Source organism: Diabrotica undecimpunctata, chromosome 4, assembly GCF_040954645.1.
Source record: "Diabrotica undecimpunctata isolate CICGRU chromosome 4, icDiaUnde3, whole genome shotgun sequence".
NCBI classification, from domain to species: Eukaryota; Metazoa; Arthropoda; class Insecta; order Coleoptera; family Chrysomelidae; genus Diabrotica; species Diabrotica undecimpunctata.
The window spans coordinates 28,520,135-28,592,223 of NC_092806.1; the positions used below are offsets into that span (position 1 = coordinate 28,520,135).

General features: G+C 32.5%; 2 protein-coding genes across 2 annotated transcripts; both read left to right on the top strand.

Annotated features, from left to right (window-relative positions):
- Positions 1-2,856: 2,856 nt before the first annotated feature.
- On the top strand, positions 2,857-17,796 carry LOC140439375 (facilitated trehalose transporter Tret1-like). The gene is made up of 2 exons (XM_072529233.1): positions 2,857-3,011; positions 15,474-17,796. Exons 1-2 carry the CDS (start codon positions 2,960-2,962, stop codon positions 16,829-16,831), a joined length of 1,410 nt encoding a protein of 469 aa, XP_072385334.1. The 5' UTR covers positions 2,857-2,959; the 3' UTR covers positions 16,832-17,796.
- Positions 17,797-21,239: 3,443 nt separating this feature from the next.
- On the top strand, positions 21,240-37,651 carry LOC140439377 (facilitated trehalose transporter Tret1-like). The gene is made up of 2 exons (XM_072529234.1): positions 21,240-21,398; positions 33,653-37,651. The coding sequence occupies exons 1-2, from the start codon at positions 21,347-21,349 to the stop codon at positions 35,002-35,004; spliced, it is 1,404 nt and encodes a 467-aa protein (XP_072385335.1). The 5' UTR covers positions 21,240-21,346; the 3' UTR covers positions 35,005-37,651.
- Positions 37,652-72,089: the final 34,438 nt, after the last annotated feature.

Below are 72,089 nucleotides of genomic sequence, written 5' to 3' on the forward strand. Positions count from 1 at the left end.
ATGTATTCTGTCCATCGATTCATTTTTTGTTGTAAATCTGTTATGAGTAAACCATCTGTATCTTTGATCTGTCCTGTCTGTGTTGTTCTTCTCCTTCCTGTCATTTCTTTAATCTTTTTGTGTACATTAAAAAAGTCATATTTTCGCTCCAGTTGTTCCAACTCCTGGCATTGCTCACTTAGCCATCTTTCTCTAGCTTCTCTTATTTTCTTTTTTATCAGTTTATCTGTATATACATACAAACGAATATAATAACGAATTCCTAAATACCTAACTCTGTTTCGCTGTCCCTATCCTCTTCAAGATTAATAACAATTGGTTTAATTATGTGATTCAAAGTAACATATATGAATTTTCTACGTTCATTACATGGCGTACTGAATTTTTCCAACTTTCTGGGGAGATATCATCAACAAATTTCCTTATTAATTCGACTACACTACCACTTAAAGTCGGAGAAACATTTTGTGACCTAACATTTGACTTTAGTTGGTGCCACATATGTTCTATGGGATTAAATAAACAATAGTAGGGCGGAAGCCGTAACACTGTATGTCCCATGTCCTCTGCCAATGCGTCACAAACATATACTTTTTTAATAGAAAATGATTTTAACACTTCTAACAGTTCATTTTTTAAATAACTTTCTTCAAAATATATATCGTTTTCTAACAGGTAGTTTCGAATATTAATTTTCGTGTTATTTGCACTTGGAGACTTATGTAATTGACGACTGTGGTAACTTGCATTCTCCATTACTATCACACTATTTTGAGGAAGGTTAGGTATAAGACAATTCTTAAACCATTGCTCAAAAAGCTCTGGCATTGTATCCTCATGGTAGTCCAAGCAGGAGTCTTTAATGTTCTTTGCAGAAAGCCATAAGGTATTTGGGACCCAACCATTTTCTAATCCTGCATGTAAAATTGTTATTCTTTTCCCTTTGTTTGATGGAGCTTTTGTTTGACACCTGTTGGAAGAATCGGACCATCCTTTGGATGGTGTTTCATGAGTGTCAAACCATGTGTCTGTGTCATGTGTCTGTCCATGTGTCATGTGACTTGTCTTATACATGTACTTTGTATAATGTTGCATGTGATAAATAAATTTGACTTGACTTGACTTGACATGTCTCGTCCAGATAAATTATTGGTCGATCTTCTGTACGGTACTTTCTTATGGAAGTTATATATTCAGTACGCCACTTTTGTAAACGATGGGACTCCATAAGCACTTGCCTTTTGCCAATTGTACCCATTTTAGACAAAATCCTCCAAAGACTAATGCGGCTACAGTGTATTTGTGTATCATTATTAGCAAGCTGTTGTTTCAAAGCATCTAATGTAGGTATCCGTTGCTCTTCGTACATTGTGTAAATGTTTCGTCTTATTAAGTCCTTATCACTTTCGTCAATACATTTGGTAGAACCGGCATCCTTACGCTTCCTTCTTGACTTAATGGGATTTGATGTAATTCTTTTGTGGTTAGAGGTATTTTCAAATAAATCAGATATTTCACTGGCAGCAGTATTAGCAGTAAGTCCTCTTGTAAGTAAAGAACTATATATTGTTTTTACGATTTCTCTAGCGTCAGCAGATAAATGCTTTTTCTTTGCTGGAACACTGGAAGAAGCACCATCAATATTTTTCCACGGACGCCACATAATGCTGTTTTATAGATATAAATAGGTATAACACTGGTAACACTTGTAACACTTTCGACTAAATGAAACAAAATGTATATTTAAAAATTTCTCATCGGTTTTATATACTTTTACAAATTATACAGAATAGAGGGAACCTGTATAATTATTCCAGGAAATACTTAACGATCAACAAATCTATTGTGGTCATTAAAAGATCAACCATTGATGGTGAAACTCACTGTTAAAGTGTTTACGACTTTATGAAATAAAATGTATTCTAATCGATTTTATAATTTTATACGATTTTTTAATCGTTTTTATATTACCAGGAATTTATTATAGAAACAAGATAACGACACTCCACAGTAGCTTCAATTTTACCTGAATACTTACCTGCTCAACTAATGTTGACTAAGCTGGGGTACTTGCGGTCGGGTTTTATTGCAATCATTAAGCACTCAACCATTTTTCGTGAAATAAATTATATCTTAATGTTCCGGGTATTAAAGAAGTGATCACAAAGTTAAGGGTATCCTATCGGAAAGATGTGAAATCACACTCCAAACTAGCAAGTGATCTAATTAATTTACCAGAAGGAAATAAAAGTACTCGAGAGGTTCAAACTATCTAAATGACTTACCTGGATTTATTTTTAATTGGACTGTTAAAATATATTATAGGTTAAGGCAAATCTTATTTTTGACTTTTGAAAGGTCAGTGGACTACTCTCTATAAGTAATTTTAAAACGTTTACCTAATTTATAAATTAAGTAAACTGGAAGTCATTAGAAACATTTTTATTGGCATGTAGATAGATTTTGTAAATCAATTTTCAAAAAAATAAGATTAGATAAAATATGGCACTGAAAAAATAAGAAGAGTTTTTGCGACCATTCCTTGAATTTATTTTAATTAAATAGTATATTTTTATCAAATAATATTAAACACATTTTATATGAAGATTATAGTGTAGAAAAAAATTTGTTCCCTTTGTTAAAAATTTCTGATTTAGAAATATAATTACTGTCTCATTTTAATGTACAGAAACAGCAAATATTTTGAATTACACTTAAAATTTGATATATAATTTATATTCGGGATTACAAAAAATTTTACTACTGTGTATTTAGATCAGATTACGACGTCATTACCCTTTGAAACAACTGTAGAGACAGTGTTTATTTATAAAAGATTTGTTGGAACAGTCTTAACGTATTTGTATTTTGTACGATAAAAAATTGTTAAATATTTCTAGACTATATAAGAAAGAAATTAGATGATTGCTGTTAGTTTTTATATAACCATCGTGGGGAAATGGGGGCTAGCGGGCCAAATCGTACATACCTATATTTGGTAGCAATTGCTGGTAAGTATTCGAGTTAACCAAAGAATTAGTTTTTGTATATACTAGTCGTTGATTTAAAATAAAAAACTTTTGTGTTTTAATTTAGCGTTTAACTATAAATCTAATAAGTCTTTCCCGTAGCAATTTTTCCTTTAATATTATTCTTCAAAGATATATAATATTACATATATATTCAAATTTAAATACATTTTCGTGACATATTGTATAATCAACCCTGTAATGTGAAATGGTCAACTATTTATTTCAATTAAAATTAATATTCTAATATTCCATATTATATAGTCAAGGATCCAGCTAGGTCACCGTGACCTTTTTAATTCTGATGGGTCCACCCAAGTTTTTTTGTGTATTTTTGGCTGCTGATTACCAATTTCGAGGATTGATTTCGATTAAAGTGGTCAAAAAATTGGTATAAACAATTTAATTGTTTATAAGGGTCTAGATCGTAAACTAAAAGAGATAAAAAATAAATAGATTGAAATAAAATTTGTTCCTTGAAATAAAAAAGAAAATGGCATTTTATTAAATTATAGTTAATTTATATAAATATATAGCCGATCTGGCTTTTTTAAAACCATACTATCTATCTGAAATTATTCCCAGTGCTTCAAGCGTTACATTATCCATCTTAGTAAATGATTTTATTTGTTCGGGGTACTTGTGTGTCCAGTAAAATCTCTTTTATCATATTCAAAACCCATGTCATTTGGTAGCATACGAAATGTGATTTTTTAAAAAGTTGGTAGGTCCTCATCGTCTTTTACTATGTTCATAATTCTGTCGATAGTTGGTGGTAGGTTTTCCAAAAAAAAATCATGGACAATTTTCCTTCTTCGAGATTTCACTCCCTCATCGTAAATATTCTCAGGTGAATTGGACTGGAAACTTTTTGTCTTCCTTCTTTGCACCGGTTTCAGTTGGCCTCTTCGCGGATGTCATAAATTTTGCGAACACTAACACTACACATTTTCGAGACTTTCTCCACAGTAATAGTCAAACTGTCACCATTTTTGAAGTTCAGATGATAGTTCAATACATTAATTAACACCACACGTTTTACTTGCACACTAAGAGTCATGTCCTGTTTGAAATTCACGACAGATACTGGCAACGGCTTCATAAGGTAGGTACTTTCATCCGCTTGCGAAAATAAAATAAAACTGAGCTTTCATAGTTTTTGCTCTAATGGCGAGTACCCAAATCGATAAAGAGACATGTTAGCTTTGCGTGAATTTCATAGAATTTTCCTATGCATCTAGTAAGCATAGTTGTCTGTATGTTCTAGCTTCGTCCGGGTTCTTTGCGGGTTTTGGTAATATTAGGGTCTCGTCAACTGCAGTTTACCTGGGAATTCTTGCATATTCAAAAGTTCTACGTATGAAGAGAATGATCTCTTCAGTAGTAAATTCTGCAGGTTGAATATTTTTGTCTATACGTAGAAACGTGTTGTGATGCTTCATTGAAAGTAGGGTATTCGTTGTTTCCATCATTTTTTAAACACAAGTTATATGGGGTTTCAAGCCAAATATTTTTCATGACAATTCTGTATGCTTCGCCTCATATATCTTCCTCCATGGCAGCGCACATGTTCTGTCAACATATACGTTTAACCCTTTTCCATGCCTTTATGCTATTCGCCTGCGTCTTAAGCATTCCTCTCGTTTATTTTGGATTTGGATATTAGACATTTTGGTCTGAAGGAAGAGAAGAGTGTTTTATCTTTATTAGGTTTAAGAATTAAGCAAATAACTGCTTGTTTCATATGTTCAACATATCTTCCATTGAAAAGCTAATCGTTGAAAATTGTTATAGACTTTATTTGGCTATAAAAGGTAGTTTACAATTTTTAAAGTGATTTGATGGCGCCTAGGGACGAGGAATTTGAAACCTTGCGGGTAGTCTTTCAAATACATTTTTAAACAATGTTGTATTTAAGTATTGTATTTGTAAGTTTTATTGTTGTCTTGAATAGGTAGGTGAACGTATGATATATAAAATTTGTGAAACAATTATTTGTTCGAATAGTGTATTTGAGAGATGATATCATCATCATCATCATCATCATTGGCTTTTACAACTCTTCGTGAGTTTTTGCCGCGTTTACTATTGCCTTCCATTGATTCCGATCCTGTGCTATTATTTCCCATGGCCTTACTTCCATCTTCTCCAGGTCTTCCCTGACTGCGTCTTTCCACCTTTTTCTAGGCCTTCCTGTTGATCTTCTACCATCTGGTCTTTCCCAAAACACATTGCTAATCAGTCTGTCGTCATCACTCTGTACTACGTGGCCTGCCCATCTTAATCTATTGGCTTTTATGTATCTTACGATGTTTCCTTTCCCGAAGAGAGTCTCTATTTCATTGTTGTATCTGCTCCTCCATTCATTTGTCACGCTGTCCCTGCAAGGACCATATATAATTCGCTGGATTTTGCGTTCCCATACTAATAGCTTATTGATTTCTTTCTTTCTCAATGTCCATGTTTCACTTCCATATGTCACTGCTGGTCGTATTATGGTTTTGTACATTTGGATTTTGGCACGCCTTGAGAGAAGCTTTGACCTCATTAGATTTTGAATGGCAAAGAATGATTTATTCCCCGCCAGTATTCGTATTTCAACCTCCCGTTCTCCTGTGTTTTCACTGGTAATTGTTGCTCCTAGGTATTTGAATTCTTTGACCACCTCAAAATTATGATCGTTTATGGTAATGTTTTGTCTTATTCGCTATCGTCCCTTTTTTGATACGACCATGTATTTAGTTTTTTCTTCGTTTATTTTCAGGCCTACGCTTAGTGTTGCTTCTTCAAAGTTCGATACTATATCCTTAACTTCCAGTGTTGTCTGTGCTACTGCATCTACATCATCTGCAAATGCGAGAATAATCTTTGCTCCTCTGGTAGTTATGTCTGGTTTGACTCTGGTATAGATTTTTCGCATTGCATATTCCAATGCTAGGTTAAATAGTAATGGGGACAGCGGGTCTCTCTGTCTGAGTCCGGTGCTTATGCCGAAAGCCTTTGAAGTTTTGCCTCCTATTCTAATTTGTGCAAAGGAATTGTTGACACACATTCGCGCAATCATGGTCAGCTTCTTTGGTACGCCTAACTCCATCATTGCACTCCACAGTTTTAAGCGATCTATGGAATCATATGCTTGTTTGAAATCTATGAAGATCTGGTGTACTTCTTTATTATATTCCCAATACTTTTCTAGCATTTGTCTGATAGTAAATATTTGGTCGATTGTTGATCTTCCAGGCCTAAAGCCGCATTGGTAATCGCCAATAATTTCCTCTGTATATGGCAGTAATCGTTTTAGTACAACTGAAGCTAATATCTTATATGTAGTACCGATTAGTGAGATTCCCCTGTAGTTGCCACATGTATCCTTTCTAGAGATGATATCGCCTTGTGTAATAATTTTTATTCACCAGTGTATTAACAAAATTCCAAATGTTGCTGACAGGAGTATTTTTGTAGTATTCACAAATGTCATCAACGAATTTTTCTGTTTGTAAGAGATTTAATTTTGGGTTGAATCTGTACTTAATATAGTTTTCAAAGTTTGATACTTTTTTGTAAATTTTGTATGTACGGTTCCGTAAAATGATCATATTATGTTTACATTCATAATCTCAGAAGACTGAAATTCGAGAAATTACTATTTAAATGGGAATAAGCCACAATTAAAGATTAAAGTACGTTTATTGACGTTTCAATTTCCACTTCGGAAATCGTTCTCAAAATTTCCGAAGTGGAAATTGCAACGTTTATATGAAATTCGAGATTTTCATTGAAAAGGTATTTGATATTCATAGAAATTGAGGCAGCATACTTAACTGTCTTTAAAATAAAATTTAAAAGGTTCCACTGGAGTGAGGTTATCGGGTGAATTTATAGATAATATTTTTTCTATATGGCATTTATAGTACGGGATCCGAATTTAGGCTAACCTTCACCCATCTGTTTACCGAATGAAACATTTTTGTTATTAAATTTCATACATAGATAAATACATCTTGCATGTATTGCCAGTCTATCAAAATATGTTCATAGCTATCCTTAATTTAAAAAAAAGTCAATTCACTTTTTTTAGCAAAGGGTCTAGCAGGTTAAGATAGTAAAAAATGCCCCCAGCGATATTTTAAAAATAAAAAACGGGTGTGGCAGTCAATTGGGACTGCCGGTAGAAGTTATACTTCTATACACGCTTTCGCCGTTACAAATTTATATGGGAGTCAATCTGCACAATCATTACATATGTAATGCTATAGGTAAGAGAGAGAGAGAGCAGAAAGAGAAACAGAATTAGGTATATAGGTATATGGTGCATCGCTTGCTGTATATAAACAACATTTGACCTGTAATAGGAGTATAGTAAATGAAGGATTGAATCAATATTTTGATAACAATGTATATTTTTATTTTTATATATGTATGAAAGGAGTTGAATGCAAAAAAATTTTTTTACACATACTCTGCATTAAAATTCCTTGTTTATTTGGTTATTAATATAAAAATACAATACAATACACTGCAACATAATTTAATATAATAATACAATACAAATTAAAATGCAACATTCATAAGTATTTAAAACTGACAATATGCATAACTTACTTCCGCATATGTTTAATTTCCCATGGTAATAATATTAATAAAATAATAATAATAATAATAATAAATATTAAAATATATTTACAAAAAGAACATTTTTATTCTCGAGAGAGAAAGAGAGAGAAAATATATCTTCTGTCTCTCTCTTACCTATATCTTACATATGTTAAGATCTTGCTGATTCACTATAGCGTCTTGGCGCCATTTTGTAATATACTTTTAAATGGGACCATGGAGAAAGTAATATATTATTTGAAAGCAATTGTATAAATCATTAGGTTCCTGGATTTTTTGATTCTTTGTGGCACCGTTTTAAAATCCCCACTAAATTGTGAAAATCTTATTAAATTAACTCTCGGTAAAAGATAACTCTTTCTTCCCATATGGATAACGTCACTAGTATCATATATATGCCAAAAATCATAATTTAAAAATAAAATCGACCTTTTTTGAAAGTTATGTCATGCATATAAACATGTCATATATAAAAGAAATTTAAAATAACAATCATTATATTTGTCCCTTTCATCTCTACGCCCATGACTACTATATTATGTACTAAATATTCAATGATAAATAAAATAGTTTGGAAAATAAAATAATGTATAAAATTAGCGAAACCATATTAAAAAATATATTATGATTTCTCCATTCTTTGATTTTTAAAACCAAAGTGACAAAAATCAGAACATAATAATTAAAAAAAATATATTCCCTCATTGCTATCGAACTCTCGACTTCTGGTTCTAAATACCGCGCCTCAACTTATTCAACCAGAAACCTTAAGTAATAAGGTAGCTAATCAATGTCATTTTGTCAAGAACATTATGTCAGTTTTTTGGTTGTATTTTGTGTTTGTGTTTATTTATTTATTGTATTCCAAAAATGGAAAGGTTATTACGAATCATAGAAGTTCCAGGAATAATATTTATTTGCAAAAGACTTTGGTCAAATGTATATATCTACCGAATTAATATAAAATAATAATAATATTAATAAATAATCAATATATTAAAAGGAACATTTTTATTCTCGAGAGAGAAAGAGAGAGAAAACATATCTTCTGTCTCTCTCTAACCTATATCTTACATATGTAATGGTTTTGCCAATTCACTCCCGTACAAATTTCCAACGTCGAACGCGCGTATAGGAGTATAACTTCAAAAATACTATGCTGTTTTATATCGAAAACTATCCGACCAAAAATATTCTTAAACCCGTAGACCCAAACATAACCTCAAAAAAATTAAAAGTGTTTTTTCGTTGTTTGACGATATCTTTGGTTCTAATCATGCTAGAAACTCAATCCTTTTTTTAATTTGTAGGATATTTCATTGTCTACATCATGAAATTCAAATTTTTAAACAGTTTTGGAAAATTTTTAAAATTCGTTTAAAAAAACTGTCTCGAATGCTACTCCAAAAAATACATATTATTGGTTAAGTATTGAGTGTCAAATAATCTCCAATATTTTTTTTAAATGGTTTCGATGATAAACAGGTCGGTACAGTCACCAATATTTGCTTACCTGTTTACACCTGCTTTCCCGGTAGCCATGAACGTAAACATGTAGGCAATACCTCATAGACCTATTTTATTTTTTTTTAAGTTTTAGTTTCAATAAAATTTGATTGGTAAACAAATGGATGAAGTGTACCCAATTAGATTGGGTGATATAAGTGATAAATTTAACATTGATGAAAGTTTATTGAATCTTGTTACTTCTTTTGTGGGTCTACCATTGTGGTGAATTAAACAAGCAATGGTCTTTTACGAGATTATCAATAATAATGTAATTAATATTGCCTATATTTCACTTAATATTTTCGATAAATGAACTTTAACTGATAGGTGCAAAAAATAATCAAATCATAAATAGTTGCAATAAACAATGGAAACATTGTATAGGTTAAATACAAAACTAGGATTAGACTTGGATATTTATTGCTGTTTTTGCACTATTTTACAACAACTAAGGAGTGAATTTGTAGATGTGTATGTATAAGTCGAATCTCTAGGTGCGACTCTTTAAGTCTGGTGCATTTTAACGTCCCCCTCGCTCTCGATCTCGAAAATCCAGTTTTTTTTACCGATGCTATAGAAATTGTCAAACAGGAAGGAGAAATGTATCGATTAATTTACTCACCCATATTATTTGAATTTACACAACTGGAAGTCTATAAGATCTTTAAACGCAAAACTAATAATAAATTCCATCATTACTTGAGCAACAGAAAATGATAAAAACAAATTCTATATAAATCTTAAACAAATATTCAAAGCTTAAACTTAAACGAAAAGTAAATTAAAATGGTTTTGTCGCAGTTACAGTGACAACGACCGAACAAAATAAAATAATTTCAAAGTAAAGCAAAGTGTGGCCATCTAATTTTCATCTATCGGCAAAGCAGAGATTCGGACAAGAGGCCCTTTGAAAGTTTCGTTGGTCGTACGCACTCGAGCTACACCGTTTTTACCCTCATGCAATTCACCAAGGTGTGCGGGAGGCCACTTACACAGGACCAAATTATTCTCCTTTAAACCATTAAGGCACTCAGTTTAGGTACAAAGCCAGAATCTAACCATTTAAAATTTTGTTGCAAAGTATACAGACATTCCTTAGAGCATCGAGCCGAAAAATCTTTATGGATGCGTTGTAACAACTACAATTTGGACAAGCGATTGAAAGATACCTTCAAATTCAAGGAAAATGATGGTTCAAAAGTCAGGAAATGTTCTGGGGTCAAAGCGTTGAGATCTTCAACAATATTAGTTAATGGAGTGAAAGGGCGCGTGTTTAAGATGGACTCAATTGAAATCAAAACGGTAAAAAATTCTTCGTACGTTAAAACGATCCCTTTAGAACTTAGGATCCTTTACAGAACGAATTCCACGTTTATAAATACCACCGAAATTTGGAGCAGCAGGAGAAGCTAATGAAAATTTAATATTTTTTTATCGAGAGCACTCTCCATAAAGCTACTTAATTGTCGATAAATGCTATAAAAATAGCATTATCACAAAATATTTAAGACACTCGACCTCTCCGAGCGATAAAATGTTTGTAAAGCTGCCAAAAACGCTTCCTCGGTTAAATCACTAGCCAATTCGAGATGTAAAGCCTTTGTGGCGCAATATACAAACAGAAAAAAATATGCCTTTTGAGTTTTAACTACCCTGTAGCGACGCATACTTATCGAAAACGGCCAAGATAATCTAACCCACTAATCGAAAAAGGTTTAATGGCACCAAGACGAAATTAATGCAAATTGCCCATAGGGGGTTGTAAGGTTTTGGGAGATTGCTTACAACATCTAATATATTTGGACAATATTGAATTAACGGCTTGTTTAGAAGACAATATTCAAAACCTTTGACTAACCAAAAACTAATTACTCTTAAATCCAGCTTGTAAATACTTCTCACGATAATGACGAACTAGGAGAAGATTAAAACGAGATTTTGTTGGTAAAAAAAAGGATGTTTTACTTCATACGATAGGAAAGACTAAGATAGACGACCACCTACTCTTACACACTAAGTATTATCATCTAAAAATACTCCCAAACTTACGAAATGGTTTTGGAAACGAGTTTAACTGAAAACTTTCTTCAAAATACTTTTCTTATGTGAATCTGACAAGAATAATCAACGAGCCTTTCAATTCTACCAAAGCCAAGCGTCCTGACCGTTTCGACATATATAACGAGAGTATAATGGAGTAACTGCGCATGAATTACACGAATTCGGTGTGTTTATTTTCAATTTTGAAATTTGCGTTCTGATTCCAGTAAATGTTTCTAATTATTTTCAGATGTGGGTTGTTAATTCCTGCTTCTTTTAGTATTTGTAGTACAGTAAAACCTCGATATAACGGACTACTTGGGGGGAGGGGGTGTCCGTTAAAGCCGAAAGTCCGTTATATAAAAATATGGTTAAAATAAATCAAAATACTTTTTTTTGAAAATATATGTGTACACTGTAATTAGATATATATAAAAAATACAAAATACAAACAAAATTCTATTTAAGTAATTGTCTTCGGACATTCGTCGTGAAGTGACGTTGCTGTGGATCACGGGTAAACGGGATTACCGACACGCTTGCTGTCGGTAATCCCGTTTTGAACAAGTTTCGTTTGCACTTTCCATGTTTGCTGATTTTCTATGATCAACTCCCTAAATACAGTTTAACTATTTGATGAATAATCAATAAATGTTATTAGATCGTCGAGATACGATCTTACCTCTGATAACTTCATTTTTAACAGTCTTGTTTTGTCGTCTTGTTTGCTATCTTTAGTTCCGTCCTCATTTTTTAGGTTCATAACTTCATCTGCTATTTCACTTTCAGTCATGATGTTATACCCAGGGTCACCTTCATCTACTTCTGGCCATTGTAAAACATCTTCCTCAGCTATATGTTCTCCGGCATTATTATGTATTGTCCTACAGAAATCAGTAACTTTCAACCATTCTAAATCTATGTCTGCATCTTGGCCATCAAACCAATTCTTTCAACCATTTTTTAATGTTTGCTCTTTCACCTCCTCTCATGCTACAGCAAAACTAAAAATTGTTGATTATAAATTGTGAGACCTTAAGTTTTGCAAGGTACGTTGCCCTCTTGTATCTTTTGCATTATCTCCATCGTACAATACAACCATTACTTCGTCTAAAAACTGTGTGCGATATATTCGTTTGGCTGCTAAAATTATTCCCTGATCCATGGGTTGAATAAGCGATGTTGTATTTTTTACAAAACACACACCTAAAGTTTCCATCTTCTGAACGTAGAATATTTTCAGAGGGGTGAGCAGGAGCGTTGTCTAAAACCAATAAACATTTCACCTCTTCTGGCGGTATTCCCAATTTCTTCTCTTGAAATTTTCTCACTGAAGGTACAATTTCTTTGAAAAACCAATTTTTAAAAATATCTGAGGTGAACCATGCCTTTTTAGAGCTATAGTATAAAACGGGCATATGATGCATTATGTCTTTTAAAACTCTAGGTTTAAGAGATTTGCCAACCACTACAGAAGTCAATCTATGCGATCCATCAGCGTTAGCACAAAGCAGTGCCGAGATCCCGTCCTTTCTGATTTTTCTTCCATAATCCGATTTTTCATATTTGGAGGCTTGTGCGCTTTCAGGCAAAGTACGCCATAACAAACCAGTTTCGTCAATGTTAATTGTCATTGTAAATCTGAGATTCTAATAGCATTTCGTTACTTGCTTATATGTGCTACTAATTTTTGCCTAAAAGGTTCTCTTTCTTCTTCTGGTGCCGTTAAAGCTTCGCCGTAAATTCTTTTATTCATGATTCCGTGCCTTTTGCGAAAGCGCCAGAGCCATCCATCACTTGTTTTGAATGGTATGTCCATATGATTTGCTAATTTAATTGCAGCAAATTTCAATTCGACTGTTCGAACCGGGATCCCACTAGAACGTTGTTGGCCATACCATTTTAAGATTTCTTCTTCCAGTAAAGTTTCACGAGCCTAATTCCATTCGTTTTTTAAGATTGCTGTGCTCGCCTACATCACACATTAATGCAAATTTATTTATTTTGCTTTTGTTTTTTTATTTCCGAAAGTTTGCTTTTTTATATCATATTGATCACATATATGAGACACAGACGCTCCAGACTCCAACTTTTGTATATTCTCTAGTCTCTGGTTTTTGATTGATCGTTACATTGATTCTTTTCCGTCTGTCCCTATTTAAAGGGTGAGATTGCGAAAATTTTAACTTATTTACTGGCGTTTACTAAATATGTTCATTCACAACGAATAAACAAGCGTTTATTTTTCAGCAAAAAATATATACATATTACTATTAGAAATGTGTCCTCTTATGCTAAATTTTATTGAAATTCTTTGTAAAATACAGTGGTTTGGGACGGGTTAAGCATGTGTAATATTAACAGTATGTTTTTATTTTTTTTACATTTGACCGGATTTTTTGGCCGTTATATCCGAAGTCCGTTAAATAGAGGTCCGTTATATCGAGGTTTTACTGTATAGTATTTATAAAAAAAAATTGATTCCAAAATAACAGTGACACAAAAAACTATTTAGACAAACAATATCATTTAATTTGGAGATAAATAAGAGTATTAATTTGCGTATTAGTTTGCAGCTTGGGACCTTCAAATACGTAAAAAATTTTTTGAGTGATACTTCAGAATACAGGTGACCTTGATCTCGATAATGAAAACTATGCATTGAGATCAATATTTTCCCGCTCAGAAACTATTAAATTTAACATTCTTTTATGTCATACTAGTTTATTATTGTTTTTATTGCTTAGTTACCAACTACGTAATAGTGTGCTTTATGCCCGCGCGTGCATAAAGTGTACTTTATGGCCCGCACGGGTGTAAAGATACAAACAAAAAGATAACTTATTAGAAACATCTTTATTTAACAACATTTCAAAACATTATTTAAAATTCATATAAAACTGGCAATTATGAAAGGATCCGGTGATATTTAGATTACCCGCGGCAAACGTTGACGCATGTTTCATAGCTTGGGTGTCAAGTTTCTGTAAGGAAACGCAGGATCCAAAAGGTATGCCTGCTAGCATTCTTGAAACCTCATTCTTTGAAGATATGCTGTCCTCTAAATATCTTAGCAACCGACGTACTCTTCCATCCACCATGGCGCTTCAACGTGGTCATACTGGCTCCAGCTTCTGTCAGAAGAGTTGCTGAAGTCCAACGCAGGCAATGACCTATGTACTTCTCAGGACTGCTCAAACCCAGATATTTTGCAATGATGGACGAGATTTTTTCAAATGTGTTCTTTCCAACTGGCTGTACAGTACAACGACCTTGTCTGTAGGTCAAAGGCTTTTTCTGAAGAACCACGGGGTCGTAAAGACATGTACTTTAGTACTAACGTCAAACTCTTCAGTTCATCTTCGTCCATAATTGTAAAAACACGCTGTTTATCGGTTTTTGTCGCTGATACGTTTACGACGAAAACTGATTTTCTATCTTTTACGTGAGTAACCGTAACATATTTACAAGTTCTTGTCGTCGACACCCACCAAATATACCAAATATTAATGGTATTTTGTTCATCAAAAATATTTCGTTCGGTGCTTCGTGAATAAATTTTAAAACATTTTCTCTAGACAAGACTAGACTTTTTTGGCTGGTAGCCTTTCGAGCCTTGCTTCAATTTATGTCAATTTATGGTAATTGGCAATGTTAATATTCTTATTTACGATTAAAGCGTTCTTTACCATTGAATGTTTGGACAACAGGGAACTCGGAGAAAATGTTCGGCGAGATCGGCAAAGTATACAAGTAGCACAGTTTCACGAATGTGTCCATGGTTTTCTGTCATCCAGTGCTGTAATTTTTCATATTCCTTGTGGTAGGCATCTCTCGACTTATGTAGTAGTAACTTTTGCGTTGATTTTTCCGCTTTTTTTTAAATATGGTTAGGAATCTCAAAAATATCTTGCATTTTCACAGTTTTAGTTTGACACGTTTGACAGCATTTCCGTAGCGTAGCAACATAACACGTACGATAGAATGTCTACTATTAGTAAATATATTGTCAAAACGAAATCGAATTTTCGGATTTTTTAGAACATTTTTATTTGTAGATACAATAACGAACTAGTATGACATAAAAGTTTATATGCACCGCAGGTATTAATAGATGTATATGCCCTCGGGCCAGAGGCCCTCGGGTTTGTAACATCGTCGTCCTCTGGGCATAAACATCTATTTAATACCCTTGGTACATAAATAACTATTAAAATTACTAAAAATAAAAGTGAGCTGTTTCAGCATTTATTTACTTATTTTTAATTTTATTTATTTCAGCTAATCTTTCAATCTTTGTCTGCGGTACTGCGTTCGGATGGTCTTCCCCAGTTATTTCCCGCTTAAAGGATTTGGACGCTAGCCCATTGGATCATGCTTTAACAACATCCGAAGAGGGATTGATCGCTTCTTTCCTACCGCTAGCAGCCATCTTAGGACCCATCCTAGGTGGAATACTGGCGAGTAAAATTGGAAAGAGGCTGACACTAATAATTGCAATCACACCTTTTATTATTGCATTTACCGTATTTACAATTGCGACAAAAATAGAAGTATTCTACATTGGAAGATTTTTATGCGGATTAGGATGCGGCATGAGTTACGTAATAATACCCACTTATATTGCAGAAATTGCCGATAACGAAGTAAGAGGTTCATTGGGATCTTACCTGCAACTTTTTTGTACATTAGGTATACTATTTCCATATTCTCTAGGACCATATGTACCTTTAAAATTATTTAACATCATTTTACTATGTCCTGCAATTATTTGCATAATATTGTTTATTGTCTTCCTACCTGAAAGTCCTTATTATTTATTGCACCGTGGTAAAGATCAACAGGCACTGCACGTTTTAAGTAAATTATCAGGAAAGACAACATCTACTTCTGAAAAAGATTTAGCAGATATGCAAGACCAGTTAAAACAAGAAAGAGAGCAAACAGGAAGTTTTGCGTTAATAATAAAAACTCCAGGACTTAGAAGAGCTTTGATTTTATCTTTGGGTTTAGTAATATTTCAACAATTTACTGGAATTAATGTTGTTTTCTTCTATACACAAAATTTATTTACCGATGCTGGAGTTGCTTTACCGCCAGAGATTTGTACCATCATTGTAGGTATTATCCAAATCCTTGCTAGTACTTTAAGTCCTTTATTTGTTGAAAAATCGGGAAAGAGACGTTTGCTTACGATTTCTGGTATTGGTTCTGCACTTAGTGTAGCAGTTTTAGCAATATATTTCTACCTAAAAGATGTTCTACAATCTGACACAACAAGTATAAGCTGGCTTCCTATTGCTAGTCTTCTCGCATTTATTATTGCTTACAGCATGGGTTTTGGTCCTTTGCCTTGGGCCTTTATTGGCGAGTTGTTTCCAGGAAATGTTCAGTCTCTGGCTTCCACAATCGTTATTTGTTGTTACTGGTTTTGCTGTTTTATAACTGTAAACTATTTTGGGTGGTTAACTAGTTTGATAGGAGCATGTGGAGCCTTTGGGTTCTTCAGTGGTTGTGCAGTTTTTGCTACTCTCTTTGTTCTGAAATTCATTCCGGAGACGACAGGTCTCAGCTTACAGGAAATACAAATTTTACTCACTAGTGGTAAAATTAGATATAAAGAGTGGGTTAATCTATAGCTGCTTATCACATTCTTCGACAATTGTTGTCACAAGTCTTCATGTTCTTCTTATATGTACTTTCTATGTTATGATTATCAACATCATCTTATTAATATTACTTTTGTATATTTATAGCATTTTCTTTAAATTTCAAATCATTCCTTTTAAAATCGGTAAGATAGTTTCGAAACAAATCTGATTTTTCTATCAGATGTCGCTATTGCGTCCATAACGAAGCGATTTTATTGTTGCTTCCTAAAAGACAGAGAAGATTATTTTTCACGTTAAGAACGGCTATGAATAACTGTTCTGATGAGACTTATTAAGTCGAAATACGTATCAACAGATATATAGACGCTTTGTACGTGAAATCAAATCTTTGCTGTCTTTTTCATTTCATTCCTTTTAAATTTATATAACTTTTATTTAAGTTTCTTCATACTTTTAAAGTAAAATAAAAGTCGAACACTTTATTTAACAAATGAAGAAATGACGTCTTTTGACGTGTTGTGATAGCTTGAGGTTTTTGGAAACTTGAAATGACGTGACAATGCCCGATGAATAGATCTTATCTACGAATGACCAATATTATTATGAATATGAAGAGAGTTACATCAAATAACTTCTTTTGGCTCGTTTGATCAGATCGGATTGGAATTAGCCAGACATTTTTCATCTAGTTTGCACTCAAATAATTAATTAATTAATTTTGTTGGCATATACTTGTCTTTTAATTCATAGACAAACTCGTGATCACTACCACTGATTGCTAAAAGCTAATATCTAAGACTCCTAATATCAAGAAGTGTCGTAGATTGTCCATGGTGATATGTAGAATGTCAAAATTCTATTTTAATATATTTGTATGTTATCAGTCTTGATTTTAAGATTAAGGATAATGTATGTAAATATGTGCAAATTACTTACTTTGTAAGAATTTTTATGGAGTATACTACTCTGAAATATATGTATATTTAAAAATATTATCTTGTTTTTTTTTTATATAAATACATATTCTCCCTTAACCCTTTCAATGTCTCTATCACATGCAGTGTTGTTGTTCTTTAGAAAAAGTTGCCTACGTTTTATAAAATATGAGTGAATAAAATTGATGAAACTGCTGACAATATTTAAGATTTTTTTTTATTTAAATTAAAATGTCTCGGCAACTATGAACCATTGACACTGGTACAAAGTTTATTATAATATGAGAATATAAATCGGAGTTCGCTCTGATGAAGCCAAGAGGCAGGAAATATCCATATTATTAGCGAATGGTGGCACGCCGTAACGAAATCAAACCTAAGCCGTCTGTTTTATTTTTAATATAATTATTGTTTAATGTAATGTTTACATTTATATTCGATCCGTGCGTGACTGACGCGACACCTACCGCCTTCATCTGACAGTTTTGGACCTACCAATTTTCAGGTTAAATATACGACAATAATGACATATGTTTGACATTGTTAAATACAGGCGAAATTGACAATTATTAATAATTAACTTTTTAATTATATTTTTTCAGTTTATGTACAAAATAAATGTAGTATTAAAAACTGGGTTTCTCAAAATTCATCATAATATATTTTTTTAAGTACAAACGGAAAAGGAAAGTTAAAAATCTAGTACAGGCAAATCAAGTTTTTCACGTGAAAGAGCATATAATTAAAAACAGTTATAGTAAAAGTTATGATATAAAAGCTAAAGTCATCAGGCACTCTGTAGTTAGCTTGAAGCCTTATAAAATATCATTTAAGGTAAATTATTTAAATATTTCAATTGCATAAAAATGAGGTTACGTGATATTTCCTTTTTCATATTAATAGCACGGATCCATCTTTTTCTTTTCTCTAATTTATATGTAATCTTTGGGAACTCATAAAAACTACACTTACTATTTTTGGTATTATTAGTACAACTAAATATGCAACATGTATTTGCACACATTTTTGATAAAATTTATGCGTAAAAAGATAGTGTCCAATTTTGTCATATTTCGCCGCTACGCACGCTGGCATCGTTTCAAGGTACCCCTACCATGGTCACGCACGGAGCGAATACATATATACAATCTGTCTATATACATTTTATACTAAGTAGTAAAAAAAATTTATTAAAATCCTTTATAAAAGATAAAATCCTATATAATTAAAAAATCCAATCGGGCTATATCATAAAGACAAAACGTTTTCGGAATCCATATTTCATCATCAGTGTCTAGGTGTACATGTTTTGAGCCACTAAATATCTGGGTAAAAACCCGTTAAAAGTTATAGGTTAAAATTAAGTTTACATTATTCGATCTTATATATTAAGATGTTAAAGTTACCAGTGAATTTGATAACATGACAACGTACGACTCTACATGAAGTTGCTGGTCCTGAGACAAAGTGTCTACGAGGACTTGATAATAGCAAATTTTCAATCAGTTGCTATCATTTTTGTGTCTGATTGATTTAAAGAAAGCATTTGACAGAGTAAGAATCAAGAATGTAATCCATCTTCTGTATAATAGAGAACTTCGCCTAAATATTATAAAAACCATCAAAAATATCTACGAAAACAACAAAATGGAAGTCAGAATAGATGGATAACTTACAGAACATATAGAAATAGGCAGCAGAATAAGACAGGGGGACTCATATGGATGAATTTATCAAAACCGTTAACAAATGAAGAGGATACAGAATTGGAAACAAAGAAGAAAGGAAAGAAGGGAAAATACTCTGTTATGCAGACGACGCAATATTGATAGCCCAAGATTAAGATATTCTGCAAAGACTGATCTACAGATTTAACATAAGAGCAAAAGAATTTAATATGACATTCTCATCCCAGAAACAAGTAATGGAAATAAAATACCTTGGAATTACACTGTCCAGCTATAGAGACTTAAACAAAGAAGTCAGAGATCAAGTAAAAAAAGCAAATAGACTGACAGGATGCCTTAATAACGCTATATGGCGAAACGTGCACATTAATACTGAGGTGAGGTCAAGAATTTATAAAGCCAGTGTTAGACCAATAATCATATAAGCCTCAGAAAAAAGATCTGATACAGCCACAATACAAAGGCTACTGAAAACAGCAGAGATGAGAGTACTGAGAACAATTACAAGAAATAGATAGGTCACCAATAGGCAGAACAAGTATCGGACGACCGCGCAAAAGATGGAGTGACAACCTTTCATAGAGGTCTTAATCCGCCAATGAACAAGCAGAATAGCTTATAAAGAGGAAAACGAAGAAGAAGAAGAAGGGGACGTTCCTCTTCTTCTTCTTCAAGCTACGAGAACTTATGGTGCTACCATATGGTGCACGTTAACTTTGAGACAAATTATATACAATTATAACACACAAAAATTAGCTTTACAAAAGAAAGGCAATGGGTTAGGAAACCTAGATTGGCGTTTAAATTACCTCGTGTTGCTTAAGTCCAAAGAAATACCCCTTTTTAAGAACAATGAATTATTACTTCTTCATCTGCAGAGCTGGAAAAACCTACCCCTTTCGCTACCTAAAAAAGATGATCGGTCAGAGCTAAGTAGTGGACAGACAAGGTTGATTGACTATTTCCTGGACTATTTAATAATGTACTAGAGTCTTATCGAATAAATTACCTGGTTATAAAAAGGATCGATTTTATAAGATTTTTACAAATATCAGTGAATATGTCATTGCAATATTTAGCCTCTGTTTTAGACAGCTTTACTCGTAAGCACCAAGAATTCATTCAGTTACATATAGCTTCAGTCTCAGGTAGGTACTTATAAAGACTACGTCTCAGGGCCAGCAACTTCAGGTTGGGAGTCCTACGTTGACATAAACTTAATTATGTTTAAAACATCCTATAATATTATGAGCAACAGTATAATTTAAAACCAATTTAACAACATTTAAAGAGTTTTTACCCGTATATTTAGTGACTTCACACATGCATACTTAGTAGCAGCACTGATGATGGAATAGTAATGTAGAAAACGTTCTGTGATGAAGCCCGAAATGATTCTTTTAAATAAATATACCTTTTTATAAAGGATTTTTTAATAATATTTTTGTTATATAATATTTATAGTATACAGCCCACTACAGGAAATTAATTTTCCTTGTTAATTATAATTATTCTGTCATATAACACCAAAGTTTTGCAAGCTGTAACGTGAATTTGTCTATTTGATAATAATTCCAGTAAAAGATATTTGCCGATCTTAATTATTATTGGACCACACAGTATAGCAAAAACCTGCTAATGTATCATTAGATTTGAAAAACTTTGGATATTCCGTTGTATTTAAATTTATTGTAATTTCCAAAATAACAAAGCCAGACAAAAAAATTAAAGCAACTTTGCATCATACGATATAATCAGTGAATTTGACCATTAAGATAATATTTTCTGGAAATAAAATAAAAGCCAAACAAGACGAGAAGCAGTCGAGTTGGTAGAGGGGAACCAAAAAGTAGTGTGAGTGTTGGCCTATCAAACTATCTTCAGTTTAAGCTCTAGGGCTAGGGTGTTAACGTGTCAATATGACTTCCAGCTCTCCAAATCGTACTTTCTTGTATATAGCCGCATGTGCAGGTAAATAGCTAATTCTATATTTAGTTTTGCTTAATATAATCATGTCAGATAATGAGGTCTTGTAAAGGTCATTTACATTTTGAATTGTTTAGTCTTATATCAAAAATTGTTGGATGATTAATTTTCTTACATTTCTTTTGGACAAATAGTTCTTAATTGATAAAAGCAAGAGATCTGAAAATTTTTTTCTGTAATTTCAAGAGTTTCTGTAATTAATAGTATCGGGTTTAGACAATTTTTTTGTTTGCTACCATGTGTTAAGAACCTCTATCTCCTTCTTCTTTTACTATTGTTTTCATTATCTACATTTTTATATTATTTTTAGTACAGATAGATTTTTCTAAACTATCGCTTAGGTATATTTGTTCTCTAATTTATTCATTAATTTTATTTGCTGAGATCTCTGAAAGCTTTTTATCAGCTTTCTGTTATACTCTGGTATTTACATGTGTTTGTGTGTATGGCGTTGTCATAAACATAGCTTTTATTATATCCATATTCAGGGTATGTTTTTATTTTTATATCTGTGCTACATAAGTAATCTGAATCTAAAGGCAGATTGTTAGTATCATGGCAAATTATCTTAGCAAGTTACATCTTGCTACACATTTTAAATTTTGTAAGTTTTCCACCATTACCTATTTCTAGATTAACTGTGTAAATTGTGTCACTGTTGGACCGGGGAAATTGATAAAAAAAACACCCGTTTCAGGACACTCATTGATACAAGTATCTAGGAGTTAAGTATATTAATATATGATAAAATATGCAAAAGATTTTCTATCTATTTTCACTTTTCTATCTATTTTCTTAGTCACTTAACATTATATAAACAAATTAGGACCGGAAACGGACAAAAATGATTTTAGGTGGTGATAAGCTGGTCGTAATAATAAAAGGATATTACGAAAGCCTCATTGACGGATTCTCGGGAACGTTTGGGGTAAATAATAGATAGTAGTTTGACAAAAACTTAACCAGAGATTTATAAAGGACTCAAATTACGTTATAACCTATTTCAAATTCTTACATAAACCAAAACAGTTTTAGGATCACTGAACATTTCATATGTGGGTAAACACCTCTGAACAACGGATCCTTTTCACAACGAATCCGGAAGACCAAATTTGCCTTCAGTTTTTTTAAGAAATTATTGTAATTTTACCTCCAAACTACGGACATCAGGTAAAGGCGATTAAAAGATTAAAATTGGGGCTCCGGAAATCCATATATGTACATAACTTATTGTAGTCATAAAACTAATTATACAAGTAGATACCTATGATCATAAAACTAGGTACTTAGGTACATCGAGTTTGATTTGGAAAAACCCGTTTTAGAATTTATTCATCCCTTGTACATATTTCTAATTAAGTTTCGATATTCTAATCTAAAGGTAACAATGTCTTCGACTAAAAGAAAGTTTGGAAAAGAAAAATTTTTGAAAAGAAAATTTTCGGTGATAGAAGCATCTGAAAAAAATTATTATATTTGAGTTTTACCTGAAAAGTTTCAAATAGAAAAAACTCAAGGTTGATTTAAAAAAGTGGTATTGTGAAAGTGGAAATGTTCAACAAACAAAAAGAGGATTAAAACTGAAGGTGTTGCCATTCATACTATAGTGTGGGATTGGTTTTGTAAGGTAGAAGTAAGAACATTCCATTACCTGCACCGATAATAAAAAAAGAGCTTTAGAGGCGGAGAAAGAACTCAATTTGAGTTTAAAAACTTCCAATGGTTGACTTAACAAGTTTTGCTTAAGTCATAACAATAAATTTGGAGCAATTTCTGGAGAAGCTGCAAATGTTAACCTTGACGACGTTTCATAGTGGCAAAGAAAACTGCCAAATTTATTAAGTGGCTATTTATTAGAAGATATGTATAAAGCTGACGAGACTGGTCTGGATTATCAAGCCTTACCAAGTAAAACTTTTACATTTCGTAATGAAAAGTGCACTGGGGATAAATCTGCTAAGGAAGGGCTGACCGTATTATTATGTGCAAATTTAAATGGGGAAAAAGAAAAACCTTTGGCGATTGCTAAAAGTAAAAATTCTAGATGATTTAAAAATTTTCATGTTAATGAACTCTACGTCGACTGGTAGGTACTATAACAAGAAGACCTGGATGATCAGAGATATCAAGACAGATTGACTGCACTGATTTGACAGAAATATCTAACGTCAAAAAGAAAAATTCTCTTATTTCTAGACAACTCAATATCCCATCTGGATAGTCAGTTATCTAACATATCGATAATATTTTGCCATCTAATACTACAGCAAATTGTCAACCGTTAGACCAAGGAATAATTAAAAACTTGAAATCCCTGTACAGAAAGTTTTTAATGAAAATAATGTTATCATCTATAAAATTTTCTTTATCAACAGCTGAACTAAAGAAGTCCATAATGATTGCTAACGCCTTAATTTTGATTGTGGCAGCATGGAGAGACGTTTCATCCAAAACAATTCATAAGTGTTTCATTAGTTGCGGTTTTTAAAAAACGATAGTAATGGAGGAGAAATTGTGGAAAATCTAGAGCTACAAAACCTAGTAGATGATTTGCCAATGTCAAACTTTTGCGAAGATCATGGAGTTGAAAATTTATTGAACTACCTAGAGATTGATGCAGCCCTATTGACGGAAAATCCCGAAGTAAACTTTGCTCGTTGTGTTAGCGATTTAAAAAAAACGAACAGGTGTCCAATGTTTCCGACAATGAGAGTAACAATGAACTAGAACTTATTACAACTATAAGTAATTTAAATCATGCTTACCTAAATTAAGAGACTTTTAATTGTTTGATTCGAAGTAACTTTAACATTAAGTGGCCTCCCAGATCGGAAACTCTAGATTTAAACGATTATTTTATCTCAAGGCATCTAAAATATATTCCCAGATGTTGACCCCTTAATGACTTATCACTCAATGTATGTCCAAAGTTTATTATCGAAAGACAATTTTAGTTTTAGGGCGTATTTGTAAGAGGTGTCTACATTCTTATTCGTCATTTTTTGAAGCTCCTTTTGAAGTCCACGCACCGATGCGTGATGCAATGGCTGCATTCAGTTTCATTGAAAGATATTAGTTCAAAAAGCAAAAATCTGTAATTTTAATAGTTTTATAAGAAGCACTGTTGCATGCGGATCCAAATTAGTGTCATTAATAAAAAAATAGGACAACGGATTCAGGAAACTAAGATAATATATTGGAGAAGTTGTGGTAACTATACCTTAATGGAAAAAAATCATAAATGACGATATTAAAGAAAGAATAAAAATTAATGCAATATTGACGGAAACGATGGAGGAAAGCAGCTGTTTTAGTAAAAGTACAAAAGTAGAGTTATTAACAATTATTTAGAAAAAAAAACATTTTTTCTAATTTGTCAAGCAACAGGTTAACAAAGTTGATTTTTGATAACCTCCAATTTGAAGGTTTTGCATGCTTTATTTACACTTAAATGCAGTGAATTAAATTCACCGGCGTTTTCCTACCGTCTTTAATCGAGGACCTAATTTTTTATAAATATTGTTTAATAGTAAAAAATGACAGAAAATGTCTTGCATGTGTTACGTATCATGTAATGTCATAACTTAATTTACTAAGAATAACTCGTAGGTACATGTACCCGTGAATTTCTTCGGATAATTTCAATTATCCTGGTCTATGTTGTGATAATTGCTCTAATATAGACCATTAATATATAACGGTGAAAACGTAGAAAATGTTTCTTTATTAAAATCGTACTTACATTGAACATGTTTTAAACAAATTACATGCGTTTATATTTTGCAACATCTAACTAATATCTAATATTAAAAATTGCAATTATTAAACAATTATTATTATGATTTAAATATGTTAAAAGGTCAATTACTGACACTGGAATTTTACATTGTTGCGCCAGAAAGTTTGGTTTACATTCAATTCACGAATTGTATATAATTTTTTTTTAATTTAGTGTATCGATTATTTATTACACAATTGGAACTGGATTGTCAATGCAATTAGCTCTCGGTCAGATATAATATATGAGCTCCTTCCCATATCAGTTGGCCCAACGTTAGATTGATAACAAAATGAAATTTTAGAGAACAAAAATTAAAGCGCAACGTAAATTTTAGAAGTTTTAATGCACCGAACAACATTTTTGAATTTTCTAATTATAGAAAATATTTTGTATCGTAATGAAAACTATTGATTAAACAGGATAATAATAGTAATATCAACAAGAAAGTTTACCACTGAGTTACATTCCCTTTATTTTTAATGACATCCACAATTCTTCGAGCCATAGTTTTTACCAAGTTCTGACAAAACTCTAATGTAAACGAATTTCATATCTCTTGCAAGTTTTCCTTCAATTCGTTGACGGACCTGGCAGGATGTTTTCTCAAAGCTTTTTTCATTTCGCGTCACAAAGTCTCTATCATGGACAAGTCGAGACTGTTAGAAACCCATTTCAGAAGTGGTATGCCATGGTCTTTAATCCATTTTAAACTCTTTTTTGAGGTATGACAACCTGCGCCGTCCTTTTGGAAGACAAAATCTGCCGCTGATGTTAAACGGTGTTCCATAGTCCGCAAAACAGATTCTTCTAAAATATTCAAATATTTGTCCGTGTTTATAATCCTATCGATAAAATGTAACTTTCCCACACCTTTAGACGACATGCTGCTTCAAAACATAACAGATGCAGGAAATTCGACTTTTTTCTTCAGACAGTTGGGATGGAAAGCTTCATTTTTCCTGCGAATGGCGCCACTCCTACTGTCTCCAACATACATTTCAAATCTGGACTCATCACTCCATTGTATTGAATCCCATTGCAACTTAGTCCCATCTTTATGCTCTTTTGACCATCTTAGTCTAATTCTCTTTTTTTTTTGTTTTGTTGTAATGTTATTTTCTAAATTTCTTGGTCCATCAACAATATTTTTTGTAAAAGTCATTCCAAGATTTACCCAAAAATTAGTGTATATTCCTCGTGTATAACAATGCTTTTCAAAAGCAACATATTCTTTTTCTTATTCTTTTTATACTGACATGACTCTGCTTTTCAATGTGCCTGCAGTAAGTTGTAGTTCCTTCGGTTTCGTGGCTTTCCTTCTGATCGTCTTCCTATTAAGGAACCGTCTCTTGCCGTCTTTACTATTTTTTGTCATTCAGCTTATATGATCATTCCATTCAACTTTTTTATTTCTTACCCAGTCGTTGATATTCATCACCTTGCATCTACGTCGTATATTTATACTTATAGCTCTCTCATATAGTGTCTTACCACCAATTTTTTTAAATGTTTTCGTCTCTGCTCTTTCTAACATCCTTTTTGTCCTCTCTGTGTCAGGTCGTGTTTCTGCCGCGTATGTCATTATTGGTCTGATGATGGTTTCGTAAATTCTGCCTTTCATTTCTTTCCCGATATTTTTATTTTTCCATATTGTTTCATTCAGGCAACCTGCGGCTCTGTTTACTCTATTCACTTGATCTTCCACTTCAGTTTCGAGCTTTCCGTAGCTAGATAATGCCTAGATATTTAAACTCCATAACTTGTTCTATTATCTGACCTTCCAGCTCCAATTTACATCTTAGTAAATTTGCTGTTATAACCATACATTCTGTCTTTTTTAGAGAAATCAACATGTTACATTTTCTGGCGGTTATATTAAATTGATGCAGCATACGCTGTAAATCATCTTCACTTTGAGATAGTAGATAGTAGTAGTAGTAAATTGGTTGTTGTTTGTTTCCTATTTGGTATCCTTTTTTAGTTCTTACTTTTTTATTATTTCATTCATAATCAGGTTGAACAATAGAGGACTCAGGGTATCTTCCTGTCTTATCCCATTGTCAGCTTCAATAGGGTCAATTAGTTCTTCTTCTACTTTTACTTTTATTGTATGTTTTTGGTAGATATTTTCGATCGTTTTGATTTTTCCCAAAGGCATCTCTCTTGCGTACAATAAGTGGATAACGACCTTTAATTTAACCGAGTCAAATGCCTTATTAAGATCTATGAAACATAGATATGCCGGTTTGTTGTATTCTTATGATTTCTCCTGCACTTGTCTCATTATAAATATAGCATTGGTGCACTATTGCACCGACGTGAAAAGCAATATCGTATTGATATTTTAAAAAGCATTTTACTCTATTTATAAATATTATGCAGGAATACTTTTAAACATAACATTCGTATATCTGTCTTTTGGCCGTTAAATTGTATCTTGCATTGATATTTGCTTCAACTTTTCTTGATTTAACTATACTATTTTGAATTTTTATCTTTTTTTATTAGTAGTAACATTTAAAAATCTGCAAATTTTACTGTAACCCCTATTTTTATTATTGCTTATGTTATATTTATTTTATTTCACATCTTCCTGAATGATGATTCTAATAGGTTCTACTTTATCATTGATAGTAAGTTTCCTGTCGTATATATTTACTAATTTCTGAAAAATTACATTTTCTGACACAGTATTGGTTAATTTGTACATGGATACACCGCATTATAAAGTAATTCAAGCCCCAATTTAAAAATTGTCTTCTACTTTGAAGTTTGTCCCAATTATCCTAAGAGGCAGAATAATTTTAGAAACAAATTGCAGTAGCAACATTTAATCGTGACCTTCCGGCTAATTGTGATCACTTTAACCCTGATCTTGTTAACTTATTTCAGGAGGTGCATTAGAGAAATTCATCCTGCTCATCTAAGATGATTGGGTTTAATTTTAGAAATAGATTAATTTTGTTTTTTTCCACAATGACAATTCAAATTAAACATAGTATACAAGGTGTTTACACGTTTTTTATATAAGAAGAATGCAGACAGAGGAGGACATTTATCTATTTGACTTAACCTTTTAATGGCGGATTTATGAAATATTTAGAATAAACAGATAATATATAAAAGGTCTTTTGATTTTGACATATTTTAATAGATTTTGAAGTAAAAAAAATATTGCTGCTGTATTTTGTCTTCACCATGTTGTTCCCATTTTGGGAACGTTGGCATGTAAAAGGTTTATTATTAACACAAATATCTAAAATAAGTAAAACTAAGATAAAATCGGTACCTCGGAGGTAAAGGACACTATGTCCATTTTTTTACTTTTTCAGGAGAGTAGTTTTAAAATTTTTTAAATTTGTAATCAGTAAATACTCCAATGTTTCTTATATTTAACCAAGATTAATATATTATTATTGTGGTGTGTATAATCGTTTTTCATTCCATGAAGTGTTATATAGGCCTGAGGTTTACCGTTCATTATTTAAAATTTTTTTAAAAATGTGTAGTTGGACATAGTGTTGTTTACCTCTAACAACTTTTTTTAAATAATGTGGCATTGCATGTTAAGGTCTTTACGAAATAAACAATAGAAACACATTAAACAGCCTATACTATTATTTTATTAGAGGTAAATATTATAATGTTATAATAATTAAGTAAAATTATAGACGACAAGTTTCAAAAGTGTTAAAGATGCTCCATATCATCTTCATCTTCTTGTGGGTAATCGTTTGCGGCTACATCGCTATGTGTTAACTTTTGATAAACGCATGACAAACTGACGGAACAAAAGGTAGTAATGCAATTAAGTCATTGTACTTTTGTTTTGTGATTGGTAATGGGATTACTGAGACTTGATTTAATTGGGCTGGAAACGTTACTTGCTGTCTTCGATACCTCATTAAGTCCACTTCATACATATTTTGATTATTGAAATCGGTCTTATAAAAGAACTTTCCAATGTGTTCTTGTTGGACTTGTAGGAAAATACATGTTGGCAGTAGAACAAGGTCTTTATTAACATTTTTTTTTACTTACAAAAGGAGGATTAGATGACAATTTCTTATCGAACAGCGTTTTGAAGTTTTTGAAATCTGCAAGTTCCATATTGTGCACTGTGTATTTACCTGATGTTTGCCTAACTGGTTGTTGCCAGTCCCATGGTGTTAAAATTGCCAAATTGAAGAGATTCTTTCTTTTTCTTTCGATTAAAGCACGAACAGTGTCTGCTTCCATATGTATGTGCCCTTTCAGTAAAAACTTTTGAGTGATCGTCTTTATTTGCAGTATCCAAAAATAGCACATAACAATACTTATATTTTTATTTTGTCCATAGCAGTTATTGGTCCAAAGAGTGATGTCCTCTACTTGACTGGGTTTCGGTAGGAGTTTTACTGGTTGGCGTGTGTCTACCTCTTTGATCAGCTTTTATTAAACCTCCTGGCTCAATTTTTTTCAACATATTTACTATCACTAAATTAGATATACAAAGTGTGTTTACAAACATAACCTTGCACACCTTCAATAGCTGATTGATCACTGTAAAATGGTAGTGTAGTGTATTATTTTTAGATTTGGTAGAATTTAGATCTTTTTTTCTTGATCGAAGAGATAAATTGCTTTTTAAGATCTGAAACGTTTGTCTCAGTCCAGTATAAGTTGAAAATTTTTTATCTTTCTTATTCTGGCCATCTTTCAGAGCATTTCATGCGACACATGCAAGGCTTTAACATTTTGCAGGCATGTCTTTACCTCTTTTACTGAGATACTCTTTCCCACCAGCTATTTTTCGTTTGCGAACATTACAGGCCCAATTTTGTTCAATTACTACACGTTTTTTACCTTTTTGTTTGCACTTAGTTATATTTTGTACATTTCTTTTAACACTTTTCTCTTCTTCTAAAATAACTTCATTATGTTCATTGAAATTGCCTGCATCACTGCTTAGGGATAAATCGTCCTAAAGAAGATTTTTTTTATTGCCCCACTAATTGCTAATCGTAGGAGTAATAATAGCTTTCTCTTTTACCTTTGTTTTCGCTGGTTTACTTATACGTCTCATATCATTGTCGTCCGATTCTGAGCTTTCACCACTTAGAGGCTCATAGATTTTATCAATATCCAGCTAACAAACCAGCTAAAAGAAGGACTTGAATCGTGTTTTATTATAATTTATGAAAATATTTTAATTCAAAAATAACGTTAAAAAATAAAAAATTTAGATATGACTTTAAATTATTATGTTTAATTTCAAATCGAAAGCTGTCATTCGTTTCTCGTAAAGTGTAGCACAAAACTGTATTGAGTTGTGGCGTACTAGAATAAATAAAACACACTGGAAAAATTAAAAATTTAATTTGAAATTAATACAAAATGAATAACTTTTACAGTGAACAAGTCTGGAATTTAAATATATGTATTATAATTTGAAACTGCTGAAATAATAGTATTTTGTCATATCTCCATTATTAAAAAATTCTTCAAACATTTTGGACATTAACTCAACCGTCTCTCTGGTTATTAAATGTATTAGATACCGTTTTTTGTTGTTAATAATAAAAATAATATTTATCTAAACACATTTTTGAACGTTATTTTTTTATTTAGATTTAGTGCAATTCCGTTATCTGTGATGGCAACAATGAATAATTGTTTCACGAACCATTGTCTCCAGTCTGAACCAGAGATATGTAAGAGAGGCTCTCTTATATATCTCTGGTCTGAACACTGGGTTACATTGGGAAAAAAAGTGTACCATTTCTATATGACGGGAATTGTAGAAGGGTACATAACACTATGTCCGGATGGTAAATGACGGTGCACACATATAGTACAGGTAAACAACACCAAGTCCACATGGTGTTGTTTTTCCTCTGACTGGAAGTGGACTTGGTGTTTATTAAAAAGTCGGTAAATTGCCGTAAAATTGTCTCTGGACATAGTATGGTTAACCTATGTGTAGAGCCAGAAAAGTTATATTCAAAAATGCAATAATCTAAATTTCGATAAAAATGGACATAGTGTCCTTTACCTCCGAGGTACACAAATATAAAACAATTATTTATTAGGTGTATGAAAAACATTTATTTTTATGAAGTCGCTTTTTACACTTACTGCTCTGAAGTCTAGTATTTTTATAGCACACAACACAACGCCCTTGGTTAGTGCCTTTGGAAATGTGATTTATTTCGTCAAATTTTATGTCACTTAGAACAGGGGCAGATGGACCGCCTTTTCTTTTTCTTTGACCTGATCCTGCTTTGCAAGTGCTAGGGCAACGTTTCTGCGAAACTCAAGGTGTGTTATATTTTTTCTTGCATTAACATGTTGAAAAAAGCGAAAAGCTGCCAGAACCGCCAAATTCAATGCATGAGCAAACAAGTTCCACCACCGTTTTTTTTATCTATGTTTCATCATCATTCTTTTTCATTTCATTTTCATCAAATTTTATTTCTCATTCCAATGTTATATTTTCTTATTAAATTTGGTTGAGTTACCTCTTTTTATGTTCAGACTTCACTCTTCTGGTTGTATTTGGAAAAGGGGTTGCTACAAAATTACAGGGATTACTTGCGACTATTACAGGAGCATTGTCATTCCAATTGACACAAATAACATCGCCATCTGATTTGTAATCATAGTTCCCTCGATCTTGTTTTTTCATGGTTGACGATGAAACGAAAGGACATTTGTTGATCCTATTATGTACCTGTTATGTACCTCTTAAAATATTCTGTTGCAAGCTTTATTAAATTTACGTTCTAAATAAAAAAATATAGCAATGCATTTTTGGTTTGTAGCAAAAATTGTAGTTTGGTTGACCGATCTTTTCTAAAACCATTTTGCTCGAGAAATTAAGAAATTAGAATTTTCTAAAGCCCACAAGAGCTTGGAGTTAACAGTATTTTCTAGTAATTTGCATGCTGTCGATGTCAAATTAGGTCGATATGATTCTGCGTGATCTTTAGGTTCTGATATATGTTATACATTCTAAAGTAGACGACTTTAAAATAATATTGCCAATATTGCTGAATTGCGTTCCTGGGTCCACTTTATTGTAAGATATTATTGTCAATGCCTTGTCCAGTATATACCTCTAAATCAATAAACAACTCGTCATTTATTAAAAGTTGTAATTTGGGTTGTGCTGAAGCTTCACCTTTTAAATTATTTAACATCCACAAGTCTTTATTGACTTCATTACACTGCAACGAAATGTTATTTTTACTCACTTCTACAACACCTATGGTAGATGAATTCCGGTTCTTGTTAATAATAATTTCATAACATGTCCCACCTTAGAACAATTATAACATTTCCACCTAGAAACTGGACAACCTTTTCTCTTATGCTTCCTTCCACACTTAGGATATTTTACCTTATCACTAATAGACTGCTGGAAATGAATAAATCCAGATTTTTTAAGATATTGACACCATAACTGCTTGTGTCAGCTAAATTCCTTACTTGTTTTTGGGCTACTTCTGATGTTTGGGCTATTTGACACGCATTAGCAAACATATGACCTACTTCTGCAAGTAACGAAAAAAAATCAAATAGTAGAAGAAATTATGAACGAGATAGAAACAAAAAATGAAAGACACGACTCAAAACCATTGTACAAATACTTACAACTAGGTAACCAAAAACAGACAGCTAATATAGCTATAGAAGCAGAAAAATGGCAAAAGTATTTCGAAGAAATATATCAATAAATGGATAAAGAAGAAGAAAGAGAAACAATAACGAACACGAAACAAGATAAAGAAGAAGAAGAATTGAACTATACAGAAGTGAAAGAAAAAATATGCAAACTTAAAAACATAAAAACAGTGAGATGTAGATATGAAAAGAAGAATTCAAGCGAGAAATACAGCGTTTTATAGAAGTAAAAAAAAATGTTTTAGAGATAAGAAGATAAGCCGAAACACAAAGAGCAATTGAAGGTTTTTAAGAGGAAGATTATCAGAAAAATACTGGGACCATAAAGGGAAAACGAAGATGATGCAAGACAATGGATGAATCAGGAAATACAAGAATGGATGGGTCAAGAAAACATAGATCAATACAAAAACAGAGCAATAAAAGCACAAAGAATTAGACAGGTAAAAGAACCAGAGGCAGACCTAAACTGAGATGGAGATAACAAGTGGAAGAAGACAGAGAGAGAAGAATGGAGAAAAGTAGTGGAAACAGCGAAGTCACACTAGAAACTGTAAAACCAAACCCAGAATGGGATGATCTCCACATAAAAAGGATCTTCAAGTGGAAACAGCTTCAAGGCAACATGTTAAAATATTTAGCTTAAAATTTATAAATATGAATACATATATCCTAAGTTTTACTTTTTTTGTGTTATGTATTTTCTTGAATAAAATTGTCCATTTCTTTCATATTCAAAATTCACTATGTTTAATGTAAAAATAAAATATTTTACTCTATGTATTTGTTTCAGCTAATATTGCTGCTTTTGTTTGCGGAACTGGTTTTGGATGGACGTCACCAGAAATTCCCAAACTGAAAAATATAACAACAAGTCCGTTACAGCATGAAATAACACCTTCTCAGGTGGGTTGGATTGGTTCGTTTTTACCACTAGCAGCAGCCATTGGACCGATAGGAGGAGGGGTTTTAGCTGATAAAATCGGAAGGAAGAAAACATTGTTATTTGGAACGTTGCCATTTATAGTAACATATATTTTAAATATATTTGCTAAATCCGTATTCATCTTTTATATCGGACGGTTCCTTTCTGGAATTGGAGTGGGTATAATATTTACTGTGTTGCCCATGTATATTGGAGAAATATCAGACGATGATGTGAGAGGATCCCTTGGATCATTTATGCAATTTTTTATTGTGATAGGACTATTATTTTCTTATGCCATTGGACCATTCGTAAGCATTGCAACATTTAACATTATTTTGGTAATTCCTCCTGTTCTCTTTATGATAATATTTTTATTATTGATACCAGATAGTCCATACTATCTTCTTCAAACTAATAACACCAAAGATGCTTTAGAAGCGTTGATTAGATTAAGAGGAAGAGAAATATCCTTCGTTCAAAAAGAGATGGAGGTTATGAAAGTACAGGTAGAAAAAGAACAGCGAGATAAAGGAAGCTTTATTGATATCTTCAAATGTAAAGGGCTTCGAAATGCCTTGTTTTTATCTATAGGTTTGGTAGCTTTTCAACAATTATCTGGAATTAACATTATCTTATTCTTTACTCAAGATCTTTTTACAGACGCGGGTGTTACTTTGGCACCCGAAATATGTACAATTATTATAGGAGTAGTTCAAATTATTGCAAGCGGTTGCACCCCCCTTCTCGTTGAAAAATGGGGTAAAAGGTGTCTTTTATTACTTTCGGGTATAGGAATGGCTATATCAGAAGGACTCCTCGCATTCTTCTTTTACCTTAAAGATGACAAACAAAGCGACGTTTCCAATATTGGTTGGATACCTATAGCAAGTTTGGTTGTATACATCATAACCTATTGCCTAGGCTTCGGACCCCTTCCGTGGGCAGTTATGGGCGAGCTTTTCCCAGGAAATATTAAATCTGTCGCATCATCGGCTACAGCTTCAATGTGTTGGATTTTAGGGTTCTTTATTACAAACTACTTTGGATTGTTAACACAACTAATAGGTAAATCAGGTTCATTTGGATTTTTTACAGGTTGGTGTATAATAGCAATTTGTTTTGTTTACAAGTTTCTTCCAGAAACTACAGGCAAAAATGTTCATGAGATTCAGTATATCTTAAGTGGAGGTAGTAGGAAGGCATCTTATCAAATTTAGAAATTATTAAAACAGATAGGTTATTATATAAAGGGGGTATATTTCCATTATATTTGTGTTAAATTTTATTTGTGGCACCCTAATATTTTTTATCTTTATAAATGTAAGCACTAATAGATCTCTTATAAAATATTTAGTCGCTCAGAGATTTAGTTATTTTATGTTACTATTGCACAAAATGGTAAAATATTTAGTCTAGAACTCAAACAAAGAGGTGTATGTAATAAAAATTTTATTAAGTAGCAATAGAGCACTGCAAAACCAAATTATTTCTTTTTGTAAAGACTCTATTTTATATTATTTATTGTTAGAATTGTGTTACAACGGTTATATTATTCTTTACAGTGTTTGAGACTAACCAAGTGAATAATAAAAAAATAACTCAGAAAAGCTTAACATCACAAGCTTTACAGTTAGCCTCAATGTAGAAAAGATATCATCGTCATCAACCTGTATGTGTCCACTGCTGGACATAAGTTTCCCTTAGCTCTTTCTGTCTTTGTCTTGATTTGGCACCAAATTATTCATTATTTGCGTCTTGTTCATATTAATCTTTTTAACTCGACCTCCAAGGAAGCGTAATACAAATTTTCCAACACCATTATTGCACAATTCATACGATCGGCTATAAGGGCGGTGTCATCTGCGAATCTTAAATGACTGACCTTCTCTCTATTTATTTTATTTATGTTGATACCATGGTCGTTCAGATCTGCCTTCTTACAAATATGTTCTAAAAGCGTCGTGAATAGCTTTGGAGAGACGATGTCTCCTTGTCGTACTCCTCGCTGTATACAGAATTTATTTGTTTCTTGTTCAGATACTCTTACGCTAGTTGTGGCATTTTGGTAGATATATTTGATTGCGTTAGTGTAGAGATCGTCTATTCGGCATTCTTCAATGCTTTCAACATTTTCTGCTGGCTTATGGTATCAAATGCTTTCTCGTAGTCAACCAATATCAGTGCTAATGGTCAGAAAAGGAATAAAATCAGTTAATACGGGAAGATATAGTCGCACAACATAAAGTAAATAAAAAAAAAAAAAATTACCATTCATCATCACTGCCTCGACAACCCTTTTTGAGTATAGGTCTGTTCCAGGAATCTTCTCTATTCTTATCTGATGCGTGCTTTTTTTCTCCATTATTTTTAAGGTTATTATATTATTTTCTATTTGTTTTTCTTCTTCTTTTTCCTACCAGCAATTATTTGAGTATTTTATTTTTTATCTTGATTTCTTCATTTATTTCCTTATAAAACGTGCGGATTCTGATATATTTTGTAGTTAAAAGTTATGACTTCTTCGTCAATTTCCAATTTTCTTTCGTGACCTTGTTTATATGTCATAGGATTTGTTTCAAAGGTTGCTAATTCCAGGTTTCCAGATTTCTGAACCATGTGTAAGTACCGGTTTTATTAAGGTTTTTTTATTTGGAATTTTATTTTTCTTGAGACGTAATCTGATCTAATTAAGCCATGGTAACATTTATTGGCAATGAATATTCCAATCTTCACTTCCTCTGCGATGTTGTTAACAAACGTAATGTAAGGACCCTAAGTGTATAAAGATTTTGACCCCGTTAATGTTTTATTCTCCTTTAGTTAGATTTTCTTTTCCTCTCTCTTAGTTGTTCTACTTTATCTAGTTTTTTACATTCCTCCTTTGCTTGTCGAGTTTTGTGTCCCTGTTGCGTCAGTAAATATGCATTTTTTTCTGTTATAACCTCATATTCTTCGGCAAACCAGTCATTCGTTCTTCTTTTATTACCTTCCATGCCTAGTTCTTATTCAGCTGATTTTTATTATGTTTCTGCACTCTTCTTACTCTTCATATGGATTCCTTCAATGCATAAAACGGGTGTTCCGACATGGACAACAATTACAGAGGAATATCGGAGCAGTACTACAAATCGATTATACGGGCGCACCATAATTGTGTAGACTACAACATCAATGAAGTAGCACAACAGAATCGATTTCAAGCAGGAAGATCAAAGATAGATAAAACATTCATATTATATCAACTAATAAAAAAAACAGTGGAAAAAATCACTGACAATTCAGTCTCTGAAATAAATAAGTTAAACAGGTATCAAGAGGATTTAATGTAACTAAAGGACTTAGGCAACAGTGATGCATCTCACTACTGCTTTTCAGTACCTAAGTATATAAAACGAGCAATAAAAAACTGGAAAAGAAAATGCAGTAGTAGTCTTACAGATAGGTTAGAGCATTTAATGTACAATATATTATGCATATAGCTAAATATTAATATCGTATGATGGAGAAGACTAAAAATGGAAGCTACAAATAAAAATAACTAAATAGACGTGGATTTTATTGATTGCAGTAATTTTTTTCTAACTAGTTAAATTGTTGTTCCTTCTTTTTTATTTATTTGTATAAACTTTTAACCATCATTATTTTTTTTAACCGTACGATAGCCTCTCTGCACAAATTACATCAATAATGTAGTAAACAAATGATATTATTAAATGAATTATTTTATTCTTTATTAATTAAGAAAATATACCATTGTTTATACTCAAGAGTATGAACTCCAAAGACTGATTTACCTCGTTAGTATGTTTTAATACTGAATATGTAAAATCTCATAATTTAATAAATATGTTTTGTTAATTAAAATGATCTTTTATTGAATATCTTTCGTTTATGGGTTATCACTATCAGTTAAGTCAAAATATTGGCGCTTTAACTACCAAATACGTGAAGCCAAAGGTCACTTAAGGTCGATTTACGAAAAATTTTGCTAGATATCTTATCTGAATAAAATAATTTCAACTAAACCAAGGTAACTAAAGTAATAACGGCGATAATTCTAAAATAATCGCTTCATAAGTTGCTAATTGAATATTAATCCAGTCGCCAGAGCCGAAACTGTCACTGAACCTTTAAAAATCATACTAACATGCAGAATTTTGCTGAAAATGTCAATTTTGGGACCTTAAAGAGATGCAAAAAACTCTACCCCTGGGCCCACGACGAGGGGACGAAAACGTTAAATATCGATTTAACAAGAAATGTAGCTTTCAACAAGAAATGTTGATCAGTTTAAACAAAAAGGTAAAAATTCTATATCTTTGGATCAATGTCCTATCGCCAAAAATGAAAATGCCTTTTAGAGGTGAAAATTTTCTTTTTCTCAATACTCATGAGATCAATAAAATTTATCACTACCGTCCACCGGTCATTATGGACCGTCCACCGGTCAATTTTCATTACTGGAGCCTAATCTTCAATACCTATAACTTGAATTTTCGATTTTGAGTTTTGGCACAAAATACTGGGTGTTTCAAAAAGGTACGTCATAAATTAAATCACGCATTCCGGGGACAAAAATAAATTGATTGAATCCAACTTACCTTTGTACAAAAGTGTACACAAATAAAGTTACAGCCCTTGTTTTGTTTTTTTTTGCATTATCTCCTAAACTACTTGACATTTTGTAATAAAAATAGACACGTTACTTTCTTGGTCTGAAAATATTTTTCATAAAAAAGAAACAATAAAATCTAAGCGCACAGAAAAATTTTAAGGGTGGTGTGCAGCCCTAAATCCCCCAAACTTTTGAGTACGTTCAAATCAAATGAATTTTGTCGCATCATTAATTTAACACATTATTTTTAAAATTTTTTTGCTTCTTATCACTTTTTCAAAAAACCGGAAAAAAAAAGGAAAACCGAATGCGCTGAAAAATCATATTTTTCTGACGAAATTGATTTGCAGCTTCAATTATTCTAACACTTAATTGTTTTTCGTCCCCAAAACCCCCAAAAGCAAAAGTCCATGAGGTTAAGACCTGGACTTCTGGGTGGCCAAGGTATACTGCCTGCAAAGGTATTTCCGGACTTCATTACTGTACTGCGGTGGAGCACTATCTTGTAGAAACCACATATTTTGTCTTATTGTAATATTCCCTTCTTCCAAATACTCGTTTGCCAAGAATTGCAAATAATTATCACCATTTAAATTGTTGGGAATAAATACTTGACCTATTAGATTATCCACAATTACTGCCCAAACATTAACTTTGAAAGTCCTTTGGTGATGAGTCGTTATTTGGCGTGAGGATTTTCGTCGGCCCAACTGTGCTCGTTATGATGGTTTGTTATTCCATTTCTACTGAAGGTAGCCTCGTCGGTAAAATAAATATTTCTAATAAAATTAACATTTCGAGTGTTTTCCATTAACAACCAATCGCAAAATCCAATCCTTTTAGGATAATCTTCAACCGATAACTCTTGAACCGTTATTAAGTGATAGGGTTTAAGCAGCTGATCGTTCAAACGCCTCCAAACCCTTACGTGAGGAACATTTAGTTGAGCAGATTTTACCCTTGTACTTGTTCTAGGAACTTATTTAATGATTTCTAAAATGTCTTCATTAGTTGCATCTATTATTGGACGACCACTATTGTCAGCAACTTGCGGTTGGAATGTACCCGTTTCCTGTAAACGACGATCACTGGTCAGAAATAATCGTCTATCGGGTGTATTTTGATTGGGGTATTTTACTGCATAACGCCTTGCGGCTGCTGCGCTATTTCCTTGACATTCACCTACTATATTTCCGATAGTTTATTAAAATCATAATTTAATCTGATCCAACTTACCCAAAGTTAAATGCATATCTGCCATTTCCTGAAATATGTAGGCCATTGTAATATAAAATTTTTTAATAATAATCTTATTCACACAATAAATGATAGCTTCAAATTATTGACTATTATTGATGGAACTGTTTGTAATTATTGTATCCGTAGAAACTAATTGTAATTTTATGGCCAACTAGGCAAAAACTAGTTTTTCCAAAAAGTGATGAAGCAAAAAAGCTTTAAAAATAATGTGTTAAACTAATGATGCCACAAAATTCATTTGATTTGAAGGTACTCAAAAGTTTGGGGGAATTTAGGGCTGCACACCCCCCTTAAAATTTTTCTGTGCGCTTAGATTTTGTTGTTTCTTTTGTATGAAAAATGCTTTCAGAACAAGAAAGTAACGTGTCAATTTTTATTAAAAAATGTCAAGTAGTTTAGGAGATAATGCAAAAAAAAAACAATTTTTATTTTGTAACTTCAAAGGGCTGTAACATTTTTTGTGTACACTTTTGTACTAAGGTAAGTTGGATTCAATAAATTTATTTTTTTCCCCGGAATGCGTGATTTAATTTATGACATGCCTTTCTGAAACACCCTGTATAAGGCATTTGAAATATGCTTAAAAACCAGAATTAAAACTTTCACATTACAAATTTGGATTGCACAGGTACGTTTTTTTAAACTACACTACTTAAGCTACAAATTCAATACCGTTTTCGTGGAGGTATTTTACGTGACTTAAGATCGTTTGAACTGCGAAAATTTAAATTTAGTGTTTGTTAGGTTTGTATAGATTATTTGTTTTAATTGTAAATTGAACGAAAATAAACTAACTTTCGCTTTCAAAACCTAAAATATGCCTTATGTGGAGTTAACGGATGTGCAAATGGAAAAATTATTGGCTTGTGGAGCAAGGAATGTCTCAGAGGGACAAAGCTGCAGTGGTAAGCGTAACATAGGTCGTGTTAAAAACCTGTGGTAGGTATCAGGAGTTGGGAACGCTCAATAATAGACAAAGATAAGGTCGCCAACAAGTAACAACGGCTTGCCACAATTGTTTTATTGTTCAAGTAGCTAGAAAAGAATAGGTCTCTTGTAGTTTTTCTGTAAACTGATATAAAAAATTTAAAACTGAGAAAAACGCAATATTTCAAGGTTCAAATACATAAGTAAAAAATAATATTATTGAATTCACCAAGTACCTAAATTCAAGTTCAAACCTTGTTCTATTATTTCCCGAGAAGTATTTTGGGCTTATTTAATTTTAAAACATTGCTTTTTAACCGTTAATGAAGCAGCGCTGTACAACTACATTGGAACATTGGAAGGTGACAATGCAGGAGACAAGGGTAGGCCTATGCCAGAAACGGATAAAATTAGGCACGACCATACAACATGGAATGTTTATGTATGGAAACCAAGAGGTTATTTGACCCAGCATGATTCACATATAAAACAATACTACAATATGCAATAACAACTTTAGAAACTATGCCGTCAATTCTTATCGTAACAGGTAAGATAAATAAAATTTTTTCTTCTCTGCTTGGTTCTTCTAAGAAAGCTGAACCCTTTCTTTTAAGAAAAATATAATCAAATATTCAGCTTTTTTAGAAGAACCAAGCAGAGAAGAAACAATTTTAGGTTCCTGCTGGGAAAAGTATAAGTTCCAGTGACCCGATAAGCCTAGATCCCATGCCTAAATCTTCAAAACAAATATCTGCTAAGCCAAAACGAGATTTGTCTTTTCTGAGAGCTCCTTAAATGAGCATGATTTAGAACCTGACAATATCAGCGAATCGTTTTCTTATCTGCTTGAATACGAGAATAATGAAATTATTAAAAATCCTGAGATTAAGAGACCAAGTCGTGCGAACTTAAACATAGGCGATTTTGTGTTGGTAACGTTTAATACCAATTAATATCCTGGACAAATCATCAAGATTACAAAAGAAGGACCATCAGTAGACTGTATCGAAAAAGAAATTAAATTTTTGAGGTGGCTAGAAAAAAACGCATTTTTGTACAGTTGGAAAGACGTCATTATGAAAATTATTTAGCCAAAAATGGTGTCTAAAAGAAATCAGTACAAAGTTTCAGAAATTGACAATTAGGTTGAAAAATAAGTAAATAAGTTGTAAATTTTAGTATAGATGGAGGATATTTTTTGCAAATTATTAGGTTGAAATGTGTTTTTAACTTTTGTACCTATGTGATATTGAGAATTTTTGTTTAAGTTCTTGCAAATGTATTGATTATTTGCAATAGATTTCGTTAAAATAAATTTTTTATTGTAAATTTTGTATTTTTTCAGTTAATTATCTACTTAAAATACCGCCAGTATTTTTTTTTCAGCTTCTATTCACCTGAAATTATTTTAACCCACATTGTTTTAGTGTAACATTAACCAAGACCTAATTAACATGTACGGACAATGTTTTCCCGATTCAAGCTTCAACGATTCAACTTTGACACACTTGAAACACAAAAAAGAAATTGTTTTTGACAAATAATTTATTATACAGACAAACTTAAGTACAAAATCTGGGGACATCTACTATGATGCATAAATAAAAATTACGTACCATAGAGATTACGACGTGCTTTATTACAAGCCAAATATTACCAAAAAAATAAAAAAATTGGGCCAATGTTTCTCCATTTGACGGTACCAATTCGAAACTCCGAAACGCAGAAAAGGAGTAAAAATGGAACAAAAAAGTTTTCCGAAATAAAAAATTTTTCTTGCTCCTGGTACCAATATTTTTGAACGGCAATACGTCGCAGGTCATTATTTATGTATGACCTACCCAAATTATAAATGCCGTACAAATGTTTGGCCAAAAAGTCCGCTCACTTGAGTGGTATATTTATCTTACCTGCGTACTCACCTGTTACGATAAGAATTGACGGCATAGTTTCTAAAGTTGTTATTCCATATTGTAGTATTGTTTTATATGTGAATCATGCTGGGTCAAATAACCTCTTAAAAATCTCTGTTATCCATACATAAACATTCCATGTTCCATGTATCGTCGTGCCTTATTTTATCCGTTTCTGGGCATATGCCTACCCTTGTCTCCTGCATTGTCACATTCCAATGTTTCAATGCAGTTGTACAGCGCTTCATTAACGACTAAAAAACAATGTTTTAAAATTAAATAAGCCCAAAATACTTCTCGGGAAATAATAGAACAAGGTTTAAACTTGAATTTAGGTACTTGGTGAATTCAAAAATAATGTTTTTTTACTTATGATTTTGAGCCTTGAAATTTTGAGTTTTTCTCAGTTTTAAATTATTTATATCAGTTTACAGAAAAACAACAAGAGACCTATTCTTTTCTAGCTATGTGTTATGTGATTGTTTTATTGGTTTGTTTATTTTCAATAAAAATCTTTATTCTTCGCAACCATAAAAAACTTTTTCAAAGAAATAAATATTGGTTTGAAATATAATGGAGATTACATATAAGTTTGGTTGTGTGTAGTGTAAAAACTACTTGATAATTTCTATTTTGAGTTTTAACAACAAATATGAGGAATTTCAAATATACCTAAAAAACACTAAATTTAAATTTTTGCAGTTCAAACCATCTTAAGTCACGTAAAATACCTCCACGAAGACGGTACTAAATGGATTTTGTAGCTGAACTTTTGTAGTTTCGAAAAACGTACCTGTGCAATCGAAATTTGCAATGTAAAAGTTTTAATTCTGGGTTTTTAAGCATAATTCAAATGCCTTATATTTTGTGCCAAAACTCAAAATCGAAAATTCAAGTTATAGGTTTTGAAGATTAGGCTCCAGTGATGAAAATTCCATAATGACCGGTCAACGGTAATGATAAATTTTATTGATCTTATGAGTATTGTAAAAAAAAGTAAAAATCGTGCAATGTTTATTTATTTAACAGCTGTAAATGCAAAAATTGTGAACGAAATCTGCACTCTTTACCTTTAAAATGCATTTTGATGTTTGTCGATAGAACATTGATCAAAAGATATCAAATTTTTACCTTCGAATTGATACAACTTTTATTTAAAACATTGATTTTGCGCACGTACCTTCAAAATCGCCTGTCTCTTCAAGCGTTGTTTCGGAAAGAACGGTTAATTCTACACAAAAAGTGTTAATTATGTTTTTGTTTAAAATTATCTCAGCTACATTTCTTGTTTAAAATATTTTTTTATGGCGTACAGATTCTTGGTAAATCGATATTTTCCTTCCTCTCCCCCTCGTAGCCTACTGGGGCCCAGGCGTAGGAGTTGTAAACTTTTTTCAAAATTAATTAATTCAAAAATAATGTTTCTTACTTTTAATGTTTTTGAGCCTTGATATTTTGCATTTTTCTCAGTTTTAAATTATTTATATCAGTTTACAGAAAAACTACAAGAAACCTATTCAGTTCAAAATTATCCAAAAAATTAAAAAAAAAATGATTAGACCGAAAAAGGTTGTTGATACAATTTGTTTAAAACAAATTTTTTTAAGAAACTTTTTGCCTGGGCAACTTCTTCAACCATATTTTGTAATGAAGCCGAGCTTTTCGCCTTGACTAAATGCATATATATTATGTAATATAATTAAATTAGGGAAGAGTTCAAATCTTTTTTTTTTCTTACAAACAGTAGTATTCGTCATTGAACGACGATACTAAGAAATCAACAATTTTAATGTATCATACGTCATATTATACATAACAGTGCATAGTCCAGAATATTTGCGTATGTCCAAATTAAGCAAAACAAACAAATTCATATTTGTACCAATAAGTACCATATCAAATTATTTATTAACACTTCTGGTCGTTAATTTATACTGATAAGTTTTTTTTATAATATTACACAGTACATTTACTTTAAAATTATCAGTAAGAATACGTATCAGCATTTTTTCTAGACGTCTTATGTTATACATCGTAATTAATAACTAAAAACTTGATTCTTGTTTTCGTCAATAATTATTGACTTAGCTATCATGTAAATAACAACTTTTGATGTATAATACCCAATCAATAAATTGATAATATAATGTATTTAGCATAAAAGGACACTTTTTCATTTTAATATAAAAACTCAAAAATTATTCTCAGAGGCCAAGATGCTTGTACATTATGGATATAAAGTTTTAATTCTGGTCGCATATCGACAATATTGATGAGAACAATGCACTTGATCAGTGTTCAAATTGAGCAAAATAAACTTATAGCAGCTGATAATTTTTCTTTATTCACACATCATCTATTTCTTTAGTTACGTCTTGTACATTTAGAGTTTAGCTATATCTACAAAAATCAAAAGTGTTAAATGGGAAGTGTGGACTATTCTATAGTTCCTTTATTATCAGTCCACCCACCCAAAAAGTTACTCTTGTCGATGCAATGCCACATGGGTACTACTAGTCCAGGATATGACGGTTTTCTCCACAGAATTCTTTTTAGATCAGGATTTGCTTGAAATTTTGACAGAAAGTAGGAAATAGAAAAAAAAAACGGGTGTGTGGAAGTTACACTTCTATACACGCATTCGCCGTTACAAATTTATTTGGGAGTCAATCTGCACAATCATTACATATGTAATTCTATGGGTAAGACATAGCAGAAAGAGAAACAGAATTAATAACAACTTACTAACAATGAAGGATTGAATCAATATTTTGATGAAAATGTATATTTTTATTTTCACTGTTTCACTGTTCATAAAATTCACTGTTTATTTTGTTATTAATATAATAATACAATACAAATTAAAGTGCAATATTCATAAGTATTTAAAAATGACAATAATATACATAAAAAAATACACTACAATACAGCCATATAATAATACAATACAAATTAAAATGCAATATCCATAAGTATTTAAAAATGACAATAATGTAATAATATTAATAAAAAAGTCCTCCCCGACTGGGAATCGAACCCCGGTCTCCCGCGTGACAGGTGGGGATACTGACTTTTATACTACCGAAGACATGACACAAAATTGACAGTTCTGGATCATACAGTGATTTATTGAGATTATTATTTTGAAATACAAAAGACTAATATAATTATGAACATTTAATAAATAATACAAAACATATCACATAAATAATAATATTAATAAATATTTTATTATATGTATAATATTATATGTATATATATCTTTATATAATATATATATATAATATTAAATTGTATATACAAAAGAAACATTTTTATATTCGAGAGAGGAAGAGAGAGAAAATATATCTTCTGTCTCTCTCTTACTCATTGTCTTACATATGTAATGATTTCACAGATTCGCTCCCATACAAATTTCCAACATGGAGCGCGCGTATAGAAGTATAACTTCAAAAAAATCAAAATCTACCCTATGGCAATATGTACATTTTCTCTGGGGGTTGGTTACGGGTTACCATCCCAGCTAGGAGGGAGTGGAAAAATTTTACCTAAAGAAAAACCATGGTAGTTGCTAGAATAACAAATTTTAAGAGAAAACTATTCTTTGCAGTTTTATCGAAAATTTAATATTTTTATTGTTATGAAGTTATTCGTAACTGAAAGTTATCAAATTACATATGAAAAAAAACATGTTTTTGAACAGTTTTTCGCGAATAACTCCAAAAAATTAAATTTTATCGGAAAAACTGTTTGGATATAAAATAAAGCTTATAAAACAAAGCCATTTGTTTCTCATTATTATCGTAAACTTAATATTAACAAAGCTATTGCTGGTCGAAAGTAGACTTTTATTTAGAGAATTGCAGAGAAAGTTAGAGTTGAATTTCCAACTGTGTTCTTCTTTATTTTTCTTTTTACTTTTACATGACTATCTGTTTTTCAATGTGCCTCCAGTGTGTTGTCGTTCCATCGTTTTCGTGGTCTTCGCACTAATCGTTTTTCTATTGGGGAACAGTCTCTTGTCGTCTTTACTACTATATTTATTGTCATTCGGCTTATATAATCGTTCAATTCTACTCGTCTATTTCTTACCTAGTTCTTGATGTTCAAGTGTCAAGAAACAGCATCTCTGCTAGGAGTTCGTTCGGTATTATGTCCTCTTAATGCTTTGCTGACATTCTTTGATGTGATTTTGGTTTGAAAGTTCCGAATGTAATTACTAGTATTTCTGAAACACCACTACTTGTACAGGTATATAAGGAGCTGCTTCCCGATATTCCTTTGCCACCAGAACCAGTATTAACCAGAGGGCAGGATTGACTTAAAAGTGCTATATTTTTAATTGAATACTATTTGAATTGACAGATTGTTTGATTGGCATCAAAATTGTTATTTCACGTTTTTATCCGACTTGTACTGCTATTGATAAATGTCAAAATATTAGCTTCGGATAAATAAAACCGACGGATTGCGCTTCATAAGGTCCAAACACTGCTAAGAAGTGGTCTCACGATCATGTTTTTGGGCAATGGTCAGTAAACGCTGCGACCATCGGCAGCATAATTTATTATATTCAAAACTTCGTTCAAAATTTCGTTCCGCCAATTTGCGCACCTTTACTTTATGATCAGCGAAAACCATACCATCGACTTTCTTTAAAATTTCTGGTGTAGCTGCAATACAGTATCGTTCAGTACGTGGTTTATCCAATGTAGATATACAACCACTACGAAATTCATGAAAGATATTATATTTGTTTCATAGCATTCTAATGTTTATATCTAATTATTCGTTAATTTTGTAGTATGTTCCTGGTGATGTTAAAAAAATAACTAAATGTAGTTTCAATTTAGGCCGCAGACCGCAGTCCCGACGTTTCAACATAATTCACAAAGCAACAAGCCTACGTAGGAGTTGCGGAACGCTGCGTGTGGGCATTATAAACAATTCATTCAAAAAAAGGCAAAAAACTCTCAAGAAACTTGATAAATGAAGTTTTAGGTTTAATTTGACGCCTGCTGAACGCGCTAGCCTTTAAAATGGTCATATTCGGATTTTAGCAAACAATAAATCGTTTATAACTCAAAATCAATTTTAGAGAAGAAAAGCCTGTGACATTTTTGTTTTTTTTTTTTTTTCTTTAAAATGGCTCAAATAACCTAAAAACCTTTATTTAAGTCTAGAGAAAATTTACTTTTAGTCTATAATCGTTGCAATGTATGTGTAGTTGTTAATTTGGCGGTCTGATTCCAATAGAGATTACATATCGACGGTGGAAAAGCACAACACTTGAAGCGCCATTTTTTAAACTTTACAGGAGAGCCAATTAAAGTTATAATTTTTCGAAAAAAATTCATTAAAAATTCAATTTTACTCTTATCTCGATATTAAAAATAACGGTATGTCAGAATTTTTAAACTCTTTATCTACGGTCAGTTTAGAAACTAGAATGATAGATATAAATAAAAATAAGTGGCGTTTAATGATTTTAGTCAAAATATAAAATAAGGCAAAACAGTTTAATGTACACACACACACACTTTATTTGGGTAAGAAAAAAGGCATTAACCACCACTCTAACCAAAATATGAGATGCATAAAAACAATTCAACTGCATTGGTAAACTTTTATATCTGCTAGGCAGAACAAATTATATGACGCAATACTCTCTAAAATGGCTCGAGAAAAACAACTTAAGTACTTTAACAAGTAATAAAAATAAGGCAATGAATAAATTAAATACCTACCTACTCTTGTACTAAATAAGTAAAAAAAATAAAAAAACTAAGCTATTTAAAAGAAGTTTAATTAAAAACATTATTATTATAACTAAAATACAATAAACTAAAGAAGTAATTGTAACGACAAAGGCATATTATTACGAGTAATCTAATACCTTATTAAACATAATTATTGATATCTTTATTTAAGAAAAAGTTAAATTTTTTGCTATTTAAAAAAAAATTAAACAATTTTTGACCAGGATTCCCAGATGTATTATTAGGAAACCTTTTTGGTGACAAGGTTGCTCAAAACAGCCTAGGGGGAAAATTTTCCTCAACAGCGGCGAACTTAATCCAGGACTAATAATTAATTACAATCCAAAAGACAAGTAAGATATAAAAACAAACGCGAAAAAGTGATCATAATTATATTTTTACAGTTTTTATCTAGATAGATTAGTTATTTAGTTTGAAAATTTTATTATCCCAATTACAAAGTTTACGATAACATTTAGTATTGCAGTTTACTTTATATCATTTTGTATTGTTTCTAATAAATATTAAAAGAGGCCACTGCTATCAGCTTATTATTTTAATTTGATGTGTTTACATGTAAAAAAACGTAGATTATATTACTATAATTTTATAATATATTTCTTTACTTTTTTTATTTACTTCATTTTTATGGGTATAAGCTGTATCTAATTTTAAATCATTTGTTTCATTCCTAGTCCACCTTGTAACCTTGAATTCTTTTCTCACATCCTCCTCCTTATTATGTAATTTCTCTAATATGTTCCTACTTTTTTTGGCTTTAGGATTAATCCATGCAGCCAAAAACTAAATAAGTATTAAGTATAGCCATTGTATAGCCTATTAGGTTATCTCAGCCTGACAGACCAATTTGTTTAAAACAAAAATTTTTTTTCCAACAATTTTTTTTTGGCAAGATTAATCGTAATAAGCTTTTGGGATTAGGACAAGGGTCACACTTTTCTCGCTCAGGGGTTGTTCTGAGCATTTTTTTAAACAAATACTGGGTAGATCATGATAAGGTAGGTATGTAAACAAAAGGAAAGACATTTAAGGTTACAAGGCTAAACTAGTTATTCTACAATTTAATTTTAGACTGAAATATAAATAATAAAATAAAATCTAAAACACATTTATCATTTAGTGCCAAAGATTTAGATTTTTTTTAAAGATGTCAGAATGATATGCTTCAATTAAAGAATATGTGGTCCAAATCTGCCGTTTCTTTGCAAATATCCCAAATCAAATGCAAATATCATTTATTTTTATTTTGTGTAAATAGCAAGCATGTCCGAACTTCATCCGGGATATGGTTTTTATGGAACTTCTCGGATAGTTGTAATTTCCAAACCAGTAGTTTTTTCGAATCTCGGGTCCCAGCAAATGTGTATCTTGTGCATTTTGTCAAACAGAAATATTTTGTATTGTTAAGACCATTTTTGATATAAATTATCCTTGACTATATTTATTCTCTCATCCAATGTTAATAAGGGTGTAATTACTTCTCCCAAATGTATGCTTTCTTTAGCTGCTTTGTCAACTTTTTCATTGTATGTGATGCCTGAGTGTGCTTTTACCCAAACAAAAATCAGTTTTTTAGTTTCTTGAATTTGCGAGAGCATCGTTTTTATTTTGGCTATGTAATGATGGATATATGCTGAGTTGATTTGCAAATGCGATTGTACACAATTTAAAACTAAAGGGAATCAGTAAGAATTATGGAGTATGTAGTATTATTCCCTATTATAAAATCTATAGCTTTTATAATGGCAAAAGCTTCTGCTGTAAAAATGAACGTTTTCTTACTCAATTTAAATGTGCTTTGGAGTGGATTTCATTACACCAATGGAGAGTCTCAAAGCTTTGTTTTGTAAAGTATCTAATTTTCTGAGTAATGTATTATTTGCACAGCCATATAGAATAGAATAGATAATATATTTCAAGAAGTTTAATCCCTTGAGAGTCAATTCTATTGTTCTCATATTATAAAGTTAAATTACTACGAGAATAAAATACTCGCGTAGGTATTCTATTCGCATTTTGTTTTCTGTGCTCATATATCTCAGAAATCTCGATATTGGCATTGCGTAATCTCATAATTTACTACTTTTCTTATGTTATCTATTTTCTATTGTTGGTCTTTTCTATTATCCTTTTTATCATTCACCAAATACCAGGAGTGATTGATCTCTTTCCAAAATCAGATTGTTCATTTGATTGATAACCATCACATGTTACTGTCAGTTTTGTGGTTAATATTTTAGTAACTTCTATGAAATATTTTATTTGCCGATAGTTTTTAATGTCTGATTTATCAACTCTCTCCTTATTACAATTATTTCAAACCTACTACTAATTTCGGTTTGAATTTTTTCTTTTAAGTTTTTCACGCTAAAGTTTCAAAGCTAAAACACTAGCCAATTGATTGATTGGAAACTTTATCTTAAAGTATGGAGTATCAAGAAAAATAGTTACCGACGAAAACTCAGAGTTTATGGCAAGATATTTTAAGGAAACGTACATTGTTGCAAATAGACCAATAAACTCAAAAATATATCATCGTGAAACCATTGGTGTGTTAGAAAATAAGGTCTGCAGTGTGTTTTACGTATACCAGGTATAATATACCAGTGTGTTTCCTCTGCCTCATCCCTTTCGTGGGCAAATGTCCACCTGACCAAAGGTACTTTAGGCCTATATTTTGATGTCATATGGTCAAAAAATCTTCATTCAGTTAGTATCTTTAATTTCATTTGCAATCTTACTATGTCCTGATCTAACTAGGATGGCACTTATTTGCTGCAGCTTTAGCCGCCATACCACTGATGCACATGTAATTGTTGGATTTACCTTCTTCTTCTCTATGTGTCATCTTATAAAAATTTACCAAAAATATAATGCCTATCAATTAAGTACTGAAATAAACTTTTGGAGAAGAGCCAAAAGAAAATATAGGTAAGAACACATAAGATTAGACTGGACCCCGTAAAGCTGTCTTTCCTTAACCTGTAGTCTGACATCTGGGGTCCTAGAGCATGTGTTAGGGGGGCCGTGGTCTTATCTCTGGAGATTTGAAATAATAAATAAATGTCTTCTTCTTCTTCTACTTCTTGGAGATCTTTCGATTTGTTTAATTCTAAAGCTGCCTCTGGTTAATTTCCTGGGAGGTAGATTGCCAACTATCCCTCCATCTTTTAGGTGGTCTTCCGGGAGGTGTTGAACCGGGCGGGTTGTTTTCTAGGGCAATCTTTTGGGAGTGTATTCTCATCCATTCATCTTAGATGATTGTACCACATCCTCTTACGCTGCCTTCCCCATCTTACAATATCTTGAATTTTGCACTGCTCTCTGACGTTTGTATTTCTCACCCTGTCTCTTCTTGTTTTTCTCACTATTGTTCTTAGGGTTTTCGTTTCGGCAACCCTTAGCATCAGTTTCGTTTTGTTGGTATCTTCGCGTACTTCTATGCCATATGTCATGATCGGTCGTATGCAAGTCTTGTAGATTCTAATTTTACGATGTGACTCCTTAGGTCCTTTACTGGGTCGTGTGTGCTTGATATATCTATGCCCAGATATCTAAATTGTATCACCTGTTCTATGGGGTTGTTCTCAACCACTAACTTACATCTGAGCGGATCTTTTGATATTGTCATACATTTAGTTTTGTTGGTACAAATGGTCATATTTAGTTGGCAGCTAATTTGAAAGAACTGAAAAAGCTGTCTCTGAAGATCATTTTCTGATTCGGCAATAATTGCTGCATCATCTGCGTAACTTCTTCTTCAAGTGCCATCTCCACGGCGGAGGTTGGCAATCATCATAGCTATTCGGACTTTTGAGACGGTTGCTCTGAACAGTTCATTTGATGTACATCCGTACCACTCTCTCAGGTTGCGCAGCCATGACATTCTACGCCTCCCTATGCTTCTCTTTCCTTGGATCTTTCCCTGCATAATCAGTTGGAGCAAGGTGTATTTCTCTTCACGTGTAATATGTCCGAGATATTCCAATTGTCCTGTTTTAATTATATTTAAAATTTCTTTTTCTTTATTCATCCTTCTCAGAACCTCTTTGTTTGTCATGTGTTCTGTCCACGATATTTTCAGAATTCTTCTATACACCCACAGCTCGAATGATTCCATTTTTTTCATTGATGTCGCATTCAAGGTGAAAGATTCCATTCCATAAAATAAAGTCGAAAAAACATAGCACCTCGCCAACCTAACTCTTAGTTCCAATTTTAAATCCCTTGTACATAGCACTCTTCTCATTTTGTTGAAATTTGCTCTAGCTTTTTCTATTCTGATTTTGATCTCCTGAATGTAATCATTTGTGGAGTTAATCATTGTTCCCAGATATGCATATTTGTCCACTTGTTTGACGTTGGTTCCGTTTATTAGAAGATTCTTGTTATTTCTTTGAGTTTTCGATATTCTCATAAATTTCGTCTTCTTGACATTCATTGTTAGACCATACTCTTTTCCATACTTCGCTATTCTGGTCACCAGTCTCTGAAGATCTTCAATATTTTCAGCTAAAATCACATACTGGCTAAGATCTGCGTAACACACCATATCAATTCTTTTGTTGCCCATACTGTATCCGAGATTGAGGGATGTTACTTTGTTTATCATTTTGCCCATGAGTAGGTTAAACACGATGGGGCTTAAACTGTCACCTTGGTGGCTCACAGGTAGTTATGTATTTCGGTGTTTTATTTTCTATTAATATATTTAGAATGTCTTCCAGGCGAACCCTGTCAAACGCCTTCATCAGATCAATGAAGCAAATATACGCTGGCATGTCGAACTCTATAGCTTTTTCTTCTATTTGTTTTATTATGAATACTGCATCTGTTATAGACCGCCCTCTTGTAAAACCTTGTTGTTCTTCAGCATTAGTGATTTGCCTTTCCAATTTGTCCTTAAGAATACTCGTGAAAAGTTTCATCGTTGTATTTAAGAGGGATATTACCAGTACCAAGGGTACCAAGTATGTTTATTAGTTGCAAAAACTGGTAAACCTCACACCATTGCTGAAGAATTAATATTACTGTGCGCTAAAATTCTGGTTTCCGCTATGGAGGGAGAAAAAGCTTTAAAACAATTGGACGTTTTATCGTTCTCTTGTATACTACAGGTGAAGTAATATTTGAAGTATTGAACAACTTTATGCTCACTCATGAAATACCGTAGGATAAATGTATGGCAGCTAGTACAACTGGTGCTCGGGTTATGACCGGTACACGGACAGTACTTGAGGGTCGTGTGAAGAAAATAAATTCATCTATTATCTGGCATCATTGCTGCATTTATAAAGAAGCATTAGCTACTAAAAATATGATTGAAAAATTAAAAACAGTGTTAGACGAGATAGTGCAGGCCGTGAATTTCATTGACCAGGTCTCTAAATTTCCGTATTTTCGGTATGATTTGTGAAGACATCAGAAGCATTCACAAGCAGTTGTTATTGCATGTTGAGGTGCGTTGGTTGTCTCGTGACAAAGTTGTGTCGCATGTTTTCGAGCTGAGAGATGAGATCGGAATGATTTTTGTTAAGAATTCAGCAGATAGTGGAAATAAACAAGCTGATCATTTTAATAACTGTGAACGACTTAGAATGGTGGTATATTTGGCTGATATCTTCAGTGCCATTAAAGAGCTCAACTTAAATATATAAGGAAGAGATAATAACATCTTTCAAGTTGAAGATAAAATAGAAACCATGATGAAAAACCCTGACCTTTGGACTAATCGTGCAATTAAAAAAAACTATTATCATTTTCCTACACTGGTAGCGTTTTTGGAATCCTTTGGTGGGGAAGTGTTGATAACGCAAGCAGAAGAAGATATGTTTAAACACCTCCGAGGTTTGCGGTCTTCTTTCCGGGATTGTTTTCCAGAACCCGATAGAAATAAAAACTGGACAGCTGACTTTTTCAACGCAGATATTTCAGATATCATGTGATTTAGCTTTAACATGTCATTTCAAAGAATTTTTCTTATTAAGTTTTTGGGTGAATATAAAAACAGTTTATAGAGAAATATAAGAAGTAGCACTAAAACGTTAACTGCTGTTCCTATCCACACCAGTAGCCAAAAAGCAACACCAAACTTCACATTAATACAATATTTTTAATTTGCATAAAAATGTTTCTTTTTCAGCACTCAAATAAATTGTTCCAAACTAATTCTTGTGATCTTTATAAAGGGGCCCTTAAAATTATGCTTGATTTTCTAGGGGTCCTCGGACTGAAAAATGTTAAAAAACGCTGCCATAGAGAAACGGAAATAAAGAAGACCGGCCAAATAGAAAGGAGTGGCGATTAGAAACGGAAAGGCGTATTTTTTATATAGGATCCCATTTAGACAGAACATTTTTTTTTACTATTTCTCTGTTCTCCGTTCCAGTTAAGTCAAAATTCACTCTCAAATAGTTATAGTCTTGGCAGTGGGTTATTGTTTTTTCGTTATTTAATGTTAGGTTCTTAACCGATAGAGAGATGTTTGACCCTTAAATCCCAGATTTCCTACTCTTCAATTAACTTGCACATCATGTAAGGTACCCCCTATCTTCCTTATCATTTTATATAATTGCTTGGTAGTCGGAAAACTACAAAGTTTAACGTGTTGTTAATGCAAACGGTTGTTGTTAAAGCTGCTGCTACATAGATTTTGAACAATCTTGGTGATATGCAACATTCTTACCTCAAAGCTTTATTCAATGAGAATTCATGCGTGTTTTTCATTCATCGCATCATATTTGATGTTCTCTTTGAATTATATAGATTTTGTTTCGCCTAAAAAGGAAGAACCAATATCACACTGAACCCAATGTTTCCGGTAAAATCACATGCGATAAAACATGAGTTCGGTGCTTTACCTATTCCCCATATCGCTATTGGTTATCCTTTTTTAATTTTGGAAGATAGCACTACCTTCCGATTATGCATAATATTTACAAAAATAATTTTATCTTTGGTTCTCTCGCCAATTTCCTGAACATTTTTAAAAATTAGACGCATTTAACATGAAAAGGACAAAGGTTCATATTGTTAAATACTATTTTTATGAAATTAAAAAAGATAGCTTTCTATACGAAATTCAGAAAAGAGAAAACGAGAAAAACTTTTTTTTCTTTTATCTTTATTTATATTATACTTATTGAGTTTTTTTCTTCAATGTTTTCATAACTTTACAGGAGAGCAGTTTATTGTGTTAAAATATTATAATTTCATCTCTATGAATGTTAACCTGTATTTCTTTTATCGTCATTATCAATGACGTTACAACTCTTCGTGAGTCTTGGCCGCATTTACTGCTGTCTTCCTTTTTTGTCGGTCCTGTGTCACTATTTCCCATTAGCCTCACTCCCACTTTCTTCAGATCCTCTCTGATTGAATCTTTCCACGTATTTATAAGACGATATTTATTACTGCATATCACATGTCCTGTCCATCTTAGTCAATAGGCCTTGATATATCTCACTACATTTTTCTCTCTAACCAGGAACCCTTACTCGTTTTTGTGCCTGCGACTCTATTCGTTTATCACGCTATCTCTGCAAGATTTTACGTTACACCAGCAATTTATTTAGGTACTTCTGTTTTTTTGTTACTGTCCCTTTTCGATTCCGTACACTAATGCTGGTCGCATGAGAGAAGTTTTGACCTCTTAGATGTGGCAAAGCAAGATCTGTTTCCCGCCAGTATTGCCAGTTTTCACGTTTCAACTTCTCGTTCTACTATGTTCTCATTGGTGGTGGTTGCTTCTAGATATTTAAATTCTTTCACCATCTCGAGAAAATAACCTCAACACTTCTTATATTGACTGTGCTACTGTATCTATGTCATCGGCAAAGGCGAGAACGATCTTTCCTCACGGAGTTGCTAGGGCTGCTTTGCTTTTCTGATTAGCCCTTTACATATGATATTGCTGTAATCCTTGGGTCCTTCTTTTAAGTCTTTTTGGATTGCTTGTGGTGTTTTGTTGTTTGTTTTCTTTCTTGTATCTTACGAAATTCCTTATTTATAAATGGCAATGAGTAGTCATTTTTTGTTAAAATCTTTGTTAGCAGGTTTTTTACTCTTGGAATGCCTTTCAATTAGAGCAGGTGTTTTGGGCCTATTATTTATTGATTTGATGATTTTTTTTGATCTTTATGTGGTAATTTGGCGATTTGAGTGGTAATTTAAATATCTGTTGGTGTGGGTTGGTTTTCTGGTATGCAACTTTGGTTGCATGTGTAAATCATGTTTTGTGATTAGCACATCCAGAAAAGGAAGTGAATTATTGTTTTCTTTTTCCATGGTGAATTTGTGAATTTTATTACAATCAATTGTGGCTTAATCCCATATCAACACAACATTTAATTTCAAAAGAAACTGTACCATACCAGATTTATGTAGAATTTAAAAATATTGATGGTGATCTTAAGTCGAATACTTAACATAATTTTGTTGGTTGAAACATATTCTAATCAGAATGAGTTATCTAATCAATATTTGATTACGAAAAAACGATACCGATTAACATGTTTTCCTTTAAGAAAGTACCTACTTAATGACATAAAACAATGAAAAAAAGTGACTACCAGGGTAGGCTTGATATCTAAGACTTTGATTGTTCTTAATTGTATTTATTACATGAATTACACGATGTGAGTTTATATTATGAGTACATATAACTGTATCTCGGAAGTATACAGAACACTATTTCTATTTTCATAACTTTACAAGAGCAGTTTTAAACTTTTTTTCACAAAAAAGTGTTATTGTTGCAGCTATTTATTGAGATAGATCAATACTAACAATATTTTAATAGATCATTCTATCTATTGGTACTTACAAAATGCATTTGTTATAATTAAAAAAACTCCTGTGTTTTTTTAACCCTTTTAATGGACGTGGTGTTGTATCCCCCTAATAAAATAATTGTACTGTAAGACGGGAGATTATGGGGTATTCAATATCAACTACAATACTATTTGACTTACAAAATTTATTTAACCATACAATTTACCTTAACAAATACAAATAATACATCTATGTATTTAACCAAAATGTTATTTAAGGTACAGATTACTCTCTCATCCTCAAGAAAGTCTCCTTCTGGATAGTCAATATTAGTATTACTAGTGTGCTTTAAGTTTTTATAAAAATCGTAGCAAAATGTAGGAACATATGGCAGTAATACCAATAGATCATTATACTTTTGTTGTGATATAGGTATTGGACTTTGTGATACCAGTTTCAAATATTTTGTCAATGTAAGGTGTCGCGTTCGAAACTCAACAAGGTCAATCTCCTGGTTTTCATCAGGGAAATTACTTTTCAAAAACAGAATTCCCATGCTTCTTGTTTTACTTGCAGTTAAACACAGTTTACCGAAAAGTTTCATAGCGATTCATCTTGCTGCGGAAAATTGGTAGGTTTAATGTTCATTGAGCGGTGATTCTTGAGCGAATGCATAATTCATATTTCTTTACCTAAGTTGTCGACTCTCAGACTGCTCTATTCGAGGCATGTCGAATATTTCTATACGGGAATAGCTGACTGTCCCATTGCTGCACCCTTTTCCTTTGTTAGCAGTGATACCGTGAGCTACGCAATTCACTCATGAGTGCCGCAGGTGTGGTTAAGTTGTTAGTTTAAAAGAATCCAAAATAGATACGCAAATATATGATAAGCTGTAACCGTGTATGGGAACCAACTAGTAACATAAGACTGAAAGAGACTCTATTTACTGTTCAAATGGATCATAAAAAGAAAGAAAAAAGGTAAAAAGTGTATAGCAATATACATATTTGATATATTAATATTTCAGTATTTACACAAAAATAAAGTAAAACTACTTATTAACGGTCTATATAAATTCGTGATGTAAATCCGGCCTATTAAAAAAATTGAAATTATTTCGTAAATACGCTTAAGTTGGTTAAACTTAATATTACGGCGCGTGTGTATCGCAGCGAAAAATTTATTAGGCCATTTTTTTATGTATAAATGGTGAGGTGACATGTTCTAGCTTTTGTTTTAATCAATTCGATTTAATCAAGCGACGCAATCAGTTGGAGAGCGGTCGTCAATCCTTGTGTTTCAGGTAAGCATTGAGAAATTCATTGGTTACAATATTTGCTTGCAAATTATTACAGAAAATATTTTTTCACCTACATGCAGTATTTTGTTCATTGGAAATAGTTAATAGTTGTATTTTTTATAAAACACTATAGTTTTTGGGTCAAAACAAAGTAGAATTTACCAAAAAAGGATTAGGCCGGTATTAGGGCACAATTTTAGTAGCTAATCTAATTACGGCCCAATAGGCCGTAATTACTAATGTTGATGTTTTTTTTTTCAATTCAACTTTTTGTTCTTTATTGTCACAAATTATTAAGAAAAGTCATAAATATATTCTTTTAAAAAAATATTACCAAAAACGTACTATCGAATTCCGTCCCTTACTTTTTTTTTCTGTAAAAGCAAAAAAGGAAGTTTACAACTATGAAAGTCATGTAGTTATTTCTAATAGTAAATTAATTTTTGTTACTTACTTATGTTAAAATATATAGTCTGAAAATTTATTAATTACAAAAAACATTAAAATAATTTTATTTTATTCTGGAAGGTATTAGATTTAATTATATTTCGAATGTGCTCTAATTATGGTCTAATCCAAATTTAGCCTGACATGGTATCTACAAAAAATGACTCAATTATTCACATTTGATTTTTTTTTAGAATCATGGTCAGAACTAAAAAGCCTAAGCCAATACAAAAAAAATTCACATATGAAAAGTGGCATGTCTGCCTATAAATTATCCAAAATGTATGGTATACCAAAAAGTATATTGAAAGATGTGAATGCAAAATAGTTCATGATTTCTGAACCTTTTTTGAAAATCAGTATCCCATATATTCTGCTGAATCTAATTTTGTCACTTCTCCACAATTTCCAACGCCATTTAAAAATGCATTTTATTTCCCCAGAAAAATATCTCAAACGTCCAAAAGCAAGGCTACAAAAAAATTAACACCTGTAGTAAGGATTGCTGATGATTTCATGCAGTATCAGAGAAGAGCAGAAGCTAAAAAAATAAAAAGGATGTAAGGAAAAAACAAAACCTTAAAGAAAAAGAAAAAAACACCTAACATTACGAAGAAAAATACAGAATATGATAACAAGAAAACACAAAAAATTAGAGAATGAAGAAAACCAAAGAGGAGAGATAGATGGGGCAAATAAAAAAGAAAATGAAAATTTTAACTAAAAATGTTGGTTCTAGCAGAAAAACAGGTGATAAACTAGAAAGCGAAAGTTTACAATTCTATGGATTTAGAAGTGGGCGACTACGAATTAGGTGATTACGTCATTGTAGTTTACGAGGAGAAACATTTTCCAGGAGTAGTAGAAGAAATATTAGAAGATAAATTCAAAATCAAAGCTATGGAAAAAATAGGATATTATTGGAGATGGCCAGACACAGATTATATTATTTGGTATGATCCAGAAGAAATTGTTTGTTTAATTGCATCGTCTCAGTACATTAATAAAAGGGGTCTTTTTCTGTACCTGAGACAAATAATTTGTAAGTCTCTCATATTTCTTTGCTCTTATGTAATAAAAAAAAAATGAAAATATTAAAATAAATATTTACATTTTTTGATATGCATGCCGGAATTATATCACCATTAGGCGGGAATTGTCACTATTTTTTGAACATAGACCAGAATTAAAGTTTTTTGCGTTTTAGTGAAAATCTTTTTTTTGGAGAATAAAAACATATTTTTTATTTTTTATTAATTATTTGGATAAAGAAAACCTTAAGCTATCAAATTCGTTTCCTTAATATTTACGTCTAAGGTCAAATATTCTTTAACTGGGCCGTTATTAGGTCGGTTTACCTTAACACATTTTTAAATTGAAATAACATTGATCTTGCCTTATTAAGTGAGGCGTGGTTTAAACCGGATAAACAATATAATTTTAAGGGTTACAGTTGTTTCTGACAATAAAAAAATGCTTTAAGAACATATAAAATAAATCTAATTTCGCTAATCATGTACGATGTCAAACACAAAAATTCTTAAACTAAAAGCCAAAAAATGTTTCAAAAACTGGTGTTCATACTTAAATAAAAAATGTGCCTATAAAAAATGTAGGGAACGAGCCAAGAAATTAATTCCAAGCATTAATCATCCTAATGATGATTTGATTAAACCATTTTTTGACAACATAGTATCTCCGCGATTTAACCCTGCTATAACGATTCAAAATTCTCCTATAACTTCAAGTTATTTTGATAGGGATTGATATGGTAGCAACATGTCTAACGAACGTGTGCTAGAGACCATGCATAAATAACGAGAATTAATCAACATCATCAAAATTAGAAAAGTAGAATACTTCAGAAATATCATGTAATCAAAGGACCTGAAAATATCGTTTACTCCGGTTGATTATTAAGGGCAAACCCGAAGGAAAACATTGTTCTAAATCCATTTACAAGGAAAGAACTTGACTTTTCACTAACCAATAGTTCTAACACCACTTCGGGTAACGATATTAAATATCATATGCTTACATAACTTCCGAATATAGCGAAAAATGTATTTTTAAAGATGCAGAAATTGATATACAAAGAATTGTTATTGTCATACTAATCCTTAAACTTGTGCTCGAAGATGTAAACTTTATTTGTTTTAGTTCTAAATGAGAACAAGAATAGATGTAATAGTTTCTTAGCTTGTAACATGATGTTTTTTTTTAAATAAAAAATACTTTGTAGTGGGGAAAGTATGTATAATAATATATTTTTACACAAAATTTTTCTGCTCATAATTTACGCAATTTTTATCAAAATAATTTTGAATGATACAATTTGATTATAAACGACATAATATCTTCAGTTAAAATTTTGTTATTTTCTATAGCTGCAAAATGTCCTATTGATGGATAAGTATTATACTGGATCATTTTTGGGTATTGATCTCGGAGGAATTCTTCTGGTTGATTGACAATTTCGTTTTCGAAATAAGCACAAGCACATGGTATCTTTTTATCGATTGGAATACTGAAAAAATAATTATTAGAATGGCTGTACATTTATTTCCAAGAAAGAACAATCAACAGAAGGAAGATTACATACTTCTCTACTTAAAAATACTAACTCTTCATAAGCAAGTTGGAAATTTGTTATTCTGTCTTATAATTACTTTTATAAAAGTTAAAGGACGTTAAATAAACTAGTTATGTAACTTTTGTTCATACAATAATGTGTTAAAAATATTTTTTTTAAATGAAATACCCTGTAAAAGAGTATCAAAGTATTGAGACAATTAGAATCTTTTCACAATTATTATTCTAATATAAAGTGTGAATTTCATATTTTTAAACATTTAAAAATTATTATAGTTTTTAAAAAACATGAAAATTTGAAGAGAAGATCCCAATGTTCGACTGAAGGTGAGTGAAAACTCAATAAAAAATTAACACTTGTAGTAACGATTATTGATGATTTCATGTAGTACGAGAGGAGAGCAGAAGTTAAAAAAAATTAAAAAGAAGCAAGGAAAAAACAAAAGCTTGAAGAAAAAGAAAAAAAGCACCTAACATCACGAAGAAAAATGCAGAATCTAAAGGCAAGAAAACAGTAAAAATTAAAATTTCGAAAGCTATCAAATTAAACCTAAACATTGAGAATGAAGAAAAACAAAAAGGAGAGATAGATGGAGCAAATGAAAAATAAAATGAAATTTTAAACAAAAATGTTGGCTCTGGCAAAAAAACAGGTAAAAGAACTAGAAAGCCGAAAGCTATTCTATGGATTTAGAGGTGGGCGACTACGAACTAGGTCACTACGTCATTGTAGTTTACGAGGAAAAACATTTTCCAGGAGTAGTAGAAGGAATAACAGAAGATAAATTCAAAATTAAAGCTATGAAAAAAATAGGATATCATTGGAGATGGCTGAAGACAGATTATATTATTTGGTATGATCCAGAGGAAATTGTTTGTTTAATTACAGCACCGCCTCAGTACTTTAATAAAACTGATCTTTTGTCTGGACCTGAGATAAATAATTTGTAAGTTAAAATAATAAAAGAAGCGATTATGACAATATATTTCTAATCAAAAACGTAATCAAAAGTATATTAAATTGTAGTTTTTTCATTATTTTTGTGAAACCAACTAAATACAACACTGTTCACAGATAAATACATTTGTGAACTCTGCCTTCCTGCCGACCTTACATATTTTTGGAGCTTTAACCTTGTAAGAGATGAAGATATGATATGATTGTAGCTATTGGTTCTGAAATTGGTTTTTTTGCTGTTCATATAAGTACAATATTATTTTTGCTCCTAATAAATCACTTTTTGTCGCTCTAAACAGTATCTTAACAGTTATAACAAAAGTATGTTTTCTATTATAACGAAATCTGCCTTATTTATCTTTGATATAACTATTTCACTTGTAGGACGTTTTGGACTTAAAGATTGCTGTGCACTACCGCATTAAAAATTAAACTGATCATAATATTTACATATAATACAGCAGATTCGTTTTGTTGTCCTATTTCCAAAATTTGAATACCCAAGGTAGTTTTAGTTCTTTCTTCAGGTTGTTTTCAATTATTGAATATTTTTAAACCTAGAGCTAAGATTAATACTATTATAAAAATTAATTTTAAACTCACCAGTTTTCCAGGTTGAACCGCGTTGATATCCATTGCGCCGAGCTTTCGACATCCTCTCTGATGTCTTCTTCGGGGCTTCACTACTAAGTAGTGAAGTGAATATCGATCAGTGTAGTAGTGTCTGGGGGCTCGGGAGACTGAGACCTTGGAAGCTCTATAGAAGACATCAGAGAGGATGTCGAAAGTTCCGCGCAATGAAAATCAACGCGGTTCAACTGGGAAGACCGCGGAAGTCTTTCCAAACATAATATATAATATATATATATATATATATATATATATATATATATATATATATATATATATATATATGTATATGAGGTGTCCAGAATCAATTGCTTTTCTAGATTTTACTGATGTCAATATTTCTAGTTCATATCCAATTCGCTCCAGGATTACTTTATTGGTAAAATCCAAAATATCCTAAATATGCTCAATAAAAATCAATTTAAAACGATTCCAGGCAGTTACATGAGTCATCAATTAGAATCCAGGCTTTATCACTATCGCAATAGCTAATAAGGAATGTTCTATTGATATATATGACCATAAGACAGGTGTGAATAAGGTATATCCAAACAAACAATTCAGGATCAACTGAGACCATGATATAGGGATTGCAGTTAAGGCATCAGATGTAGATCTGTTGACTTAACATGACACATACTCACACATGCACACCCAGATGCACATCTACAAATTGCTGAAAAGGAATCAGGAAAACCGCAATCACGCTTAGCAAGAACCCAAAAACATCCACTAAATAAACATGATTTGGGCAGCGAGAAGAAAAGTGAGTACTTGTTCAAGCAAGGACTCGAGCCAAAATAACAGTAGGCGCTAAAGCATATCCGAAAGCCTCAAACATAGATATAGGATATATATAAATAAAAGTTCTTTAAGGTTGCTGTGTTGAAAGGTCTACGAGGCAAAACATAAAGATAAGATGGGTCGCTAGAGTGGTGAAAAATTAATACCGAAGACTAAGTACTAAAATTAGATAACAAAATCCTGGAAAGGGTAGAACACTTTAGATATCTGGGTAGCTGGATTGATATGGTAGCAACATATCTAACGAACGTGTGTTAGAGACCATGCATAAATAACGAGAATTAATTAACATCATCAAAATCAGAAAAGTACAACACTTCAGAAAGATCATGTAATCAAAGGACCTGAAAATATCGTTTACTCCGGTTAATTATTAAGGGCAAACTCGAACGAAAACATTAGACAATGGACAGGTCGAACCGTCGAGGAATTGTTTCCGCTGTATTGGGTTGGTCCAAATATCTTCCTTAGTATTTTGCGCTAAAATATTCTCAGTTGATTTTCATCAGTGGTTGAGAGGGTCTACGTTTTACAACCCTATGTGACCACTGGTCTAATTATTGTTTTGTATTTATAGAGTCTAAGCTTAGACTCGCGATTCAGTAACTTACTCTTCATTAAGTCTTTGTATGCATAAAAGCACTTATTACCGCTAAGAATCCGTGCTTGGATTTCTTGACTGATGTTGTTGTCATTTATTATTGAGCATAGGTAAGGAAAAGTGGAGGCATATTTGTAGGTATGGTTGTCTACCTTCAGATTCTCATGTTCATTCGATTTTGTGTACTCCATATATTTTGTTTTGCTTTCGTTTATATCAGTTTTCTAACAACAGCTTCTAAAGTTAGATTAAAAAGTGTTGTTGATAAGGCATCACCTTGTCTAACTCCATTTTCAATATCAAAGGCCTGCGTCATATCTCCATCTATTCTCACCATTGCTTTGGAACCCTCCAGAGTCATTCGTATAAGTGTAACCAACTTATTGGGTATCCCCAACATTGATAGTTGCTTTAACACCTTTTGTCGATCTATTCTATCAAACGCCTGTTTGAAATCGATATACAAGTTGTAAATAGGTATGTTATATTCAACACGTTTTTTATGTATACCTCTTAAAATGTATTTGGTCTATAGTTGACCTCTTTGGTCTAAAACCAGATTGGTGTTCACCAATCATCTCCTCCGAAAACGATTCCAGGCGGCTGTATATAATTCCAGATAATATCTTGTGGACGACATTTAAAACTGTTATGCTCCTATAATTTTTGCAGAGTTGTTTGTCTCCCCCTTTGTACATAGGAAGTATAATTTCCACTTTCCAATCTTCCGGGATGACTTCTAGTGTACATATGCGGTCGATTAGTTTATGGATACGCCTCCATAGCGCATGTCCACCATTCTTTGTCAGTTCTGCAGTTATTTCATCTGAGCCAGGTGCTTTGTTATTTTTTAGATGTTTTATGACTTTATCGTTTCTTTCAATGTTGGTTGCTCAACTAGTTGTTCTGCTGTTTGGTGAATTATTTCTTCATCTTCGTTTTGTTCTTTTTCTGGGTTTAACAGCTCTTAAAAATGGTCCTTCCACCTTTTCATTATTTCCTCTTTCTCGCTGATAATTGCCCCATTTTTGTTCTTGCAAACTGTTCTTGTCATGTATCCTTGGGTGTATTGCTTGGTTTCCTTGTCCAATTTTCTAGTCTCTTTTCTGTTAGTATAATCTGTAATTTGTTGTATTTTTCTACTCAACATTTCTCTCTTTTTCCTTCTACATATTTTCTTTGCATCTTTTCTGAGTTCTTCATAAGCCTTTCTATTCAATCGGGAATCCCTTTGTAGACATTTCTGTCTAGCTATATTTTTGCTATTTATTACTTGTTGGCAATCTTGATCAAACCATTCCTCGTTTCTTTTGCTTTAGGTTTCACCTAATGTTTCCTTTGCCATATTTGTAATTGTCGTTTGGATAACATTCCGTTCTTCTTCAATGTTGTTTTGTTTTCCTCTTTCATTTAATATTACTTTTATTTTCTGCTGGTACTCATTCTTATTTTAGGATTTTTAAACATAAATGTGTTCCATTTTGTTTTTGGCGCCTTCCTCTTTTTCTTCATATTCTTTGTTTTATCTTCGATATAACCAAGAAATGGTCCGAATCGCAATTTGCGCCTCTATAAGTTTTAACATCCGCTACGTAGGTTGCTCACAGCTTAGATATTAATATGTGATCAATTTGATTAAAGTTATTAGTACCAGGTATCATCCAGGTTCCTTTATGAATATTTTTGTAAAGGAAACACGTACTAACAACTCTAAGTTTGTTTGCCATTGCCAACTGTGTCACTCTTATACCGTTGTTGCTGGTAATATGATGTAAACTATGCTTACCAAAGGATTCTGCACATACTGGTACTTTTCCCAGCTTCGCGTTCATATCACCCAGGACTACAACTGCATCTCTCTTCTGTGCATTTTCCCATTCTACTTGTAGTTGGTCATAGAATTGATCGGTTACTAGTTCATCTGCTGCTTCTGTTGGGGCGTGGATATTAATAATTGTAATATTATGAAATTTTCCCCTTAGACGTATTTTGCATATTCTTTTATTAACTGGAGTGAAACCCAATTCTGACCTGCGGCATTTATAGTTTACCATAAAACCCACTCCAAAGTCTCTTTGTCTTTCTGCTCCACAGTAGTACATACTGTATTCTTTTTTATTTATGCAATCATGCCCTTTAAATCTCATTTCTTGGAGGGCTGCTATGTCTACTTCGTACTTCAATAGTTCATGTGAAATCTTGTGCATTTTGCCTGCCTGCAGCACGGTTTGGACATTCCAAGTTCCCAGTCGCAAATCCATCATTAAGTCCTTATTCCGTAGCTTTGGTCGTTGTCCGTTGGTCCGTCCGGTTAGTTCATGGTTCGTAGCATTCGTGATAGCTGAGTTTAAGGTGAACAGGTTATCGGCCTATTGCATCCGAGTCCAGTGCCAGGGCTGCTGGCTATATCTTCTGAACAATCTATGCTTTCTCCCTTCCTCGTCCGCCCTGACCATACCTTCCATTGGGGCTGGTTTCCCAATCTCCAATAGGGTTGCTCAGGTTTACCGGGGTTCACCCGTGTGATCAAGATCACACTTCTTGGAGATGAGGATAGGAATTGAGTAGAAGTTTACTAAGTTACTTTATTTTTTATACACTCTATATGCATATTTAAACATAATAAGGAATTGAGATTTGGTCGATTCTTCACATGAATTGCATCTTGCACCTACGACAAAAAATAAATAAACATTATTTGCGACTAAGTTAAAGCATCACTATCAATGAAAGGTACTATCTCCCAAACTGCCGGAGACGGTTCATCCGGTTTGCTCATTCAGATTTGAAAATAAACTAGTTGATAATGATATATATCAAAATATTTGCAAACTTACAAATTTAGATTTTTGTATACTCGAATTACGACTATACGCTATCTATAACAAATAATTCAGAACAGTGGTACTTGTTTGTTGTATTGAGAGAGTTGTATACTACTGTCGATAACGAAATACAAAAGTATTGGGTCATTAAAATATTAAATACTCTAAAGCGGCAGTTTCTATTTCTTACAAAGTGTTTCGTAAAGGCGTATATCCAATGAGTATAATAAATAGCATTGCCTTTTTTCTGAATTTCTTTTTTGTTTCTCGATTGAAAGATTTTTGAACCTATATCCATTCACCGTGTAGTTACTGTAAATAAATGACATGAAACTTAACTGTTATAAGACACATCCCTATACTAAGCAAAAACCAGAACACAAGAGTAGTGTTAAATGCCAATAACATTAGACTAATAAAAATAAAAGAATATGTTCAATTAGAAAAGACTATGTCTAGACTCTAATTACTTATTTATTTATCAAATAGCATAATAATAAAGAAAATAAATACCTAGATCAGATGCTAAAAGCTGTAGAAACCTTCTCAAATGATATTAGTATGCACTTTGGACCAGACAAGTGATGTATACTAAATATAGTCAGAGAAACGGTTTAGCCCGGAGGTTTCGATATGCCAAATGGCCAAAACATCGAAGCAGTGGGTGAAAATGATATAAACAAATATCTCGGAGTACAGCAAGCGCGAAAAATTTACCATAAACTAATGAAAACCAAACTAACTTCTGAGTTTGTGCGAAGAATAAAACAGTTAAATCGGTCATATTTTAATAGCAAATATTTGTTTAAGGCCTTAAATACATACGCCTGTTCTGCGCTTACCTACTCAGTTGGTATTATAAAGTAATCAAAAACGGATATAGAAAGTCTCCAGCGAAAAGTAAGAACACTTCTCACAAAGTTTGTTGGTATTGATTATAAAGGACGCCATGACTCACTTACAAAGATTATCAACCAAAAACTAGCTGATAAACTGGGACTTCTTCAAACCGACTATCTTTCTGACTATCAATACGTCCCTGACAGAATACTTGAAAATGACAACTTTAAGCTATACTGGAACCGCACTGTGCTCACAGACGAATCAGTGGCACATAATAGACCGGATCTCATCCTAGATAATAAACTTACTAGGCAAACAACACTTATTGATGTGGCGATACCTAACACCAATATAACTTCCGGCGATAGTTCCCGAGGTACGTTAAAATGCCCTCTCGTCACCGAGTCTACGCCGAACGCCTATCTGCTAAACCAGACCCTCCTCTGCTAGCGATCCGGAAGCGGAATGGCCGCTTTAAGGCCGGCATCACTTCCGAAGCACTACCTTTATTCATTCATACACATCCACACTCCATTTATCAGCAAGGAGGCTCCTTGTCTCGTTCCAGGTAGCGCGTAGAAGACCCTTATCGCTCCTAGTACAGCATCATTCCCAGCGGGCATTTCCTCCTTCCCCACAGTCTGACTCACGCCTATCTAACTCATACAGTGTGACCCACTTCTCTAGTTTGAACTTCCAGCATCTTTCACTCTTACCCTTGCCGTTGGTCCAGCTGTCTTTCTTCCTCTTCCTTTTTCTTAATCACTGCACGGATATAGCCGTGTGTGTTAGTCCAACCTGATTTATTTTCAATCATTCTCTCAATCATTTCTCTCACTGTAACAAAATTTGCACCTGTCTCTCTCTTCATTCTGTTCCTTTCCACTATCTATCTGCTGCAATCTAACATCGTATGTGTTACAGTGTTCGAGTATCCACAGTATACATTCATCTGTGTCAGCCTTTCCGAACCTAGAGAGGTAGGCCTTAAAACATCCGTATCCTGTGAGCACCTGCGTCAGGAAATAATCCAGTTGACTGTGGCCACAGTCCACCCAATCTCTTATGTTCGGGATCAGCATTTTCGTCCAGTGTCGTCTCTCGAAGTTTATAGGTACAACTTATTAACGATATGGGTCTAAAGCTTTCTGGATTGTTATTTGGTTTGCTAGGTTTTAAAATGGCAATTATTTTCTTGATTTGGGTCCCATTTTAATCAAAAATTGATTGTGCCGTCCATCAAATCCGGGAGATTTGCCTGATTTTAAATATCTGATTGTCGCTTTAATCTCTTATATTCTAAAATGTTGAAAAAAACATTTTTTTTGATTTTTCTCGTTTAATCTTAGCTGTTTTCCATAAACTCGTTGTCATCTTTCTCGCGTTAGTCATCGTAATGAAATTATTACTGTTCCGAGGCATAATTTTGTTTCTATGAGCTGTATGGTTTTAAAGTCTATCAGTAGGGTACTAACCTGACTGTTGACCCACTCCTCCTTTATCTGGGCTTGGGACTGGCAACAGTTCTGTCGAGCTAACAAATCCACCCAATAAAACCAGAGGCGGAGAAGAAGTATCGGATGACAAAAGATGGAGTGACATCCTTCCATAGAGGTATTAATCCGCCAATGAACAAGCAGAATTGCTTATAAAGAGGAAGAAGAAGATGAAGAAGAATCTTAGCTGTATGTGCTTTATGGGATGGTGCTCGGTATAGGTTAACAGTTCTGGCGGCTATTTGCTCTAGAGTGAGCGAGCTTGAAACTTTGTATGTAAGTGCCAGTCTACTACCAGGTTTTCTAATAGGCGTCAAGCCTTCCTACTAGAAGTCTAGATTTTCAGTTGAAAACATACATTTACTTTTTTATGATTTTGTTTTCGGTTTTCGCCAATAAGAATGATAACTCATCAACTATATCTAGGTTTTCATACTCTTAGATTTCATTATATAATACTTCTGCACCACCGTCCTAGCTTCTTTCCTATAGCCTCTTGGAATCCTTGTTTGGCAGGCGATGTAATAGCTGTTCTAAACCGTTTTTAGTTGGTGACTGCTGGAGAGCAGCACCCTTGTTAAAATTTTACAGTACTGTAGGTCAATGTTGTGGGCGTTGTTATGGACTTGTATCGAGGACGGAACCCCATCATCTTGATGATTTCAGCTTACAAGACATAAATCAAGATATATATATTTTTTCCAGGCAGCTGATCTAAAAGTACCTTATCCTTTACATCAAAGACCAGCTGGAGGTTAATAAGTTGAGTTAAGTCATATAGGGAGTTGCCTGCGTTGTCAGTAGTGACGTAGTTCTGTGCTTCATTCGTAACTGTTTAAGTCTCCAATATATACAGTAGGGTGATCAGCTATAGGTATAGCTGGCCATGATTCGCCAGAAAGTTTAGATATATTAATAATTGTTGTAATTGTAATGGTGACCATGTAAGCTATGGCGAAAGAAATGTATGAGGGTAAAGATTGTTGAACTTCTTACACCAGAAAAATTTATTTATGATAAACTCTTTTTTCGATAAAAAGCCTTAGCGTAAATGGACGTGGATCAGCCCAGATGGCAGTGTCAAAAATGAAATAGATTATATCATAACAAACAGAAAAGAAATAATCAAAGACATCGAAGTACTCAACAAATGTTTAATAGGAAGCGACCATAGATTAATCCGAGCTAAGATAATATTAAATGTCAAATTGGAAAAAGCAAAGTGATCCTAAAAACAAGAAAAACGAAATGGATTCCCCCAGAAAACAACGTCCTGTATGAAGATACACTAACCAGATATGTACAAGATTTGCAAGACGAAATATAAGATGTAGATCAAGCAAATGATGGCATAATGAAAGCTCTAAAATAAACATAAGTGGACTGAAAAAAAAAGAAAAGACAGTTAAGATTTTATTTCACGTATAGTGCGTTTGTGTATCCGCTTATACGTATTTCACTCTACAAGGGATCTTCGGAGCTGCTATTCACAACCGCTTTGAACGTGAAAATAATATTTCCTGACATATTAGAAGCAATTATAAAATGGCATTGATCTGGACGCAATAGCGACATCTGATAAATACATTCGTAAACTAATTTTCGAAACTAAGTTCAGATTTCTGCTTTAATCTGTGCCTTCTAAGAATTGCAAGGCAAAACAGACGTTGATACAGCCGCTGACACAACATCAGATAACCGATGGACAAAACGTATTTTAGAGTGGAGACCAAGGCAGAGCAGAGGACGTCCACCAACTAGATGGACTGACGACATGAAACGTGTTAGAGGTAACTGGATGCAAGCCGCACAAGAGAGAGACAGATGGAAAGAGATGAGGGAGATCTAAGTCCATCAATAGAGGCATACAGATTGATGATGATGATGATGAAGCTATGCGAAGTGTATCTAATGATATTAACTGTACTATCACAATATTATTTCTAACGTACATAGAAACGCCAGGTGGTGATAAGTTGCCTCCAAAAGGGTATTTTTATTGGCGATTTTTTATGAAATAGGAAAAATGCACCTATATTGCATTGTAAAATAATATACCAATTTTGACAGTTGTGATATTCGACTTATTTTTGTCGCACAGCCAATGCTTGCCTTTTCTAATTTTATTTTTCAATCGTATAATTTTACACAATCAAGGCAAGTGCTTGGATTTCCCGCTTGACCTAGTCTGCTATCCTCATTTAAATAAAAAATTAAGAAGATAAAGCTACTCGCGAAAGAGTGTCATTACCAAATTGATATTACAGATATATTAAGATATAATCAAAGTAGTATCATACTTTAACAGAGCTTCTTCTTTTCCTTCCTCACTTCAAAGATTAGGCTTCAAGCATGTTTCGTCCTCAGTTTTGCCATCTTCTTCGGGCCGCCCACGTCTCTTGTTTCGTGTGGTTTATATTTTACAACCGATTTTATCAATCTATATTGGTTCATTCTTTCAATATGTTCTCTCCATTTTAACGTGCTTTGTTATTTTCCATTAAAAGAGTACTTTAATAAGTTAATTTGAATT

Excerpts from the sequence above, each read along its gene's own strand:
- LOC140439375 (XM_072529233.1), top strand. The coding sequence starts at position 2,960 with ATGGGGGCTAGCGGGCCAAATCGTACATACCTATATTTGGTAGCAATT. Across the intron at positions 3,012-15,473 it reads ATATTTGGTAGCAATTGCTG|CTAATCTTTCAATCTTTGTC; the intron begins GTAAGTATTCGA and ends TATTTATTTCAG.
- LOC140439377 (XM_072529234.1), top strand. The coding sequence starts at position 21,347 with ATGACTTCCAGCTCTCCAAATCGTACTTTCTTGTATATAGCCGCATGT. Across the intron at positions 21,399-33,652 it reads GTATATAGCCGCATGTGCAG|CTAATATTGCTGCTTTTGTT; the intron begins GTAAATAGCTAA and ends TATTTGTTTCAG.